Source organism: Eleginops maclovinus, chromosome 13 (assembly GCF_036324505.1).
Source record: "Eleginops maclovinus isolate JMC-PN-2008 ecotype Puerto Natales chromosome 13, JC_Emac_rtc_rv5, whole genome shotgun sequence".
NCBI classification, from domain to species: domain Eukaryota; kingdom Metazoa; phylum Chordata; class Actinopteri; order Perciformes; family Eleginopidae; genus Eleginops; species Eleginops maclovinus.
In genome coordinates this window covers 20,960,950-21,032,369 of record NC_086361.1, presented here as the reverse complement: position 1 = coordinate 21,032,369, position 71,420 = coordinate 20,960,950, and the positions used below count along the sequence as shown (strand labels likewise).

General features: G+C 42.0%; 3 protein-coding genes and 1 long non-coding RNA gene across 8 annotated transcripts; 3 read left to right on the top strand and 1 right to left on the bottom strand.

Moving 5' to 3' along the window:
- Positions 1–512: 512 nt before the first annotated feature.
- On the bottom strand, positions 513–2,012 carry LOC134874424 (gap junction beta-4 protein-like). Its single transcript, XM_063898426.1, has 2 exons — positions 1,342–2,012; positions 513–1,223 (listed from the first exon to the last, which is right to left on the bottom strand). The coding sequence occupies exons 1-2, from the start codon at positions 1,875–1,877 to the stop codon at positions 929–931; spliced, it is 831 nt and encodes a 276-aa protein (XP_063754496.1). The 5' UTR covers positions 1,878–2,012; the 3' UTR covers positions 513–928.
- Positions 2,013–2,946: 934 nt separating this feature from the next.
- Positions 2,947–15,683, top strand: zgc:91944 (uncharacterized protein LOC436941 homolog). Of its 4 annotated transcripts, XM_063900149.1 has the most exons (11): positions 2,947–3,177; positions 4,230–4,326; positions 5,734–6,163; positions 7,561–7,646; positions 8,918–9,028; positions 10,706–10,924; positions 11,311–11,467; positions 12,797–12,879; positions 12,986–13,081; positions 13,513–13,631; positions 13,948–15,683. In XM_063900149.1, exons 2-11 carry the CDS (start codon positions 4,245–4,247, stop codon positions 14,086–14,088), a joined length of 1,524 nt encoding a protein of 507 aa, XP_063756219.1. In that variant the 5' UTR covers positions 2,947–3,177; positions 4,230–4,244; the 3' UTR covers positions 14,089–15,683. The 4 variants fall into 4 exon arrangements, with proteins under 4 accessions (XP_063756219.1, XP_063756220.1, XP_063756222.1 ...); XM_063900150.1 differs by lacking the exon at positions 2,947–3,177 and having other exon boundaries at positions 3,191–4,326; positions 13,516–13,631; XM_063900152.1 differs by lacking the exons at positions 2,947–3,177; positions 10,706–10,924 and having other exon boundaries at positions 3,191–4,326; positions 13,516–13,631.
- Positions 15,684–33,947: 18,264 nt separating this feature from the next.
- khdrbs1b (KH domain containing, RNA binding, signal transduction associated 1b) lies at positions 33,948–51,101 on the top strand. 2 transcript variants are annotated; one of them, XR_010167206.1, is made up of 11 exons: positions 33,948–34,309; positions 36,785–36,906; positions 38,284–38,400; positions 38,768–38,914; positions 40,610–40,743; positions 41,732–41,972; positions 42,622–42,689; positions 43,037–43,095; positions 44,117–44,311; positions 46,450–46,517; positions 49,744–51,101. XR_010167206.1 is itself a non-coding variant. In XM_063900104.1 (9 exons), the coding sequence occupies exons 1-9, from the start codon at positions 34,216–34,218 to the stop codon at positions 44,221–44,223; spliced, it is 1,089 nt and encodes a 362-aa protein (XP_063756174.1). In that variant the 5' UTR covers positions 33,948–34,215; the 3' UTR covers positions 44,224–45,462. The 2 variants fall into 2 exon arrangements, 1 of the variants encoding a protein (XP_063756174.1); XM_063900104.1 differs by lacking the exons at positions 46,450–46,517; positions 49,744–51,101 and having other exon boundaries at positions 44,117–45,462.
- Positions 51,102–52,443: 1,342 nt separating this feature from the next.
- Positions 52,444–56,323, top strand: LOC134875324 (uncharacterized). The gene is made up of 3 exons (XR_010167182.1): positions 52,444–52,581; positions 54,467–54,644; positions 55,696–56,323. It is a non-coding gene; the product is annotated as an uncharacterized LOC134875324 (long non-coding RNA).
- Positions 56,324–71,420: the final 15,097 nt, after the last annotated feature.

Genomic DNA, 71,420 nt, shown 5'->3' with positions numbered 1-71,420 from the left:
ATTTGTTCCCTTTGATTAATCAGAATTAAACAGGGCCACCACCTACAATATGTTTGTGCAAGTACTCTCTAAAACCTTTGGTACTATAACACACCTGAGATATGGGGGCCGATACCGTAGAATCAGATAAAACAAGCATTTGCGTATTCATTTCATTAGGTTAGCGGTCACTGTTAACAGCAAAGTTTTACGACACTGCCCTTTACAAACCAACTCTCAATCGCTGTTCTGAAGTAATGCAGGATTCGTCATCAAACTGTGACTTGTAGGAGTGGTGGTTTAATCAACTTTTGTCAATAATGTTACTCCCATGAGTAACCACTTGTAGATTTTGTACCCAAGACATCTTTTTGCAGTATCTAGTTATCCATTTTTAATTACTACTATAATACTGCACCCATTTTTATTTCCCTTGCATAGTGTAGGGTAATAAAATGTGTTCATAACCAAAAGTTCTTTTTTTTTACAGGGATTAAAGAGGAATAAATATCAAAGCAAATTTGACAGGGTAGTTTCTATTTCAGAAAATATCGTCTTTATTTCTCGTTCAAGTTCATGACATAATGTGTGATTGTGAAGACATATTTGCCAGTTTCTGTCCAAGCACTGACACTGCAGCTCATGATAAGTTGAGACATTTTCATTCTGTGGTCATACAGATGACACAATTATCTATAAAAACACATAATCATATAAATAGACAAAGTGCAGTAAATCAACTTTAGTGTATATTCGTTATTTAAGTTGACAAGCCTTTAAAAAGCACCAACAAACATACTTTTGATATAAAAAAGCAAATGAAGACCTTAAAGACAACATATCCTTTAAAGCCACTAATATTCTGCAGATAAACCTAGCTGACAAACACAAAAAGCTACCTTTTGCATAGTTATTTTCTCACAAGTCAAAGTCATAAAACACACGTCTCTTAAGTGACTACTATGTTGTACGCTGGGGCTGAACCCTCGTTGCTAGTTTCTCCGTTCTCACTATCGAACATCTTGGCCTTCTCCGTTACCGGCTCTTTGAAAGCTGAGTTCTCCTTCACTGTCGTAGGAGTCCTGACCATCTTGAAGGAGTTTTCTCTCGGTGAACCACGACCTGCTCTACAGCACTCCCAGAACCTCTTCCCACACAGGTAGAAGACCTCGCAAAAACTGAGGAAGATGCACACGAAGCTGGTCACCACCATGAAGATAGTGAATATCTTCTTCTCTGTGGGCCTGAGGAATAAATGGTTGGAAAAGAGACAGAACATGTAAGATTAGTAGTTATTCAATCAAGTTCAACCATTGGGATTAAAGGATTTTTAACTATTTAGAGCCTCTTTGGTACCCTTACCTTGCGATGTAGCAGTCCACCACATTGGGGCATGGGTCGATGTTGCATTTCACCAACGGTGGGAAAAACGTGGCCTCATAGATGTAGTAGAGTAGAAAGACAAACACACCATCCACTGAAATCTTAAACATCAGGCTGAGAAAGTAGGTCCACCAAAGACCCCCTCGCTTCTTCCCAGTGTGATCATACAGAGGTGTACATTCTTCTCCGTGCTTCAGGCGGTGTTTGCGCTCACGCTCTTCCCGGTAGGACACATGGAGCGTCACAAGAAGGGACGGGCAGGTGACAAAGATCAGCTGGAGAGCCCAGAGCCGGGTGTAGGCGATGGGGTAGTAGTGGTCATAGCAGACATTGTGACAACCGGGCTGCCGGGTGTTGCAATCAAAGTCCTTCTGCTCGTCACCCCAGACCTTCTCACACGCCACCAGGAAGACCAAGAGCCTGAAGATGAAAACGATGGCGAGCCAGATGCGACCGAACGCCGTGGAGTATTTGTTGACCCCGCTCAGGAGGCCCTCAAGGAAGGCCCAGTTCATGGTGTTGTTTCAGTTGTCAAGTTGGATCACATTGATGAAGGACAACCGCACAAAAATGTTGCAGACACTCTGCCGAAGACTCAAATACAGATGGCTTGGACACACACTGAACTGAGCAAGTGAAGCACAAAGGCAGACTAATAAAGCACTTATTACTTCTGCCTCTTTGGCACAGGTCTAAGGGGAGGGAGGGATGCCGAACAAAGCAAACACAAACTCATTCCTTCTGCAGTCACTAGTGGAACTGGTGAGAGCAAACACCTTTATTAACAGGCAGGAGAGAGAGGCAGGAAAAATCACCAATGCTGTTTAGGGTACTACACATTCCTGTGACATTGAAATAAACAGTTGGACATTTTAAGGGAGATATCCTTCTTTGATTTCTTGTTTGGAGCTTTATGAAAAGATAAAATGCATATGTTTGGAAGTGGCTTAGCCCAACTATGTCTAAAGAGGAGAAAAAATTAACCTAGAACCTAGAAAGAGAATATAGGCTAGCTACACCCTCATCAGCCACTACTTGTAATTGTACTTTAATGGAGTATTTCCATTTGATGCGTCTTCATACTTCTACTCCTCTACATTTTAATGTAATTTAATCATAAAAATGTGGACAAACTCTTCAAATTATTTTACAATTTTCAGATAGGTCAGATAGGACTTTGTTCGTCTACAACAGTTTTGATGTAACAAAAATACCATGAAATGTCACATATAGACAACTGTACAAAAAGGCTATTTTTCTGCACAATAAATACTTTTACTTTTCATACTTGAGTACATTTTGCTGACGAAACCTTTTACTCTTACTTAATTAAGATTTTTAATGCAGGACTTCTACTTCTAATGACTCTTTTGACAATAATGTGCTGGTACTTTTACTCAAGTAAAGCATCTGAATACTTCTTGCACCTCTGGATATAGTGTAGGATCGTTGTTTTCTGTCCAAACAACGTTCCTGAAATGTACTTTCATGTTGGCACATTGTGTTACATTCAGCTATGGTGTTTCCAGTACAGTATAACCGGAAATCATATTTATATCTCTGCTAGCTTGACAGTGGTATCGGGTGAGGGGTCATAAATTGAGACAGACTCCCCACATTTGCATACACTATTTCCCCACTGCAAAAGACAATATGTCCCTGCATCGTCCACCCTCTGTTTGTTAATTCACAACAGGACCGAGCCAAGGAGTTACTTTCTTTATTGGGCTTTGGCTGGACCGATACTTTCTCCACAGTTTCCCCCATCTCCCCTTTCCGTCCAGCCGGCTGAGCTGCTCTCCACAGCAACGGGAGGTAAGGGAGCGACAATCCGATGCTAGCTAATAGCTAACGTTGCTAACTAGCGAGCTAACTCGTTAGCAACATGCTATGTCCCAGACCAGTCTAGACTTAACACACACATTGTTTGCTTGGTGCCACGTTGATCTGTGCAGGTTTTGAAGACAGCAACTCGTTTTTAGTACTGGCTGGTGGCACTTCAAAAGTGCAAGTTTTAGATAAGTTGTTAGCCAAAACAAGACTGAAGTGTCAAGTTGGGTAGACTAATTAGTGATGCTTTATTGGTCCTTCAAAATAAGAGCGCAGTCTCTACAGCGATTTTAGACAGCGCGAGAAAGAGAAGTAAATGCATCAGAAATACCCTGTTGGAATTGCGCTGAAAGAACTTTCTACACATTTTAAAATATATTTGCTAAACACGGCATTAAAGTTTAAAATAAAATGTTATAAAATAGTGATAGTAGAATAAATCAAAAATGTTTAAATACACACATTTTATTAATCATAATTTTGTTTTTATGCAAGGTAGGTTTTCAAATACACGTAGTTGACTTTGGTATTTAAGTAAGATAAGGTAAAATTCCCAATATAAATAGTGGTATAAATATTATTAAACTTCTTATCATAAAACTATTATAATTTCAGAGAATATAAATATACAAGTTATTCGGAAAATGTGTATGGTATGTTTGAATTCTAAGATGCAGTGCAGTTTTAAACACTATGTGTTGCTTATGTTTGATTTAAGTTTGGTTTTATTAGTCAGAGCTGTCTGGAATATGATCTGAGTTAGCATCTGTTAGCCTCCTAAAACATTGCTTTATTCTGAAGGTTTCATTGCAGTACTTCCGCTCTTAACTTCACTCACACGTGCTAACTTTACGCAACAAGGCAGCGAGCAGCTATCGATGGGAGGCTGGAGCTCAGGGGAACCAGCCAGAGTTGACGGCGTTAGCTTAGCCAATTTAGCTTTCTGCCAGCGAGTCATCTGCTGTTGTGGGTTTGCCAGCATGCTAATAGGGGCCGCTTAACCGCAACACACTGCAGCAAGTCTCCTGTCTCTGTAGAGGTCCAGCTGAGCCATGCGACAGTGGTGTGTCCCCGCCGCGACCCCTCGCTCTGAGCCGCTCCCGGGGCGCCTGTCTGTGTCCCCTCCTCCACCAGGTAAGATAACCTCAGTGATCGGACGGGGTTTCACTTACTTTTACAGTGAAAGCTCGCTTTGTTTTGCACTAAAAGCACTCATAACATATCAAGACTTGCTGTATATCTGATTGCAACCTGTCCTGTAAACACACATTATAAAATGAGCTCGTGAGGCAACTTTGTCCTGCCTATAAAATAAAAAGTACATACAGTATTTTACAGTACTGGAAGTGACACATCCTAAAGATCCTCAACTCCTCTTGGAAGCCGTGGAAGTTTTTGATGGAAGTAATTATGTGCAAAGTACCTAGTTGAAGAGTGGGTTCATAAGACAGACAAAAAGTATGTGCTGTCCCAGATTTCTATCTTTTTAAATATGCAAGGTCATAACAAATTGGTTAATTTTTTTAATTGAGTTTAACGTGATTTTCACACTGTAGCCTGCACAATGCTAAGGCAAGGATTCCTACTACAACCATGTGCATGACAGGCAGGTAAATGCCATGAAAAGGTGGATGGATGGATGCATATGACTAGGCTGAGTGGACCTGATGTTAGGTTATGTATGCAGGGGTGATCTTACTTTAATTCCCCCCCTGGACAAATGTAGCAAGGTTAGCCCCAAGTGTCTGTGCCAGCCAAGTGTTTGAAAGTGTGCCAACTTTTTCAAATGACCCAAGGGTTCTTCAGAGGAGAATGCAGTCTGAGTTTTTCCCCCCCTATAACTTCAGTTTTACACACCACTCTTACTTATTTATTTGGGATTAACATTACCAAAGTAATTTAATCAGATTTGCATTTAAGAGATAAGTAAACCACATCAAAGGACGAGTAGCATTTGAACTCAGCTTTTGAGTGTCTGTTTTTATTTGGGTTTTCATCTATTAATAATCCTTTCATCTTTCACAAGTTTGTCTCCAGTTCTGAAGAAGTTTGTGGCACATTCTCTAAATTTAATATCTATCAAAGGTGGAGATAAATATAGCCGTATATGTCCTGGTAACAGTTTGTGAAGTCCCGGGATGCTGTTTATCTGGTGAAAAGTAAACTAAGCATGCACACGTTTGGGGTAATATCAATCAATCAATCAACGATTACTTATAAAACCCAATATCACACATTTTACATTTGTCTCAGAGGACTTTACAGTTTGTCCAAAATAAAAATATACCATCCTCTGTCCTTAGAGCCTCACATCGGACAAGGAAAAACTTTATTAGATCTAAGAAAATAAATGAAAATGGATGAAGATCATTGTCTCAATTGTGACATCCAAAGAAAGCACACAGTTAACGGGGTGTTAGAAACCTCTGGGAGAGCAACAGAGGAGTATTAATAAACCTGGTTCATATTCACTTACAAAGTTGGTCTTGTGTTTCCTTCATAAATGCCCGTGTCAGATTCACTCTGACCATTTATCCGCAGATGCCCGGATGGAGTGCTGCGAGGTGGAGCCGCGCTACACCATCGAGCAGATCGACCTCCTGCAGCGCCTGCGTCTCTCCGGCATGACCAAACCTCAGATCCTCCACGCGCTGGAGTCCCTGGAGAGGCTGGACTCGGACCACCGCCCGCCGTCAAACTGTGACTCCCAACCCGCCCCGTCCAACAACACCCCCGCCGCCGCCGCCCCGGCCCCGTCCTCGTCTTCGTCGTCCTCCTCCTCGCTGTCCCTCGCCTCGGCCACCACGCAGACCTCCGGGCTGGACGGCGCCGCGCTGTCCCCCAGCAACAGCTACGAGGCCTCCCCTCCACCCCTCTACCCGCCCAGCGTGGCGGTGCAGCGCTCCTTCAGCTACGACATGATGGGCGAGGAGGAGTGGGACCTGGAGGAGAAGGTGGAGGAGTACATGAGGTGAGGACGTGTTGGAGGAGGTCTTGGGGTGGGCCAGGTGAAGAGTCCGGTCCTCCTTCTCAACATTCGTAGGAGTAAAATTCTATCAGGTTCAAAAGAGGTCACGTAAGATTTAACTACGTCAAAGACCCCGGGATTATGTTGTTAAACACTTGTTGTATTAGCATTTTTATAGCTGGAGCCTTCTCCCTGATTCTTTGTTGTAACTTTTTTTGTTTTTACACATTACGTTTCCGTACACGTGTCCATGGCCGGGTTCCCTGCACTACATCATCCGACACTTGACCTTTTTAGTTTTCTAGCACAAGAGCGGGGAGTTTTTACTCTTGTCCGATTCGAACGTAACTTTGTACCCTCTTTATTTCAGAGAATGTGAGGAATAGTTGACCTGAACCTACAAAAGGTGGCCTTTTCGTTTTACCTTGACGCTCTTATTTCCACAGTTTGTGAGGCCTTGTTTCTAACCTAGTGTACACACACACACACACACACACACACACACACACACACACACACACACACACACACACACACACACACACACACACACACACACATACACACATGCTCCTAACATTAATTAATGATCCTGTAGTACAACATTGTATTTAATGCAACATATCCTACTACAACAGGAGGAGGAAGGAGGACAGCAGGAGCTCAGTTATAATAATAATGATAATAATGATAATTTATTATTATTATTATTATTATTTTATTATTATATGTCTTTATTGATGAGGACTCTGCAAAAATATACATTATTCTCAACAGGAGAACAAACTGTATGCCAGGTTATAGCTAAACGCTTATTTCCATCTGCAGTCTCTGGGCAGGAACACATAACACATATTAAATACAGTTCATAATGCCTTTCACACAGGAATAAAACAGATCGAATACAGATGTATAAAATATGTAAATACTAGTACTTTTGTCCAACTGACATCTTATATTGAATCAAATTAATGTTGGCAAGACTGGTGGGAAACAGTGCGAAATGTATAGTATATGCTTGAATACGAATGAGATCCTCAAAGCTGAGGAGATTGTATCGGGATGTTAGATTGCATTGATGGTGTTTTTAATCATTTCTTATCCAAAACTTTTGCGGTTTTAAAGAATGTTCACCGGTTCCGGCACAGTCTGACGTGCCTGAGACCGGCAGGTAACACGGTGTTGTTCGAGAGAACGGCGGTAGAGACTTTTATAACATCAGATAATGACAGCCTCACTCCCCCGAGCAGCAGGCTGATTCTCCAGAATTCGAGCGGAGTTAATTCAGGTCAGGCGTTCGGGGATGGCTGAGAAAAGAGAAGCAGCCGTGAGCACGGTTAGTGAGGGCAAAGGCTGCCTTTTTAACCACTGAGTGTAACCGTTCCGATGTCTTCCTACAGGAGAGACAGCAACCTGGTGAAGGAGGAGATCAAGACGTTCCTGAACAACCGCAGGATCTCTCAGGCCATCGTAGGCCAGGTGACAGGTACTGTGCTCCGTCTGGGAAAGTTAGGAAAGTTACTAAACTCTACAAGGACACATGATAAAGAATACTTAAAGGGCTGGCAATCTTTGAATGTCTCTTAATTGATTGGAAATGTATTCTGTAAATTAAAGACGTTTTCTCGGTGCATTCAGTAAAACGCCCACTCTAATCAGGTTTACAGAGTGCCAAGGCATTCAGTTGAAGGTGTTTTTGCACTCATATGCAATAAAAACACAACTGACTTTGAATCTAACGGGTCACCACTTAATTAAAAGCTTCACTTAACGTTCTCCTTCAAATCTAACAAAATAAGGCATTGAAAGTGTAATTAAGGCCCAATGTTCACTTTCCCTGTACATTTGATTTAGTTTGATTCAGTATTTTTGACTAAAATGACATTTAGTTTAATTTATTTTGTCATATTTAGTTGCCTGTTTTTTTTTATTCGAGTCTAGTTTTAGCTGACTTAATGTGGTATGATTTAGTCGACTAAGTCTACAGTAGATGTATTTGTAGTCCTGGTTAACCTGTTGTTATTATGGAATCGTTTGGACATGCAATAAAGGAAAACCATTTAACTTATGTAATAACAAACATATCTTAAAATTAAGTACAGCTGAATCGGATGTGTCAATAAAGTAGATTTTACTTTTTGTAATCATAAATTAATTCTTATTTATTATTAATAAGAATACATGACACTTATATAGTGCTTTTCTAGAAACTCAAAGACACTTTAACAGAGTAACAAAACAAAAAAAATACATAAAGAAACAAACAAAAACAGAAAAGGGGGCCGGGGGGGGTGTTGTTATTGTCTTGTTTTAATAAAGAAACATTTCTGCTGAAAATGATTTGCAACTCCTCTGGATTCTCCTGTAGAATAAGAAGACCGCTTCGTAAAAGATGCATTGTGAATGTTGAACGTAAATGGTCGCACCACGTGGAAGTGAAAGCTGTTCTCTGTCATATGATTGTGAAATGGCAACACAAATATGTTGACACTAAGTGACAAATAACCATATTCAGTAATAATTGTGATCGTCAATTTGACCGTAACGGTGCAGCAGAACGCTCACTAACGTAAAGCAGCAAATCACGTCCTCAATTAAACCCACTGATATCGGGACGTCTTCATTAGCCCAACAGGAGTTTCTCAGCGCCTGGCTCCGGGCCGATCTCTCAAACCCTACTGTTAGTGCACCGAGAAATAAATCAATGTCTGTAAATGAATGTGAAGGGAGATAACGTGCCTCTCCTCCCGCACGCAGGTATCAGCCAGAGCTACATCTCCCAGTGGCTGCTGCAGCAGGGCCTGGAGATGAGCGACTCCAAGCGCAGAGCCTTCTACCGCTGGTACCTGCTGGAGAGGAACAACCCAGGTGAGGGGTCACACCAGGACCATATTTCAGATAAGGTGTTGAATCTGACTATTGCAGAGCAGAGGAGTGGGAGGCTAGATCATTACAAGTGTGATGGATGTGCAGGACAGGAGGAATGATCACGAGGAAGCGCCTCAAGGTTGGACGTCAGGTTAATGATGATAGATGAGGAAGGAAAGTTTAATAAAAATACCTTTTTTTTCTGTGAATTTGAACCACTGCTTGCTATTCTTCCCCCACCATCTCTTTACTCCCATGCACCTCCTCCTCCTCCCTCTGCATGGTAAAGCCACACACACCTCTAAACATGCTAACCCCACTTTGGTCCTCAAAGTCAAGCAAGGACAGGATGAGACAAATCTATAATTTCAGAGAAAAGACAAATGATAAAGGGAGAGCTGTCACTGGAGATGAGAATCAATGAAATAAGGCCTTCTGGTTTGGGAATGAAACTCAAGCGGGTGAATGCCGTTTGTCTGCACAGGGTAGAGTAACAGATTGGGACGGTGTTGACCTCTCTATGTCCGAGATACAGGGAGAAATTAATAAAAATATTGGTATGGTTTAACCGACGAAACCCCAAGATCTTTCAAGGACTCTTTTTCCTTTTCTTTTCCTTCGGTCAGATTTTATTCGTGAATTTAACTCCTGCACCATAATTGCAAGAAGTGGAGTGAGCTTAAAGTGTGTTTTGTTCAGTTTTATAGATGAATTTCTTTGATGATCTCTTTTGCAAATGTTTGGTCGGAAGAAGTGGAATCTATAATGTACAAAAAAAGCCCAAAGTGTTGCCAATAATTGGGAAAAAAGGGTGTATTTTGAACTATTTTACCACTTTTACAGGAAATATTTATCTCAAATGGTTTATTTTCAGCAAAATATTAATTCAGACATGTAGAACTAAGCTGAATTTTAATTCAAAGCTTGTTTTAGGCTTGGATTTTGTTATTTCTCATGACAGAAATGCAAGATTCTTCCTGCTTTTCTTACTCGGACTGTTGGAAATTGGAGAAATGGGTCATACGTCTGTATTTACAGATTCTGATTTGGATGAATGGTGCATTTTTGCGATGGAAAAAAAAGTTAACATGCCTTTCAAACCTGCGGATGGGATGTGGGTTTCAGGAGGTGAAACAGCACTCTAACTACCAGAGATGCTCTTAGTTTTAATATGTTTGTCAGACAGTAAAGCACGGTTTTAACAGATATGATAAGCCGCCGATGGACCCTCTGCAGACCCCGCTGTCTTCTTTCATCTTTATCCTTTATTATATTTCCCTAAACCCCCCCAAAGCTTTGCCTGAGCCCCTGTGTAGTTCTCAGCCCTGCTGCTGGAGGTGCTCTGGTGCTGGTTTTCATTCCTACATGGCTAACATTTAACAGTGATACTAACAACCTCTCAGCGGCCACAATGCTTTGCTTCTCATAGCCTCCTATTGACCTGCCCATCATGAATGTTAAAGAAGCCGTGCTGCTCAATCCAATTGACTTTGAATTGGCGGAAACATTGAAATATATTACAAAGCAGGCATTTGTTGTTAAATTGTGACTGAAAAACTGGCAGGCAGGTCTACAGGAGTGTGTCAGGTAACCCAATTAACTCAATTTCCAATTAGCCTAATCTGGTGTCACTGATGGCTGTGGCCTGCCTGACCGCTGGTTTTGTCCCGACTGAAGGGCTGAGGTGGAGTGAAAGCCAGCACAGCGTGAGTCCCATGTCCAGGACCAGGGGGGGGGACAGAGACGTGACGGTAGCAGGGGCAAGTGGCAGCCTCCCCAACCCCAACACCAACCTCAACCCCAACCCCAACCCCGTGTGGAGCAGGCAGAGAGAGCTGCTGATGCACCTGCTGCCGTGGTACACTGCTGCCGCCGCAGCCGCCCAGGCCCAGCCAGGTAACTCCCTGCCACCCCCTAAAGATCTCTCCCTCCTCCCTCTTCCCCCCCTCCTGGCCTCAGCTGCCTGCCATAAGGGACCCCTGCTCATCAGCCCACCTGCATGTTACCCTGTAGCAGCTTTAGTAGCTTGGGAAGGATGCACATCTCAAATGACAGTTAAACTAGAGGGTTCAGATCAGAATGAAGGAGCTCCATGCTAGTGAAATCCTCTGGATGTATTCACTTTTTATTTAAGTCCATGTTTATGTGAGACACAGCCATCCCCACCTTAGTACATGACCTTTTGAGTACAGGAGAGACTTTTGTTAAGGTGCCAGACACACACCTGTTCTTTGTCAGGCGAGCTCCCATCAGATAAATCCTGCATGTGCTCTCTTGTTCAGGGGCCACCTTATCGATGCGCTCCCTGGTGAAGGAGGAGCCTGATTGGAGGACGGGGATGATGTCAGGAGACAGAGCAAGCATGGTGGGGGGGCCGCTGAGGCTGCGCAGAGGAAGCAGGTTCACCTGGAGGAAGGAGTGCCAATCCATCATGGAGAGGTGAGCAGCAGAGGGATGGCTTCACCTTTACGTTAGATTTCTATTAAACCTGAAAATAGAGATTTATTTTGTATTAATTGTAAACTGTTGAGGAGGAAATGTTACCCCCATCCTAAAGGTTTCTCCCATAAAATGACTTTTTTTGAGCTTCATTAATAATGAAGATCTTGGTAGCTAAACTGAACTAATGACTACTGAGACAAGTGAAAACATGAATGTAAAAATACAAACACATAGAAAATGACTGACTGAATTAATTCATTTATCATTAAAAATGTATATAAACAGAAAGTGAAAAAATAGAATTAAATGACTTAAAAGTAGAACAATGCAATAATAAAAATGAGGAGAAAGGTAGTAAAGCGATATCAAAAATCCAAGTTAAAAATAAATATGTATAAAAATAAGACTTCTCTTCCTTCGAGATAGTTTCCATAATAATAGAAATACCTATTTTATAAAGCCATCCTATTTGTCCACTCCCGTGATGAAAAGATTATTTAAAACTTGACAAAATATCACTTTTAAAGTATATTAAAACGTATAAAAAATATGAAACTTCATGCATTTAATTTCGGTTAAATATTAGAACTGCCCTGTTGATGAAAATGTCCTTTACTGTGGTAGCCTCCTGCAATTCAGATACAAATGCTACTCTTTCTTAGGTATGTTATATCTCTTCCTCTCTGTAACGTATTAGTCCCAGAGAGTCAGTAAACCAAACGGATGCAGAGAAGGAGGCGTATGACTCCCCCGCTGCTGTGAGTACAGGCTGCAGTCTGAGCACTCTCAGTAATAACAGCACACTCACCAGCAGACCCCCCGATTACGCAACTCCACTGCAGTGCTGATCCTCATGAGCTAGTTCAGACACAAGGACGATACAGTAGAGGTGAAGATGGTGTGTGTGTGTGTGAGAGAGAGAGAGAGAGAGAGAGTAGACAGGATAGGGCATCGCAGAGGGTGAGATGAAGAGGAGGCTGGGGAGAAATTGATCCCTGCATGTTTTGTAATGTGAGATCATTTTTTTTCCAGCCTTGGAGGGATATAAAGATGTGAGGGAGGGAAAATTGGACAGAAAAATGGGTCTTTACCTGGATATATACATTTCTGTTGCTTACCAGAAAATCAATGTCGAGGCCTAAGAAGAGAATTAAGCATCCAACTCTTAAACTGAGCAAATAATCCACTTAAAGCATTTTTAATTTCCCCTTCTCCTGACGTCTCACTGTATAAACACTGCCCTTTCTTAAATCGATACCAAAGGGAGATGAGGTGTAAAATACCTTATCTGATGTAACTGTTTCCATTCCTGTGGATCTCTTCCAGCTTCTTCATGGAGAACCAGTACCCGGATGAAGCAAAGAGAGAGGAGATCGCTAACGCCTGCAACTCAGTCATCCAGAAACCAGGTACTGAAATAAAGAGAGGCTGGTTCCTCTGAGAACATTCATAGGACAGCTGCTCAGCATGGCTTTGATAAAGTGTCTGAAATGGTATTCTGGATACGTCCTCCAGGCTGCAAGCTTTCTGAGTTTGAACGTGTGACGGCATTGAAAGTGTACAACTGGTTTGCCAACCGTCGGAAGGAGATGAAGAGAAGAGCGAACATCGGTAAGGACCTGATAACTTTACTTTTGCTTTCCATGCAGACCGATAGATACATAGATAGATGCTTTAAGAATCCGCATTTACAGGGTCATATTAGTACTTAGTGTCTCTCCTGGGACATGTCTCCATGCTTTAATGTTCAAAAAGCTCTTTATGTTTCTCATACTGCCTGTGCTGCAGCACCTCTTATCACCCTCTGTCTGAAACCAGAGCCCAGTCTGCTCTGATTGGCTAGCTGGCCGGCTCTGTTGTGATTGACCAACCGCTTAGAGATGTCCTGCCCCTTAGCCACGTACAATGTTGAAGTGTGATGTTCAGAGTCCCAGTGATTTCAGCCTTTGCAGACCCTTTACATGCACAAAAAGCTATCTAACATATTCCTATTTCCTCTGTTTCCATCTCTTTTCCTCTGCTTTCCCGTCCAACACAACCAGAAGCTGCCATTTTGGAAAGCCATGGAATTGAGGTGCCAAGTCCCAGCTGCCACTCCAACGGGGAGGAGGGAGAGATGCAGGAGTTCGCCGATCAGGTGAACCATCGGTTCTCAGAGCAGGTAACTCACCTTGGTGCCGCTTAACCAGTAACATGAGGAGAACCAAAACAGACAAGTGGTAGGAGGAATCATTGGCTTCGTTCTTGATTAATTGAATCACCGTAATTGAAAGGGAACCACATACAAATTAGGACCACACAAGCTATGAGAGCCTCTCACACTTAAATGATTTAAGTAGACCAAAGGAAACGTATGTTTTATTTCCAGAATCCCATCATTTGATCAGTTTCTCCACTTCAATATTATACTCACATGCCTAGTTTTAACCCCTTGTGTAATCCAAAGTGTAAATCCAGATGTTTTCCTTATCCAACAGGAAGAGAGCTCTTCCCACAGGATGGTTGAGGACTCCTCCTCATTGGCTCCTGCAGAGGTCACCGCCCTGCCGAGCCCCCCCGCTCAGGTTCTGGATCAGAAAGAGGAGGATTCAAAAAGGGAGACTGTGGACGAAGAGTGACCAAAAGCTGGTGGATCGTCACATTTGAATCAGAGGAAACGGAAAACAATAAGTGTCTCCTCCTCCTCACATGTAGGGGTCTTTTTGGGGGGCTTTGGCACCCAATAAATGAAAGGGAGAAGGGGGCCCCGGATGGTAAGGAGGCCACTGTATTTATCAACAGTAATCCTGCTTATATTAATGGCAATATACAGTATATATATATATCCATATATAGTGCATTCCAAGATGGTATTAAATTCCTTAGAGGGAGAAATATGTAAAGGATACCTCGCCCGTTTGAAGCTTTTCTTTCTCTCGCTACACGCCTTCTTTTTGCCTTTTCACAGAGTGGTTGTTTGGACTGTGGTGACATGAGAGTGCTGAGCCTGCAGGTCAGGTGTGTGTTGCTGTGGGAAGAGAGAGAGAGGTGGCTTACTTCTAGTTTATGGTGATTTGAACGCCCTCTGCTTGCGTAGAAAGTCTTTGACCCCGCCTCAATCAGTCGATAACGTGCTGTCGCTATCAAGTCCGAAAAAGCCCTGAGGGACAACTGGAATCTCAGGTAAATCCCCCAAAAGAAACGGTGGATCAAGACAGTGGAGGATTGTCTGAACACGCGCTTTAATTTCTTCATCTTAACCAAAACAGGATGTGTTATTTATACCTTTTTATATTTGCAGAACAAGCCTAGGACAATATATCATAGTCTCTCTTATCATCTGTCGTCTTTGTATTACTGAATGCTGCTGTTCCCTCGTTTCTTTTGTATTATAATCCTCTTTCCAAACGTCTCACTCCTCCTCTCAGCCAGTGAAGCTAGACTACACTCACATGTCTACTCAGATTGTTTTTTATGTTAACGTTTGAAATAACGCTAAAACAAATGTGATCAAATACGTAATGCTACATGCTAAAAGCACCTTCTCTGTTATCAGAATAAGCTAAAGCTTAAGCTCCTGTAAGTTTGTATGACTGCACTTCAAAGTGGATCTCACTATAATCGAAAGAGGGAAGCAGACTGAACCTGCGTTTGGGCCTAGACATGTACATAAACAAGCCGGAGATCACACACGTCTATGGGTGCTTTCCTTCACATTAGCACTAAATAGTTATTTGTCAAACTTGAATAGCTGACTCGCATAGTCCCCTGTATTTAAGGGCCAAAGGCCTCGGCGGGGAGACTCCCTAAATGTTCATGAAATGGACGAAGACGCTTGTTCCTCTACCGTGTTACCTCCTAATGCCAAAGCTATGCCAAGGTAGAGATGAGCTCGATACGACACTATAGATAAACCGAACATAGATGTGTTTATTTGCTCAGTACAACACTAGCCAACTCTAGCTTACCTCAGAATATCTGTGTCATGAATGTGTTGCAGGCCGAGCTGTCAGGAAGTGGCAGCTGCCTGACAGTGTTATGTAGCATATATGACGGGGGGGGGGGGGGCGGTGGGGTGGGGGGTTAGCCGTGTATCTCTAACATGTACTCACCTCAGACAGTCCGGTCGTCCGGCTTTGGACTCAAAGCTGCACGCCGGTTCTGATTATTACGCTCCTCTCTATCTGCTTTACCTGACAGGAAAACAATAACAGTAATAAAATTGTAAACAATGGATGTGGTATGTCTTGTTTCTTTTTCTCAGTGATTTCAGGTTTTAGATAGCAGGGTTTTAGGATGGTGTGTCTGGCACTGCATTCGTAAAAAAAAAAGATATATATAATTGATACAACCGGTGATTAAAGCGGTAAATATACCAGAAGAAAACCCTATTTCAAAAAATTCTAAATATGTTTTCTTTGTGATAATAGAATTAAACCTTTGCAAGAAAAATTCAGAAATGTTCTAAAGGGTAAAATCTCAAATGTGTGTTTTTAAAAATTCATAATTCGTCGAGAAAAACTCAAGAGTAAAGTCACTAATTTACATAGCTTCATTTTAGGTTGTAACAAGCTCATCACCCAATGTGTTTGAGTGTCCTGTAAATGTATGACTTTAGAGTTAGAAATTCTGTGTTTTTTTTCACCCACCTCTCCAGCTCACTTATTTATTTACTTTAGGCCCTCATACCCTGTCAGAGCCATCAGCTGGTGTCCAGATGTTCAGAGCTCCGAGTTCCTGAAAAGAGTCACGTCACACTGGAACAAGTTAGCCTCTCTGCACGTGTTGAATAAGTATGAATAAAATAATAGGAATAAATGAATGCTAGACAACATGTATTCTGTAGTACATGCTTCAGTATTTCCTAATGCATTCAGGTCTGATGTCAGGAAGAGTGCCAGTGCTGTGATGACGTGGAAGAACGCACTCTGAAGATGATGTCTGCTATCAGGTATGGCTTTCAGATAATACATGCCACCCTAATCCCATTTAATTACTACAAGATGAGAGTTGAACTTCTTTACACCTGATGTGACCACATGTTACCATTCCCTGATGTGACATGCTATTCAAGATAAAAACAGACGATACACAGCCCTGATTTTTTTCCCCTGGTTAATTGGAATCCAATTAGCTTATCTACAAAAAAACAATCTCTAGAAACTAAAACTATTAGTTCAACAGCAATCAAAAATAAGCGATAAAGGACTTGGATAAAACGTAATAAAAGCAACAAACATAATGGGGGAAAATAAAAGGTAATTATTAGGTAACAGTTTATACTTAAATATGTTTCAAATATTGTTGTTGTTTTAATTAAGAATTGTATTTGTGGTGAATAAACACTAGACATGAGGTAGTGTGGTCTATTGGTCCAGGGACAACTCTGGGATTGTAGCCTACATGCACACAGCCTTGTCTAACACTCTCCAGGTAAGGGAAAACCACAAACAGCGTAACACAGCCTCTTTAAATGACCGCTGCCTACTTCGGGGATGCGTTTCAAATTGACTTTCTTTTTTCTGGAGAGAAGATTTCCGTTCCAAAAAAGATGATCTAGTCTCATATTCGTGCCTCCCCCACTCGGTAATTGATTTGTAGTTGCACAGCGCAAAGGACTTGGCAGCATGCTTACAGTGGAGATAAACTTGTCTCAGGAAATTGCCATTTAGAGAAACATTAGCTGTTTGTTGCCCTCGGACACAGCAACGTAATGTAATGACATCAACGTGATAGAATTTGCCCCAAATCCCTCGGAAAGCTGCTGCGTGCTCAAAGTTGGGCCTCGAGGAGTTGGAGATACTCCAAATGCTTTTTAATCCACTCATTAAATGTGTGTGTGTGTGTGCGTGTGTTTGCATGCTTGCAAGCCCTTTTCTACGGGTTGTAGCGTCCCTAATGAATGCAAAGTAAGTGAACTGTGGTCTTTCACTGCTATTCCTTCCTTAAACCACTAGAGGGAGACATTGTCCACCATTATGTTTTACCCCTAGGATAAGTGGAGTTGTTGTTACCATATTTAAAAAAACAATGCTGATCCTTGCTATTCATTTTAGACCAATCCTATCTGAATGCATCATTTATTTTAAATTTGTATTTTGCTCATATTTGTTGAACATAAATTTGGAAATTTGTAAAAAAAAAACCACTCATTTGTTTTGGCCCTCCTCACACTGGTCTACAGAATAAAACAATATGATGAGTGTCAGTATGTGTTGCATTCACACTGGCATATTTGCAATTTAAATGAGCGATTTCCTTCTCTGGCACTCCAACAGTGAACAGTCAGTAAAACCCCGACCATCTGCTACATTTAACAGCCTGAAGCAAACTCTCAGACTCACAGCATTTCAGTGTGTCTTTGTTTGGATCTTGGCTAATTCTTTACTCTAATTATGTTGTGCTAAGATATGATTAAAGGTGAGTTAGGTTTGTGAATGCAGGGAGATTGGTCCACATACTGGTCGGTTACATTTGTAGCACGATGGAGAAGATACCGTACGTCCTGCTGCTTTTAGGCCAATCATTTTGAGCCTCCAAGCTCCAGATATACCTTTAAACGCAGCATGACAAGGCTAGTGCTAAGTTATGTCCTCTGTTCATGCGGTTGTTATTTCATACCTTTAAGTTTTTGCCATTGGTTGGACATATCTAATAGTCTGAAAGTGTAGTATCGGGCTCTGAACTTAAAATGGGCTTTTTTCACATGTTTTTGACATTGTATAGAATGAAAAATGTACCAAAAGGATGTGCCATCGTTACTCCGCTGTTCCTTGGGTCTTCAGTGGTGCGACGCAGATCAGATGAAGTTGTTGACAAACTTTAAAGGACAGACAGACAGAGACTTCCTCCATATTGTATAATTATATATAATCAATAAGGAAAATGATTGCAGCCCGAGAGGAGGCATAATCTGAGCCAGTATGAGACGTTCTGATCCAAAAAGACTTGGTGATGGACACAATTAGATTAGCAGATTAAGGTATAACTTGCACAGCGATCTTCCTCGTCTTTATAAATAAATAGAGAATAAATGAAGGAAATAGCTAAGCTAGGCTAATCACCTCGTGGCTTCAGTTTTACACAGATGTATTTATTAGTGGAATGAAGGCGTTGTAATTCTTTTAAGATATGATTCATTTTATACAGTTTGTTCTTATTCCTTGTATTTAATGAATAAATTACTTTTCTCTTTTCAGTAGACCATGTAGGACAGAGCATGAGAGGCCACACACACACACACACACACACACACACACACACACACTCACAAAATTGCATTTGAATCTGTCCATGTTGATATCCACAAACCTGAGTGCTGACCTTTTTTAAGGCACACAAACCCACACACACATAGACACTTACACATTGATAAAGCACTGTGCACGAGAACCTCACACACACACACACACACACACACACACACACACACACACACACACACACACACACACACACACACTTTGAGTTTTGACCGCGTCAGGCTTTAAGACCCCCGCTGCTCTTCTATCATTCATTTCCTCAGAAGTGTTTTTCATCCTCTTTTTCCCCGTTGAAAACAGAATTCATGACCCGTCACCTTTTCTGCTGACTGCACAGAGCGTCCGCTGCCTCCGTAAATGATTTCCCGGCTATTTTAGCTGCCCCACAAAACACTTGATGACACAAGTTGCATGAAAAGTATGCAATTCAATTTGTCAGTGGTTATTACTTTGTAGCTCGGACAGTTCCAGTTTTGTTTTGATTACGGGGGTTTTCTGTCGAGTTGGCTGTCGAGAGAGGGGAAAGTGTTTATTTCTCCCCCCCCCCAGCCCCCCCACCTCTGGAGATCTATTAGACATCCCCTCTTGTCTGATTTTAAATTCCATCTCATTGCAGCCTCACCTTTTAGCAAGGTGTCCCTTTGTGTGGCGAGAGAAAGGCGGTGAGAAACAGAGAGGAGTTTCAGATGGAGATAAAGGGAGGAAGGGAAAGGTTACCTTCAGACTGAAGAATTCTTTGTGAGTGTGAGAGAAAATTCCATTTTCTCGTGTGTGTGTGTGTGTGTGTGTGTGTGTGTGTGTGTGTGTGTGTGTGTGTGTGTGTGTGTGTGTGTGTGTGTGTGTGTGTGTGTGTGTGTGTGTGTGTGTGTGTGTGTGTGTGTGTGTGTGTGTGTGTGTGTGTGTGTGTGTGTGTGTGTGTGTGTGTGTGTGTGTGTGTGTGTGTGTGTGTGTGTGTGTGTGTGTTTTAAATAAGGCTCCAGCACCAGCCAAATAGGTCACTTGCCCTTGAAAGAATGACACGCCACTCTATGAGGAAGATTTTTACCATGCCCTATTTCAGAGGACAAATAAAAGGAAACACACACACACACACACACACACACACACACACACACACACACACACACACACACAAACACACTGTGCCCTGAATCTGTCAAGGGTCTCGGTCCCCCTTCTTCTAGTTAGATATGAAATTACACAAAGGACTTGTCGCAACATCACCGAGCTTCTTTTTTTCTTGCCAAACTTATTCCTGCCATAATTCAGAGCATCCCTCAGCGGCACCTGGCAACTTTTCACACGAGCAATGAGTCAAATAACGGGAGGGAAACTGGTCTCTCCTCGGAGGCAATTACGTGTTTTCCCTTTTCATCGCTCTTCCCCTCTCCTCCTCCTCCTCCTCCTCCTCTCTGGCCCCCGTGACTTTTTCTCTTTACTCTTCCCATCATCATTCCCCTCAGAAAGGTTACAGGAGAAAAATGCTTTCATGTTGAGAGAAGCCCGACCTGAGGTTACTGAAATATCCAACCAGCCGTCAAATTTTCAAATGAGACACAAACGACAGCTACACTTTTCAAACCTTCTTCATTTCATCCAGGGAAGGAGTTTGCGGAGGCTGTGAGCAAACATTTCCCGGCATGCATTCACAGTGGGATCTACCCAGTGAAGATTCAGCACTGTAGGCCATCTAGCTGAAGGGCAGATTTCCGGTTTTCCTGAGCTTTTTCTCACTATTTTGCCAAAATAATCTTCCCATTACTTCCTCAATTTATTTAACCAATACAGACTCACTCCCCAGAAACCTGCTTTGATGCACATTTTTATAATTGCGCATAATAAAACCTGTAACAACCTGAATGTAATGGCAACATTTTGACAAAATCTTAAAATATCACAACAACTTTTGGACTGATTTAGTGATTAAGTACATTTTTGATGGGTAGAGTAAGAAATTCAAAGCTCAATTTTAGCTCAGATAATTGTCATTATTACAGTTTCACAATGAATTACATTTAATAATGACTTGTGCAACACTCAAATGACACATAGCACAATACTTGCCTGAAACACCTCCACTGGCCTCTTTTGTTTACTTCTATATATGTGACATCACTACGTAACACCCACGCTTCTATTGGCTAGCGCTCCAACAGTTTGTTCTTCATTGGCTAAGGGGTGGGACATCTCTAAACAGTTGACCAATGTCAACAGCCATCCAATCCGAGGCGAACATTAGAGCCACAAGATAGAAATATGAAGCTGAAAATGGGAATAATACACACAGTCAAACTACAGTCATATCTTCTAAATATAAGAAAACCATCGAACACTGCAGGGAGAATCTGTGCTCCTCGGCCCTTTGAGCTAAACACTCCCTCATTCCAGTCCTGACTCCAGTTTCCTCCACCAGTTTATTGAAATTCAGTTGAGGACATGCTGGGCTCTTTGATGCAGAGACCCATTTTTGATGTTGCTGTTTTGACCCTGCAGTCAAAAAGCCAGAACGCAGCTCTGTGCATCTTCCTCTTTTTGCTTTTTTCACCGATCGATCTGCTATCAGCCTCTGGCGGTGACACGAGATTTGCCGCGTACAGAAAAACATTTGGTGCAGATGTTCCAACATGTAGACCGCTAGAGCTGCTCCATCTCAACTTCATGAAGCAAAACAATGGTGTGACACATGATGCATTACAGAGGAATAGGATCATGCACGCTGATGGAAGGTTTCATCTCCAGGTTTTTGGTTTTTATGCTTTTTATCTCAGAGCAGCAGGCATAAAAGGAACTAGTTTTAAAGTAATGATGCAATGAGTGAGTACATTTCTATGACTGTCGCAAAGTATGCCATGGCATAAAGGGCAGGAGCTACTGTGTGCGTGTGCGTGTGTGCGTGTGTGCGCGTGTGCGTGTGGATGACTGTCCTCCTTCATGTGGCCGCTGCACATCATCAGTGGAGTGAAAGACAGCATTCTGGCATCTTTTACACTCCAATACACAGGAGAATAAATTCCTTCACAAGACCAATCCTTTTAGACACACACACACACACACACACACACACACACACACAAACGAATATTAGGCAGGAAGAAGTTGCTGAGAAGTGAGAAGCCGTCTAAGCTGTTGATCCTGTTTGCTGCTTTGAAATTTTCCAGGAAATCTTCCCTTTCAATCTTTTTCACTGAGGGATGAGCGCGTGGCGGAGGAGGCTGGCTGAGGAGACGGGGTCTTATCTGCTGCGGGGCAGAGAAGAAGTCTCTGAGTCTCAGGTGTCCTCTACCAGTGAGCCTAAACTCATATGAAACAGCGGGTGGCTAGAACATGGACTCATGAGAGGAAGAATCTATGAGTGCCGCTTTAACACGGTGTCTAAACTGTAAGATATCTCGAGATTTAGTCAAGAGTCAAAGTCAGCTTTATATTCATACAGTACTTTATATAGATTCACAAACACACTCAATAGAATAAAAAACACAAATAACCGTTCAAAGGTATGCAGGTTATATTAAAATGTACAGAATGCAAAGAGATATTGTCCATAGCAGCGTAAAAAGTGACTGTTGCTGGATTTTTTCTGTGTGTGGGGTGTTAAAGTCCAGGTCCAGTGGGGGCAGGGTGGAGAGGTGGGATAGAGGGGAGAGAGTTCATCCTCCTGACAGCCTGGTGGAAAAGCTGTTTTTCGGTCGGGTGGAGCTCGACCTCAGGCTGCAGAACCTTCTCCCTGAAGCCAGGAGGGTGAAAAGGCAGTAGGAGGGATGGGAGGGGTCACCCACAATGCTGAGTGCTTTTGTTATAAATGTCCAGGAGTGATGGGAGTGAGGCACCAATGATCCTCTCAGCAGTGTTCACGATGCGCTGCAGGGTCTTGCGGTTGGATGCTGTGCAGCTTCCGAACCACAAGGTGATGCAGTTGCTGAGGATGCTCTCGATGGCGCCTCACTAGAAGGTGTGCATGATGGGGGTGGGGGCTCCTGCTTTCTTCAGTTTGCGGTAGAGGTAGAGGCGCTGCTGGGCTGTCTTGGCGAGTGACGTGGTGTTGTGGCTCCAGGAGAGGTCCTCTGTGATGTTCACCCCCAAGGAATTTGGTGCTGCTCACCTGCTCCACAGCATTGTTAGTGGGTGGGGGTGTTGAGCCAGATTTTGGTCCAACAAGTCCTCTTCCCTCACTCCCACAGGACCTGAACAGCAGTGTCCGTGGTACCTGTTAGCTGAGGTGTGTTCCTCTGTCTGCACATGTGTTTATCGTCTTGTAATCAGAATAAATCCTGGGGTTTTACAAAATCGTGTGAGCTCTTTCTATAATCGTGCGGGGAAAAGTAAAGAGATGGATGGATAGAGTCTTCCCAATGACCGCTAAACAGACTGAATGTTGATCAGTGAAGTTTCCCTTTGATCGACGAACAAAATGACTGTAGATTTGTTCTGTCAGCTGACCGAAGAAAACCTGAAGCGAATCAGTTTGTATTTTCTACCTTTGTAACATGACACATACACTTACATGTCTCCTATGATGGCACTGGTCCTGCAGCTCTACTGTATAAGCATTCAAAGCAGAAACTCTGCAGCAGAGGAACAGAAGTCTGCCTGTTTGTCCTGCTTGTTATTTGATCCATTGGCTGCTCCTGTGTGCTGACCTGTGGCTGTATGCACTGCACACACCCAGCTGACCCCCTTATTTCTGACTGTGCTTTTGACCTCCTCCACAGGAGCGGGCTGAAGTAGACTGCAATGCGCAGGCACTGACGCTTCTGTTGGGGGTCCGTGGAGAAAGCTGTGCAACCCGTCTGAGAGAAAGCGCTACCTTGGCGTTGTGCACCACTAGAAATGAGTCCTTAAACCCTGTTACTTGTCTCAAAGTCAACATTTCTTTGCAGATAAGGTTTCAAATTATTTCAACTTTGACCTGCTGTCCTTTCAACGTGTAACCAATCAGATGAAGCAACACAAGCTAGCAAAGGACCTAACCACAGAAACTAAACTTAACTGGCTGTTTTCAAAGCAAGGCACTACCACACAGTGAGCTAAAATGCAAAATATTTGATGAATACAAATACCTTGATGATGACACAGCCAACATTTCTGTCACATACCGCGGGAATTGAAATCTTCCAGGACACGTTGACCGGCACCAGTTTGCTACAACGGAAACATTGACAGCTAAAAAGTACAAAAATAGGGAAAACAGTTTCAAATAAACAACAAGGTAAACACAAAACAATGCGAAGTGAGCTTAGGACACGGCAGCTATCCTCAGCACCATCTAAGAGTTGTGTGTGTGTGTGTGTGTGTGTGTGTGTGTGTTTGCAGGCTCGTGCACGGTCTATCAGAACCCTCCGTCTGTGACAAAGAGATAATTAGAAACTTGAGTATCAGGCAGTAATCACATCCCGGCTCCAGGAGGATTACAGCCATGTCCATGCCCCCTCCTTCAATCTGTTCTCCATCCTCTCTCTCTCTTTACGTCCGTCGTCCTGCTCGACCTTCTCTTATTCTAATTATTCTCATTACGGAGTGACTTAAGAGACTCCTCAGAGCAGGTACTGTGCTAGCAGCGGCTCCTCTGCTGACCTTGGGGACAGTCGGGCGCTGATGGCTCATTTAAATCCGATGGTGACGCTCTTTTAGTTGGTGTGCGGGAGGAGCAGAGGTGGGGGGGTGTTTGTGGGCTCGCTCTGGGAGCTGGTTTGTCTCCTACACAGGTAATTAACACGCTTATTAACTCCTCAGCTCATATCATAATCAAAACCAGGGGGAGGAAGAAGGGGGTGGAATATCTTAATGGGATTCACACTGCTTGCAGGGCCGACCCGGACGCTGGTGGGAAATAGTGTTTAGAGGTGACTGAATCACTGGATCTTTGGATTGATTCTGCTGGGTTTCTGGCAGGGCCAACATGAGGGTCAACTGCTTATGCACAAGTGTAGGCAGTGAGCATATCTTAACCATTAAACTGAATATTGTAATTTACATGAGAGTGAAGATTTGAAAGACGTTTTGACATCAGGAAATGTAACAACTTCTGGTAGTCGCATCTAGGTTTCTCAAAATAATTTGTAGGTTTAGTAAGTTATAGGCTATTATATTGAGCAAGTAAAACTTTCACAGAGAGGAAAGTAAAGCCTTGGTTTGAGAGTTACTGTAACACTCCTCCAGTAAAGTTCAGGACTGCCATTGCTGTATGAAGGGAGGCGGTGAGGGGAGTGTGTGCACCCCGCTCTGCAGAACAACAACCACAAAACATTTCTTTTAAAATTCATCTGAGGTACATCCCCGGCTGAGGCTGGATGATCCGCCTGACCTCAGCCCAGCAGGAGACTGTGCAGGTAGCTGAGCGAGTCCGTTCAGACCGCAGAGTCTGAGACGCCCGGGGCCACATCAGACCTCATCAGGCCAGCTGTCTGGATCCAGGTGTTGTCTAAAGTCCAGAGGCTTCACCCTGCGCCTCACCCACGGCCGCTGCGTGAGTATATTCTTATTCAGGCGTGTGGCGCAGTGTTTGCTGTGTGGGTGTGTTTGTGTGTGCTTTCACTAAAGGCCAAACCAGACAAATCTGACCTGACATTCAAGGAGGACCTCGCAACCTGGATGTGAGGAGGGGGTCAAGCCTGCTAAACAATCAGACTATCGGAAACGACAAGGAAGAGGTGAGTTTATTCTTCATATATTAAAAGAGAAATAATAAAAAGACAAGTTTTATTTTTGTACGTCAACTTTATTATCAATCTTTCAATTTGTGTGTAGAGACAGAACAATCATACTGTTTCCCACAGTCCCGAGGTATCAAAAGGTAAAGGTAAAAATATATAATATATATAAAAATATGAATATGCATACACCCAAACTGATATATATATACATATGTTTGGGTGTACATACAGTATAGTATAAGAAATTTCCCTGTAAGGGATTAATAAAGTACTTCTTCTTCTCCTTCTTCTTCTTCTTCTTCTTCTTCTTCTTCTTCTTCTTCTTCTTCTTCTTCTCCTTCTTCTCCTTCTCCTTCTTCTTCTTCTATATATAGCACCTTTCAACACAAGGCAATTCATAGTGCTTTACAAAAATGAAAGACATTAAGAGCGTTAAGAAATAGTGCTAATATAGAATACATGAATAAAAGTTACAGTGCAGTGTGAGATAGGAAAGGTTCAGCATAGGTTAGCATCACCCCAGAAAAAATCACAAGGTTTACCCTCTAGTTATGCATGCATGGCGAGCCGAGAGACAAAACACGGTGTTTTAAATCACCAGGTGTGACATGATGTTCCGCCGGGGTGTTAGTCAGTCGACGGGCTGAATGCAAAACAGCGTGCACATACGGTATTACACATGCAGTTAACATACACAGCCTTACCGTGCAGCTGGGTAAAGATGAACACAAGGACGATGCTTGTGTCAAATGTCGGATGCGTGAGTCTTAACCGTACACGGCTGCAGGAAGTCAGAATATTGTTCTTTGGGGAATGAACGGTAAATGTCTCCTTTACATAATTCCCCATGAATAATTTCCAGTGACATGTGGAGCAAAGAGGTGATGAATTGCATTCCTCCGCATTTGGTTTGAACGTGGGAAACATTCGAAGCTAATGATGCAGGGGAAAGTTGGGTGGCACATTTCCGAGTCGTCTGTCATTAGCTTTGAAGACACACACTCTCACACACACCTCAGAGCGGGGTACTTCATCTCAGCTCTTAAGAACATGGTGTTTACTGTTTACATGAACACACTCAAACAGACACACACATAACTGCACACATGTAGACCTCGATCAAAGGGAGCTCACAGGCATGATATCTCCCTTTTACCTTTTCTGTTTTACCTTAAAAGAATAGCGGCTTCGAAGAGGCGCTATGAAGGGAGGTATATCATTTACAATCATTAAAAACCAGTGTGTGGGATGAGTTACGGCTGTAGTTCTTTTGATATGAAAGCCCTAGCAGGTGAAGAGGGATGGGAAACTCTCCTGACATTTCTTTACAGAGCAAAGAAAGGTCTCTGATCTCCGAGTCCGCCTTTGAAGGCCTTAAATGCATTTATAATTACTAAACCTTTAAACCAAATCCCAAATCCTTTGTTGGTTTGAGAGAACATTGATAGTTTGGCTGCTTTGCAGACACAATTCAGCACAAAGAGACCTTGGTTTGGTATATTACATGGTTCTGAGAGCTCTGTTTGATGTTGCAGGGTCACTGAGACGGTCCTTTGAAGCCAGGGTCGCGATTCGGCCGTGAAAGTCAACCTGTTATGGGCAAGGAGAGGCTGAACTGAACACCAGATGATTTTGTTATAAAAAGGAAAAGGAGAAAAATGAAAAGGAGAATGATGAATGATTTTCAAAACTAAAAAGGGCTCATGGAGAGAGCAGACCTCCACTGAGGCCATTCCTATTACTGAAAAATGGATTTGGATCCGCTCCAACACTAAATGGACTTTTCCTCACCCTATGCTACACCCTTTTACTAAGTACATTATCAAGGTGTTCTCTTACCCATTACCAGCACACAGTGAAATTACACCAGATGCTGAAGTTATTGCTGAGGAAACAACACACTAATTCAGAAGAATCGTGTTTTTCTACGAACAAAAGCAACAGAATAACTTGAAATCTTTCAAATATACTTTAAAAATCTACACGTAGAGGCTGTAAGGACTACAACGACCTACACCATTATCAAAAAAAGGCTCCATACTGAGATATAAACTAATATATTGCATCATATTTCCCTTTAATACTCCCTCAAAGTACACGAGGCACCACCGCCCTGCCTGAGAGCGTAACCATCTGCCGCCGCCTGCTTACTGTTTGCTTACTGATGACACAGAGCCAGGGCTGAATGCAAAGTGCTACCTGAGCGATGTCCCGGAGGTAACACTGAATATAAAAACTTAACGAGCCACAGGGCATTACGTGAAGATGTATATGTGTCCATAAACACCTTATTGGCTTTTCATTTACGTCCGATGAATGCAACCGAGCGCCATAAATCAATACTGTAGGTAGATCTTTAGCAGGAGAGCAGTTACATTTAGGCGTGAAGGAGAGAGGGAAAAGCATCTGAGTGTGAAGCATGTTCCACATAAATCACAAGTACACACACACACACACACACACACACACACACACACACACACACACAGAGACTAAACCATAATAACAGCGTTCGGAAAACATATCTGAACATGGCTGAAAATAACGAATGAGATCCTTAAGTGTGAGTAAACAGTTCCAGCCCCCTGCCCCCTGGGCTCACAAGTGGCCTACTTATTTTCAGCACAAATCACACACTCATATAGTGATCTCAGACATAACAACACGGCTTAGTTTAATACTCGATTGTGATTGGTCAATTTGGACATTTTCAGAGGTTGTTAATTCTCACTAACAGTCCGCTGTGAGGGGAACAGCCTGTTGCTAAGGAGAACAGACCGTTGCTAAGGAGAACAGACCTTTGCTAAGGAAGTGCAAGGGAGTATGTGCAGCCATATCAATCCGCAAAAAAGAAGTCCGGTCGATTTATCATCACCGCTTAAAATGACCGACCGGGCGCTGGGCGCAGAGAAATTAGCAGAAGAAATAAACTCTTAAGGGAATAGCAGAAGAAGACAGGAAGGAAGGAAGTAAACTCTTAAGGGAACAGCATAAGAAGACAGGAAGGAAGGAAATAAACACTTAAGGGAACAGCAAAAGAAGACAGGAAGGAAGGAAGTAAACACTTAAGGGAACAGCATAAGAACACAGGAAGGAAGGAAGTAAACACTTAAGGGAACAGCATAAGAAGGGAGGAAGTAAACACTTAAGGGAACAGCAAAAGAAGACAGGAAGGGAGGAAGTAAACACTTAAGGGAACAGCATAAGAACACAGGAAGGAAGGAAGTAAACACTTAAGGGAACAGCAGAAGAAGACAGGAAGGAAGTTAACACTAAATGGAACAGCAGAAGAAGACAGACAGACAGACAGGAAGTAAACTCTTAAGGGAACAGCAGAAGAAGACAGACAGACAGGAAGTAAACTCTTAAGGGAACAGCAGAAGAAGACAGGAAGGAAGTAAACTCTTAAGGGAACAGCAGAAGACAGACAGACAGACAGACAGACAGACAGACAGACAGACAGACAGACAGACAGACAGACAGACAGACAGACAGACAGACAGACAGACAGACAGACAGACAGACAGACAGACAGACAGACAGACAGAAGACAGGAAGAGGACAGCTTCAAAAAATGCATAGTCTCTCTGTGCTTTATTCTATGTTTCAGAGGAGAAGAGTAGAATAATGGCTTCCACGTTTCAGAGAACTCCCAGTAACAGGAGCAGAGTTATGATGTCATAAAGTACTCTCACATTTTCTTTCACTTATATGAGCTATTACCCTTTCTTATACGGGCAAACCTGGAAATACTTCCCTTCAGCTCGCTGGGAAAAGAACACAAGCTGAAAGGTCACATTACTCATTTATTGAAGCAAAAGATGTTGTCACTCCACCTGCTTTTTTTTTTCATTTGCCCTCTGGTTTGTTAAGCGGATAAATGTTTTTGGCTACGTTTTCTTTCCTTCTGGATATGCAGTACCAGCAGAATAAATAAGTGCCCTCATTAATAGCTTTTCCTAGATCTCCAAGAGTCTCGAACAAGACTCCTGCAATGCAAATATGTGGCTAAGTTACCAGAGAAATAGTGTAAGGCTCCACATATACAGTAGCCAGGTCATTTTTTGTATATATTTTTTTGTCTTATTGGAAAAGGAAAGTGTATAAAAACATTTTAATCTCAAAAACAAAAAGAATATTTATGCCTGATTTAGCTTTGAGCTCATTTCCATCTATAGTCCCTGGGCAGGTACAGACATAAACAACATAGCACACAATTATACAGACATATCAAGGTACAGATCTAAAAAAAATACCAGCATATTTATCCATACATCCATAATATTAGAATTGAAATCAACCTTTAATAAAGATTCTGCAGCAAAGTTCAAACTACCTATGGGATGCAGATGCTTAGATGTCGAGGACAATCATCAACCTGCGGGCATGACAGGAAAAGAGTGACAGGCTGAGAGGAAGCAATGAAGGGTGAGCTTGTTTTCTGTGCCGTGTGGGAGGTGAGGGAGGGATGGTGGGTAAGAGGTAGAGGTGGAGTAAGAGGTGGGGGAGTGGGGCGGTGTTACAGACCTAAGCAGGTGTGACAGTTCTGAAAGCTTTCATGGGGAAAAAAAGGTTTCTGTGGCCTTGTAGCGATGCTAAACTGAGCGTGACCCTCCGACTGAACCCAGCCATCGCTCTGCTCTGCTGCATGATTTCCTGCCTGTATCCGCCCAGGAGCAGGGAAACCCTCCTCCTCTGACAGCGGGACACTAAAGGATTTAAGCTTACAAATTCCTATTCTCATTTTATTTATCTCCCCACCACTCTTATTTTCTCCTTTAACTATTGTCGACTTAAGAAATACTCTAAAGGGACAACATGCCTTTTACTTACCATGTGATATCCTCCATTTGGATGGTTTTCAACTGTAGCCGCACTGACTCTATGTATAAATACATTTTGATTTGTTAATGTTTCAGATGTCTGGCTGGAAAATACAATTAAAGTGTTGTGTGGGAGGTTTTTAGCCATGCTACAGACTGAAATAACTCTAAAACTACTCGATAAATCACCATGTTTCTTTTTCTGTACAGAGATACAGGGTTACTAGAGGATCCTACTGACTTGCATAATCTAAAGGAGGTTCCTTTACCACTAAAATGAGGATGACCCTTTTGATTTCTAGTCTCAAAACTATTGTATATGTATACACAATTGTGGTCCCCTATAGAAGAATGTTGTGCTATCATCTGGGCAGTGATTTATTCAATCCTTAAGTTTTCATGGGCAAAAATAACGTCATTACCTTCATACAAATGTTAAACTTGCACATTTCGATTGATGCTGCGTTTGTATAGATTCCTTATACATTTGCACAATTCCCATGACCTCTTCATAAAGATACCTCTAACTAAATAGTGCTAAAGTATATTGACATTTAGATTAGACTGAAGGATGTCCTTCATAATTGACAAGCATCAAATAAATCAGTAGGCTAGTTTTCAGCTGTGTGCACCAATACGCCCTGCAAAAATATCCCCTTCCAAGTGACTTTTTAGAAAGCCCCCCAGCTAGAAATCAGCATTAATGCATCGTCATTGGGAGCATGGTTTCATGCTGCTGACGTTAGCATATAGCTCAAAGCACCACTGTGCTAAAGTCCAGCTTCACAGATCTGCAAGCATCCCTCTTTTGTGGTACTGCAGTTTATAAAAACAATGCAGTGACACCCGCCATATGGAGCTGTAAGTATTCTTTTAGTTTGACTTTTAGGGTAGTTATAGTCCCATGATGCTCCAAATGCTGTTTCGCAGTGTCCCCTGCCTGAGCAAGGATAAAACTCAAGGAGAGCTCTGAATCCTCGCCATATTTCGGGATCTTTAGGGCATGACAAATGTTCAGATGCAAAGATGTGGAATAGCGGTGGCGGTCATGTACGCCTAACCCCGGTGTTTACCCTCTTCCATCTGCCCTTGTTTACCCCAGACTGCGGCTCTGTATGTTAGGGGAACAGGGGAAGTCCACACAAGCAGAAGGCGAGAGCGCGGCGCTATCGGATTGGAACCCCTTCACCTGCCAAGAGAAGTTACTCTTCCTTTTATGAGCCAATTGAAATTCAGCTCACACGCTCTCCATTCTGTCAATGACAAGAGGAGTCGGGACAACCTTGCAACCCCCAACACTAATAACACTGTAACGGTCAGGAATAGATCAAGCTGAGCGCTGATAGTTAAAGCGGGTCTTCGGCCTCTCTTAAGTGTTTATTGCAGACAATTTCTGCCTTCATTTGTTTTGAGCAGATGCATTCCTGGGCGCAGCTGCGGTCGATCGTAATGGTTTTTCCTCTGATAAATGACCAGCAGTTTTTGCTGTTTGTTCAAAGAGCGTCCGCCTGCACATAATGCATGCTACTGTATACGCTTAAAGACCCGATACACAATGCACCGTCTGCTCTCGCTTTGTATGCATTAGGCCAGCTCTGACCTCTGCCCTTTTGTGCTGCCCGCTTCACAGTGGCGTGACAGGTTCATTACCAGCGTCGGAATCAGTGGAATCAATCCTTGGGATTTCATTATAGACATTCTCCTCACCTGCACATAAGTGTTTTTTCAATCAATAAAAGTGGAGAGGGAAATAGGGGATTAGAAACTGGAACAGTCTTCATGTGATGAGCTTTGGTTTCAGGAGCTCTGGAGAATGCTCTCTTTGTTATGATCTGCGCCGCCACTAAGGGACAGTAGAGAGCCTGGAATGAAAGAACCACGTCTCCTGGAAACACCGTCTGAACTGAGATTATATTAACAAATCAAACACTGAGGAGGATCTGTCATTATCCAATTCACGTCAATTAATACAATACACTCGATATAAAACTGTATTACACGGCAGGACATAACCATCAATACTTATTAGATTTGGAATATGATCTTAGTCTGTAAATCCGTTTTATACACAGAGTAAATCTATTGCTTATATGGATTACATTGTATTTAACTAACAATAGTCCATCCATCCATCCATCCATCCATCCATCCATCCATCCATCCATCCATCCATCCATCCATCCATCCATCCATCCATCCATCCATCCATCCATCCATCCATCCATCCATCCATCCATCCATCCATCCATCCATCCATCCATCCATCCATCCATCCATCCATCCATCCATCCATCCATCCATCCATCCATCCATCCATCCATCCATCCATCCATCCATCCATCCATCCATCCATCCATCCATCCATCCATCCATCCATCCATCCATCCATCCATCCATCCATCCATCCATCCATCCATCCATCCATCCATCCATCCATCCATCCATCCATCCATCCATCCATCCATCCATCCATCCATCCATCCATCCATCCATCCATCCATCCATCCATCCATCCATCCATCCATCCATCCATCCATCCATCCATCCATCCATCCATCCATCCATCCATCCATCCATCCATCCATCCATCCATCTTACCCTCAATATTTCTGAATTGAAATGACAGAATGGTTTTTGGAAGTGTTCGTTTGTTCAGAATAAAATGTGTGAAATTGTCAAAGGGATGTGCACAGATTGTAGTATAAGCTATACAAATAATATGCAAAGAACACATGTATGTGTTAAAGTAACACATATACACAGATGTGCTGCCAGGAGTTCCTAAATTATATAATTTCTTAGTTAACCATAAAAGATGATCCCGTTTAAACCATAAAACCCTGCAGACATCACCGATCTGTGAATGTTTTGATAAGAGCAGTTGAGTACTTGTATAGTGAAAGTAGAAATACTTCAGTGTAGAACAAGTAACCATCCTGCATTCAAAATGTGACTTAGCATCGAAACACACTGACCATTACAAAAGCAAATGTGCCCAAAACTCAGAATGATATACTTTTTATATTTATTAACAGCAAATAATGTTCAGCTGCAAGAGTAAACAATGGTTTTAATATGTATATTACTTTACATACTGCTGTGTTGTTTGGGAGTTTACCCTTTGGAACTGATAAAGCTTTATTGGTTTTTATTAAGTAACTAGAAAGAAGTAGAAAGTAGCCTACAATAGATCAACTCAAGTACAGTACACATTCCCCAAGTGTGTACTTTAATGCAGTACATCAGTAAATGTAACATAAAATAGAAATACTGAAGTAAAGTACCCCACAAGTGTTTCAAATGTGTACACTTGAGTAGTAAATGTGGGATGTAGCATAAAATAGAAATATAGTTCCACAAATGTGTGCTTGAAAACTGTTGTTTAGTTAGTTTTACTTTAAGTAAGTAAGTACAAGTACCTAAAATGTGTACCTGAGGAAATAGCATTAATTAGAAATACTCATAGGGCAGCCAACAAATACCTCAAATGTGTACTAGTACAGTAAATGTACATGACTTAGTGTACTCAGTTACTCTCACTGTCTGTCAACAACTGCCCATCAAAGTTTCCCTCATTTGGAGCCCAGTATCAGGGCGCCTGAACACCTTGGAGTAGTACAGACCTCTTCATGATATCAACACCACACCCACAGCGACTCTAATCTGATGCTGGGATTAGGATCAGTGGAGCATCAACACATGTAGGCGGCGTCAATCCGGAGCACTACGTCTATCTGAGCTCACTTCCGCCGGCTTCAGCAGGATCACTATCCTCCCGGTCTCTGCGCGCATTGTTCTCTCATTCCCATCCAGAGAGAGCTGCTGAACACACCGAGAGGACCAGCCGGTGTGGGGAAACAGACAGAGAGTAGCGGACCCTCCGTCGCAGAAACGCCCGGGAGCCACATGCAAAACTCGGTCTGCACACAGGATACGCGGCACTCCGTAGTTACATAACTGGACTACTTTTTTTCTATTATTGTTGTGGGTTTTTCACGCTTTTTTTTTTTTTTGCACAATCCCCACCTAAAATGGAGAACGACGAGAAATATCTCCCGGAGCTGCTGGCGGAGAAGGACAGCCTGGACTCGTCTTTTACGCACGCAATGAAACTTTTAAACGCAGGTAAAGTCCTGACATGTGATGCTCTTCTTTTTGTTTATTTTTGCAGTATGCTTTTTGTCCGCCACTCAGCCAAATAGACGCACACCTGCACGCTGACACTGCCATGTGTTTGCGCACTGGACGTGGGTTTAACCGGAACAATAACAGTGTAATGAATACGCGTGTGGTGCATGTAGGAGTTAATTGCATGATAGCTAATGACTGTTGTCTGACAGTGTAAACAGCCTGAAGCACAACACCACAGAGTCACATTTCCGCTTCCTTTTGTGCACCTACGTCGCTTTTCATTTGTGTATTGGTGCTTTCTGAGTCTAAACTTAACGCATCATTTTGGACAGATTTGTTGCCGAAGGCTATTGTTGTTGCGTTATGTGGCAGGTGCGTTGCGCATCATCTGATAAATGTTCGTCAGTGTCCGTGACAGGGGGTCATCTCGCCGCTTTAAATCCGGGAGGCGGCGGTGGTGGCCCGGTACCAGAGACTGAGACCTTCAAGTCCCGCTGCTGCTGCTGCTGCTGAAGTGTCCTTGAGCCAGGGACTGCAGCCTTGGCAGCACCAGGGCTGGAGAGGGATAAAAGGCTGCCTCATGGTGTTATTCATTTCCCTGTAGTCGGCATCTGGATCTGAACACAAGCCTATTAATATATTCTGCATACATGTTTAAAGGGACAGCACAGTGCGTATGTCAGAATAGGGACTCTTTAAGTGCAATAACAGATAAGGTATGGCTGCACGATAAATACGCATTTTATCGAAATCGCGATATCGATTTAAGGCAGTTTTCAAATTGTAGGAAGCAGAATGTTTGTAAAAGGCTAAAAATTGTCTTAAAACACCATTTGGATCATATCGTATTTCAAAGAATTAACAAAAAAAATGTGTTTGGTAATAAATCCCGCCAATATCGAGACATATCTAAATCACAATATCAGTCAAAATAATCACAATTCGTATTTTTTCCAGCCCTCAAATCTCCAAATAAGAAATGCACATAAGGTCATGATTTTGTATGACTGCCATAGATCAACTGATAAAGGGATGGCTGGTTATGGGATCTTTTTGTCTGCTCTCCTAGAGATTGAGTGATATTTTCCTGCAAGCTGGTTCCTATATGCAGCTCCAGTCATGTGTCTGAGCGTCCTCTCTGGCAGTGGTTAAGATGGTCTCTTTTTCTAACAGGATGTGCACAATCTAGTGTTGCATCTGTGAAACTGAAAGTGCGAACGATGCAGGAAGAAGTGTGCTGCTGTGGTTTCCCACGTTGTGACATCTACTGAGGCTGTGCACATCTGCAGCTGGTAGGACTGTGCCTGAGCTGACATGTTTGCACATTGCCGGTTCAGGAGATGTCACGGCCAGGAGTGAGGAGGAGGTTTGAGATGGAGAGCTGTGATGTTGCTAGGTGCCACAGGGAAGAGCTGATGGTGTTTGCTTCTTATTACACTAAGCAAATTGTGGAAGGAGTTCAAAATTGGTGCTATAATTTCATTTGTTGATGCACTAGCAAGTCTTTTCTTGTCTATTCTTGTTGTACAAGAAGTGGGAAATACTGAAGAATTACAGGGTCGCACAATACAAGGAAAATATGCGATTACTTGTGTTGAATATCACAATAATGACATGTTTTGAAATTAAAAATTCATACGCATAGAAGCATTCAAAGTGTTTTAGTTCTGCCTTTCTGCTGCTTGTTGAACCAAATTGCTCATTGAATTTAAAACCGAAAAAGCACATTATTTCCAACATTCTATTGTGGAAAAAAACATTGAATTAAACACATAAGGCACAAATGTAACATTTAGGCCTAGCTGTTTTCCAATAGTACTCTTTTTTAACAAACTCAAAATTGCCATATCAGTCTTTCTAGATCAGTTCAATGTGCGGGTATCTCAAAATGATCGATATTTTGCAGACCTAATCACAAGTTAGCTGATTCAAAGGTGTCTTATGTTTCAGATCAGCAGCACAACACCCAAAGACATTCAGTTTTAAATGTTAAACGCTGAGATTGTTTGGAGTTTTGCGTGATAAGACAGCTCAGACGATTGATTGTTAAAGTAGTTTGGATTAATTACCTGTTTCAGCTCCATATAGGGTGTCGACAAGATCACAAATAGGTGCTGAAAAACATAGTGAACGCGCCAGTGTTTGGGTTTCTTTAAACTCTGACAGTCAGTCAAAATATGTCTAGCTTTCTCTGATTAAACCAGGCAAAATTAGATTTGAAATGATTTTTTTGGGGGATGTTCAAAACTGTAGTTCAAAGACCTATTAAAAGTACCCTCTGTGTTTAAAAATATCCTCTCTTTTTTTGTGAAATCTGGCCATGTTTGAACATAAGATGTTGTTTGACCTGCACATCTCTCAGTCAATACTTACTCAATAATGAAAGTGCACATAAATCCTCCCCGTAAGTGAGACGTACTTTGATCCTGTTTGATTGCATGAACACTTTGCCTCTCCCATCCCTTCTAGAAATTGATAGAATCCAGAAAGACGAGACTAAAAAGGAGGCAGACGACTACCTGGACCTTTTCACAACAAAGAACATCAAACTTAAGGAACGAGTGCTCATACCTGTCAAACAGTACCCGAAGGTGAGCCTGTCTTTTCTCTCCTTCTTGGTCTCTCCTCCTCTTCTTGATTTAATTTATCCTGCAGCCGGGTTTCAATTACACAAAGCCACGGGGTTACTGTGGAGTCTCAAATTACTCCTCCTAACCTTGATCCTTAAGCTCCAGAGAATAATTACTGCCAATTCTGGCGGGTTTTTAAAATATCATCAAAAGGATCAAAATGTTAATATCATTATGGATTGGAGAGCGACTGTATTGCTTCTGTGTGCTGAAGATTGGATCTTGTGAACATGCTTTAATTCAGTGTGAAATCTTACTTGACTTTCACCCTCAGGTGTATTCATCCATACATCATTTGATCTATATCTGGCTCACACTTTTAACTGCATTGATTTTTGCATGATGGTTTATGTTCTTAGAGAAGTGCCGCTGCAGCTGTCTATTATTTTCTTTATTGATTCATCTGCTGATTGTTTCCTCTATTGATCATTGCTCTATAAAATGTCATAAATCAGACGTGATGTTTTCAAATATCTTGTTTTTCTCATTTCAAAACCCCAAAATATGAATTTTAATGTGATAAAAGCAGAACATATATGATATTCTTACATTACAGAAGCTGAAAACAGCCTTTTCTGCCTTTTTTGCATGAAAAATGACCTTGAATATGATATTTAGTTATCAAACATAGTTGGCTAATTGATGCAACTTTCCTGTGAAACTTACAGATTGCAGGTTGCATGATGCTTCCTTTGCATAATGATGACATGTTTTGCATTAGTTTGTATCACATACATCTCAATGTTTGTCCAATTTTAAGCATTCATGGTACTTTTTTAAGTAGAAAAGTTTAAACTTCTCCCAGTGACTTCCTGTAAAGCAGAATAAGCGGTATAGACGCTGCCTCGTCTCCAGCCCCAGATCAATATGATGTAGGTGTCTGGTCTGTGCAGTAAGACAGCCGTCTGATCTCCTGAAGCCTGGCTTAGTTTGACAGGCTTAGTTTTAGTCGGAACATCAGTCCAGTGTCAGGAAAGACAAAGCTCATGAGTGGGTTCAGATTACTTTCACAACTCCAGGACGAATTGCTTCCTTAAAGGTAAATCTTAGACAGGGCAGCTAATTGTGGCTCACAAATACACACTTTAATTAGTTTCTTTAAAGATGGAGGAGGCACAAATATGCAGGGTTTCAGTGCTTGGATGAATGTAGTGAATCGAGAGGGACAGTGCTGCAGCCTGCAGGGATCATATCGATCTTCTGTGGTAAATCTACTACTTAAAGCTGCAGCAGGAGCAACAAGCCGCCCTGACACTGATTGCTCCTTCACTCTGGGTGTTAAACTCCCCGCTGCTTCGACTGTCTGACTAATTTCTCTCTGCTTTGTTTTGCGATTAGTTCAATTTTGTGGGGAAGATTCTGGGACCTCAGGGCAACACAATCAAACGTCTGCAGGAAGAGACCGGGGCCAAGATCTCCGTGCTGGGCAAAGGATCCATGAGAGACAAATCTAAGGTAGTGCACTCTTCTTAAACACACACACACATCTGCCGTAACACACTTTTACCTGGAGCCATAACACATCTGGCCTCTAGTTCAGAGCGATGTCAGGCAGATGGTGTCAACTGGCAGGGTGAACATGAACGTAAAGCCAAGGGCATTCACACTCTGCACATCTGGAGTCTTCAGGAACTCCCGCTAAACCAGTTATCCTCCGCTTTGATGAAATTATTAATCCATACAAAGGAAGGGAACACCACACACACCTGTACTTGATGCCCTCTGATGCGGATGAAATGTGATTACTCCTTGCATAATTCATTTGACTTTAGCGCTAGCTGCCCTGCCTCTCTGACACTGACGCGATGTTGTCTGGTCTCAGGAGGAGGGGCTGAGGAAAGCTGGCGAGCCCAAGTACGCCCACCTGTCCATGGAGCTGCACGTGTTCATCGAGGTGTTCGCCCCCGTGCCCGAGGCCTACCTGCGCATGGCCCACGCCATGGAGGAGGTCAAGAAGTTCCTGTTTCCTGTGAGTCCCACTCTGCTGTTGTGGCGTGCCTCATGCTTGCTGTGTGTTTTGGTAGCTGCTGCATCGTACAAATATTCCTCTGCAATTCATTAACCTGCATATAATGTATTCAATTCATCATTCAGCCTGTAAAATGTCAGCAATATTGACTAATACCCAACACAAGTTAATAAATGCTAAAGTGCTCTGAGATTAATCCGACAGAGCTTTAATATTCTGAAGATATAAATCAAAGCTTATCTTTTAAATTGATAACTGACAGATATGGTGAAATCAATGCTAAATGTTAGTTTCATTCTCTCAATCAATTAATTATTGTGTTGACAACTTGGCCCTACAAGTATTATGGATTTAATATGCCAATAGTTCCATGATGAATGGGTTGGTTTATAGAATATTAATTAGAAATGGTAAAAAAAAAAGGATTGCATTCGAGGGGCTCTACTCCCCTTTCCTGTAGTGTGTTATGAAGGTTTTTGTGCATGTAAATGGTATTTCAGAGCTAAAATCCCTCTAGAGGGGGTTTCTCTCCCACATACTCTCTTGAGTGCGGGCCAACAAAACCTGGCTGAGGCCCACAGTGCTCTGTCAATGGCTCAAGCCAAAGCAGGACAAGTTATTTCTTAATTAGAGGGTGCTATAGGCAGGAGGGACGGGCTGATGGTGTTAAGTAAGAAGCCGTCCCCTGCAGAACCTGTCGTTACAATTTAAAGTCTTAATTTGTCAGGCTTGACGTCCTTCATTTGAAACCGGGCGTTATTTGAATAAAGACTCAGAAAATCTGGGCAAATGCCACCGCTAGGCATAAGGCTTTGACTCTTTTGTTCTTCCTCTTCTATTGTACATCTGTAAACCTGGACGTCGAAGCACAGCCTTGATCCAATGTGAAGGGGTCCTTTTCTATGTCTTCACTCTGACACTTTCTCTTTATTTTTCTATTGAACTAGTGTATGAAGAAACTGGATTAATCTGAACGCCTTGACAGGTCACCTTGCAGTCGCACAGATGAATTTCTGAGTAGCTGCTGTTTGCTCATACTGCAGATAAATTGAAAGTCTGCGCTTCATATTCTAGCTATTTTCTTTCTCACCATCGTTAGAGCTCGGTCACAATTTCAGGGACTGATTTCTGAGAGAGAATTAATGGATCACGGTGCGATCGCTCTCCGTAGAAAAGGATGCAGATTGTGTCACTGGATTTGTGTCCCTCAGACGGACCGCTTCGCTAATTCCCCCCCTGTTGTTTTTTTTTTGCAGATGAAAATAAGTTGATGCAATCACCCAAAGCTTGTCAGGAAGTGCAGGGAGAAGAGATTTACATTTTGTGCATGACGGAAAGGCACAGGAGTGTGGATGGATGCTTTCCAAACTCCCACATCCACTAAAACCCCCCTGCCGCCCCCCCTCCTTCTCTTTAACACTGAGTCACTGGCACGGAGACTTTTTTCCTCCACTCGCTCTGTTAGCCATTAGGGGGATGTTGTGTAGAGAGCAGCTCTGTAATTGTGTTTGGCTCTTTTATTCATCGTTCGTTCTTCCACACTGCCTCCCTTTCGTCCCTGAATTTTTGTCTCCTTTTCATTCCACTTTTCCCTGTGTCATGAGGCCCTAGTTCGTAACCCTCTCTCTCTTCTTCTTCTTCTTCTGTGTGTATGTGTGTGTGTGTGTGTGTGTGTGTGTGTGTGTGTGTGTGTAGGATATGATGGATGATATCTGCCAAGAGCAGTTCCTGGAGATGGGCTACCTGAACGGAGGCCAGGATCACGGGGCCAGAGGCAGAGGGGGCCCTCCGGTCAGGGGCCGTGGACTCCCCCCTGGTGGAGCACACAGGTGAGGAGACACACACACACACACACACACACACACACACACACACACACCCAGACGCTGGGTTTCTCATATGACATCATCCATGCGCTACAGTCTCTGTGTCTCAATGAGGCTGGAGGCGCTCTGTATTCACTCTTTTGTGTTATTGTCTAGTTCCAAGGTACTTATACTAAAGAAGAACTTTTGACAGTAGATAACTTTCAATCACAAAGACATTAGTTGTAGCTGAAGGAAAAGGATTCATCGAAATCAATAGCCTGTCGCACAGAAGAATTCCAAACGCTACCTACCTACCTACAGTCGGTTTATGTTGTGAGGCTTCATTCCGTATAAATGTAAGAAAATAAAACAAGTTTTTCCTTCTTTTAAGGATGAGATGACCTTACCTTTTAGAATTTATTGCCACAACTTGCGTCATGTGATTACAAACCATTTGTATATTCGTACGGTAAATATTGAGGCTGGAGCTAGCAGGTTAGCTTAGCTTAGCATAAGTACTGAAAATGGAGGGAAAGGGTCACCTCTGTTAGTCAAACTTCGACTGGCAGAACTCTTTTATGAAGGTCACCAATTAAACGATCAGTGTGAGGAATTCAGAGGGATGTATTTGAGGAATGGAATACATTATTATGTTTTTATTACTGTTTACTATTTGACTACTTTATATACCTGAAGAAGACCTCATATTTAAATATGGAGCACGTCTTCTTCCAAGGAATCCTAGTTTCCCACTGCTGTTTCTACATTAGCCCTGAGGACTCTAGAGGAAGGGGTGAGCGGAAGGGCTTAACTACAGCATACCTGAGCAACAGAGGGCACTAAATCCAAAACACTGCTCCTTAACACGTTATCTTTCTGGAGCTGTGGCTAACTTAAAAGAGTGTGTTCTGAGGATTTCACCTCAAAAGTACCAGTATGTCACAATTCGGTTCAGGTCTACATACATCCTGACGTATTCCTCTAAGTAACTCAGTGTTCTGCTCTCCAGGGGTCGGGGGATGCCCCCTCGCGGAGCTCCCGCCCGGGGAGGTGTAGCTCGAGGCGGCCCAGCCAGAGGTGGCGCAGTGAGGGGCGTCCCATCGGGGCGAGGAGGACCCCCAGTAGCACCCGCCAGGGGAGCCTCGGCACCCCGCGCCAGGCCCCCAGCTGCAGGACCCCCCCATAGGATGGCACATCCACCCCCACACCAGCACACCCCCACTGCAGCCTCTGAGGGCTACGAGGAATATGTAAGTACCGGAAGAAAGATGGCTTTATTTTATACGTTTAATAAATATGTTAATGTCCTTAGCACGATTATAAGATTTATTATTAGGACTGCCTGATTTGAAAACAACAAAAAGGAATAATTGCAATTATTTTAACCTATATTTTAATATCATTTAATCATATTTCTCATTATAATTTAAGAATACATTAAAAGGATCATGGTGTGATTTATTTTTAAGAGGATCTGTACCAAACTAAGACCTTTTATTAAGTCTGAACACCACAAAACTTATTTCAAAACACATATTTTAGCTGTAACAATTACTTTTGATTAATCGTACTGCTTTAATTATCACACAGACAACTTAAGATATCTTTAAACTTGAAGAAATAAAATAACCTATGAGGAGTAAGCAGTGCAACATCCAGAAGATGAGTTTCCTGTAGAGGAATATGTAATTCTGACCCCTCCACGGTCTCCTCTGGATAAGATGGTTCTTGGCTCTGAATTGCTTGTCCGTCAAAACAGAAATAAGTGATTTGGGATGCTCGAGACATAAGGGGGGGGTCTTGTCTCTGTTAGTGTGGTTCTTTAGGGGCATCTTGACATTCATGATTCATGAACAAGCCTCTCCCTAAACCTCGCTCTTGTTTCCTTCCCCTCTCCAGGGCTATGATGAGAGCTACACAGACACGGCCTACGAGTCATACGACAGCTATTACAGTCAGCCGCAGGCGTGAGTGAATCAGACATCTCTTTACTTCTCACCTGCTCTTCTCCGAGCACACACACACACACACACACACACACACACACACACACACACACACACACACACACACACACACCACCAGAAACACTGTGTTAACCACTCTGCACAAAGTCAGCACTGCTTCATGTTTCATGGCTTTGGATAGGGAGTGTATTTAGGAGAAGCTGTTCCATACTAGAGAGCCCAGCTTTGATGTTATTCATGGTAGCCAATTATCATTCCCCTAGACATTCCACTCAGCAGAGACTTCATGTTTTTCAAGATTAAAAGTGTTTTTTTTCTTCTCATCTCTGCCTGTTTTTGACCATCAGAGAGGCAGAGTACTACGACTACGGACACGGGGAGAGCACGGAGTCGTACGAGTCGTATGGTGAGGAAAACTTTATTCACCGTCAACAAAGATGACCCAATTTAAACTGTAAAAAGGATGCTGAGTAGAGGAATGTGCATATAAATACACCGAAGAATATAAATAAGACTATTTCTAGATATTCTTTTTTATTTTAGTTGTGCTTTCACATACTTCATGTTCTGGAGTACTTGGATTGATTCATAGTTATGGATGAATTACTTGATTGACACTGTTTTGTCAGTTTAACGTTTACATTTAATTGATTGCCGACCATATCTGACTTATTTCAGGAGGACTTAACATTCAATTTATGCATAATGATCCAAAATGAGGTCAGATTTCAAAGTTAGAGCCACAAACCGGTAACTTTATAGGTACCTAGTGAAGGTTTTGAGCACAGGTAGCGCTATGGAGCAATATTTCTTGGCGAGAAACAATGTCTTAAAACAAATCTTGAAGCGATTTGAGTCCATATTGACTCTTATTATGACTTTTGGTGCAGTAATGGTCTATCACAGCTGGTAAATGTTTCATTTGAATGTTGCTGCTGGATAGCTTATTATATAGTAATGCATCAGAGTTTGTTTGTCTGGTTATATATTTGCTTAAAATCTGAATATGTAAAGTAATTACTGACTGAGGCTGTCAGCTAAATGTAGTCGAGGTAACAGTTGAATATTGGCTTCCAAAATGTAATGGAGAGGAAGTGTGAAGAAGCATAAAATGGAAAATCTGAAGTAAAAAACCTTAAAGTAGCACTCTGCATCGAAACATCTGTCCGTTTTGCATTAATTAAAGGTATGTAACAAGTCGAAATATTGAACAAAGGATAATCAAATCCCCGATCAATCCGTCAAAACTAAATTATACCAAAATAAGAGTATCTCATTGTGTCTCAGGGTGCTTTAGAAATCAATAAACGTGTTAAAAGATCTAATGAAATTACAGAAAATATAATAAAACTGGAGTAATGCTACTGTGTTTCATCCCCCCACTGTAGTATAAATCCTCCCTGTTTTTTCCCCCCTGTCCTCCCCAGGCCAGGACGACTGGAACGGGACCCAGCGAGCGTCCACAGGGAAGGCCCCGCCCCCCTCCAGAGGTGCCAAGACGCCTTACCGGGAGCACCCGTACCGACAGTACTGAAGCGGACGGACGCGCCGAAACCTTAACGCGTCGCCACGACAACCGCCTGTCTACCACGGCGGCTCTCGCTTTAAGCAGCCCGACAAAAGTAATTGTTCGTTTTGTCTTTGGTTTGGTCCTTCTTCCTACACTGGACTTTATACGAGAGCGCAAATTGGGAACTGAAAATCGGAACTGGTTTTTGAGATTTGACCGCGAAACTCCCCCCTCTTCCTCCCCTCCCTCTCCCTACTTTGTCGCACAAACCCAACACTTAACCTCCTCCCTTTCGCCACCAATCCCTCCAACCAACCACTCTTGCAGACTGGGTTAGAGAGGAGAAGTTGGCGTCCTCTTTTTTATTTACATTTTTAATTTATTTTGCTGTGTTTTCTTTTCTTCCTCTGACCCCCTTTTTAACCCCCCCCCCCCTCCCTCTGGCTTTGTTTGCATTGTTGATCTTTTAATTTTCTTAACTGTTTGGGAGTAAGTAGTTCTTTCTAGTGGAATAAATGGCTCATTATCAACCTGTAAAAGAAATACAGTATAATTGTTTTAATACAAAGAATCTGTTGAGGGTCAGTTGCAGATTCCCATTTAGGCTACATTTCAAAATTCTGTTAATATAGCCGAATAAAAGACCTTTTAAACTCTCAATTATGTAATATAGAGGCAAAAAATAAATCCTAAATTAAGTGAAGGTTAAAGAATCGATGTTAATGGAATTCATTCTTGATGATGGTTTGTTTTTAAATAGTTCTAAAACGTTTTAGACTTTAGGCAGCAATATTTGTCATTGTACGTAGAGTTTTGAAATATAGCCCTAATAGACACTGTTGAGATGGACTGTCCTCATATCCTCAATTTGTTAATACATGTTAAAAATTAATTTTAAGACGCTGAAGACAAAATGTTTAATGAGAACGCGGCTGAGAGACGGCCTCGCGTTAAATAAAACAGTTCAGGTCTTCATTTTGTGATCGGGTTCTCTATAAACTGCATGCACAAAGTAAACAAAGAAGGATTGGGACAAAAATCTCCACATGGGTCTTCTCTTTCTAAAGAGAAGGGATCCTGCAGCTCAATCCGAACTCTTGTACATATTTTAAAACATCCTAACTGTACTTATTATCTGTACCCTCTCCATAAAATGCATTATGCTACATGTGTAAGCTTGCCTAAATAGGTTACTAAATCTGTCCAAAAGATGTTTTGCAGCAGTTTGTCAATAAAGCTTAGTTTGTTTTTTATGAAACTTAACTTGCCTTATTTGTTTCCTGTCCTAGTAAAATTCTGAAATGGCCTTTTTTAAACAACCTTCAGCCGTCAGATGTAGGTGTTTTCATTTGTTTCTCCTTCAAAAGCGCATTTTAAATCTAAATGAATGTATTGACGTCTGAAGACTTTAACCCTACTAAATGATGTCTTGATTGATTATCAAAAGAGCACAACTTATTCTTTCTCTCTCTTTCTATACTTTTTAAAAAGGACCCAGAGGTAAGACCTCTATAATAACCTGGATAGCTTCCTAATGTGTATAGAGTTCTAAAGCATTGAATGCCTGGGTATGTATAAGACTTTTTCAATCCTCTTACCTGTGGTCGTAATCGTTAATGAGAATTGCTTTTATAGCATCTGAAAATTAACTGAATTCAAACCACCATTCAGGTCTAGGCTTCATTGTCATGAAAGACGCTGGCGCGATGGCTACTTTAGTACAGAGTAATGGCAGTGCAATGGAGAGGATGGTTATAACCTAGAGAACTCCACTGTAAAGGTAACCTAACCCTAAATGTTTAATTTCGTAGTGTGTTTATCCATTGACATAAACTTGCTGGTAAATGCGTAGTTTCTTAAAATATCATTTCAGTCATGGCAACAAAAAAGAATCGCCTCAAAAAAAGTAAGACCAACGTAACTTCCAATATCATTACAGTAGTTGATTTTATGTACCAAAATAACTATTCTGTGTACTAACAAAATATATTAGGATAGTGTTAATGCAACTCTTGCTAAAATGAACAAAGCCAAATCTATGTCAATATCTTCTGTACAGTCGAGCTGCTTTTTTATTTGCTGTGTAAAGGTTGCTTACTGTAATATTTAAAAGGTTTCTGCCTGAATCTAAAAGAGAAAAAGCTTGAGTTGCATGAGCATATCTTCTCCTGTAGACATTGCATGATCTGTCTCAAGTTTCTCCCACTGTTTTTAGACAGGGTATTGATTTTGGGTTTGTCCTTCCTTCAGGCACAGCTATCGGTCACTGAGAGCCCGGAGACTGACAGTCTGCTGAAGTGAGACCAAACAAGCCTCAGGTTGGTCCGCCGCAGCATTTATTTCCACTTTTAAAGAACCACACTCTGGCTTTTTGCACACTTTAGCACATATTCCTTTCCACTTTCCATACAGCGAGTCTTTAAGATTGATTTGTCTACCTTCCAGGCAGCGTTAGTGTCCGACCAAGTTTCTAAAATATAAAGCAACTCGCATGAAATCTGTAATCCATCAAGGAGAACAAATGGAAGCTTATTTTGGCAAAACTTAATTGCCTTTGTAGAAAGCAAAGCTAGTTTTGTATTATTTCCCTGTTAATACATTCATGGACTCTCAGTCAGGAGGTTATTAAAGACTTTTAAGGAACTAGGTTATTTATTTTTGCATTGATGTGGAAAAAGCTAGCCTTGCTCTACCAGGAAGTGACAAAATCTGCCTTCAAAGAGGACATATTCTTCTAATTTTCAGGTTCATATTAGTATTTTGTGCCTCTACTGTGACTCTAATGCTTTAATGTTCAGAAAGCTCTTTATTTCTCTCATACTGCCTGTGCTGCAGCACCTCTTTTCACCCTCTGTCTGAAACCAGAGTCCAGTCTGCTCTGATTGGTCAGCTGGCCGGCTCTGATGTGACTTGTCAACCGCTTAGAGACGTCCCGCCCCTTAGCCTATCACGTACAATGTGTTGGAATTTTAGCCAATAGAAACGTGAGTGTTCCCATGGCACATCTTTGTCGAAATATATATCCAATACACCTTCATCTCCAACATTCAATCAGGGCTCAAACATGGCACTTCATAGTCAACACCAGGAGGTCAATCGTTCCTAAAAAAAGAGTACATTTGAATTGAAATGTCTGGTAGAGCACAGATATCAGAGTTGCTTTTTGTGAATGTAAAATATTGGGTTAAATGGGGTTAGGGTTAGTTCCCTCAAATGTTTTTCAGATAATCAATATCATATCGTTTTGTAATGAAACTTGTGATTTACATTCCTTTTTCCTTTTTACACCGTAGAGTCTAGACCATTATAGAGCCAGGGTAGCTGCTTCCCATCTTTAAGCTAAGCTAAGCTAACGAGCCACTGGCTGTAGCTTCATATTTGCTATACAGACGAGTACATATTTGGGTTCTCAAGAAAATGCCTTTTTCAGCTGGAATCACCACTAAAGAGGGTTTTTAGTCCCGTTGTGCTGCATCACTAGATGACAAAACCCCCCGCTGTGATGGATTAGCCGTATGCAGCTGAAATGTGAAGTCTACACAATTTGTAGGTAATGGTCTAAAACCTTCAAAACCACTGGGATGGTTCTTTAACTTTTCCCATTTTCGCAAAAGACCATATTGTGTGAGAAAGTTTGCCTCAGCCGCCCGTGGGTGTAGCATTATGCAGCCGTAGCACGTTGGTGATATTCACTGCGTTTCAAAGCTTGGTTGATTCTGATGATTGCCCGGCTCCTGTAAGTCGCGCGGGCCTCTTGACAGTGCCTGTGTGGCCTCGCCAGCCTTCAGCGAGTCTGAGCGAGATGGGGGTGGGGGACGCGATGCCGGTGTCAGAGTGTTCTCAGGGAAAGTGACTAATGAGGATCCGTAGCTCAAGGCGCCCTGACAGAAGGAAAACAGGAGCGAGAGGACTCGGCTGGCGATTCCCGAAATGGAACCAGCAGGAGCGAAGAGGTGTCAGAGGGATTTCTTGTGAAGTCCTGTCCGTGCCTTGAAGGCAGGAAGGAAAGTAAAATGAAGCCTCCGAAAGTAATGCTCGGTGGTCAGACTGTGAGAAACATAACTGTCGTTGGCATTTGAGTCGAGGGAAGCTGGATAACGAGCTTTTAAAGAACATTCTGAGATGCTTTCTGATGGAAAGGTCACTGACTTGTTTGATGAATGTGTTCGACTCGACTGCTGCCAGTTTTTAGACATGTCAGAAATAAATGCTTGTTGCTTTGGAAATCTTTTCACAAAAGTCACTCGGAGAAGAATTTGACTATTCAGTAATGAAACTATGTGGAGATTTATGTCCACACTTCATAGAAACCTTGAATTATAAAATAAATATGTCCGCTCTGTGGTTTCTCATCGGCTTTTATGTCAATCAGTGCTGCCCAATACTCAAAGACCAAGACCTGTGACCGCTTCTGATTGAAACATTAATGCACTTAATCCAAATTCAACAGTCTTGCCAGTAATTATGAGTTACTTAACAAAATGCTTTGCTGCTCTCAAAGAGCTGTGCTACTTGGCAGGAAAAGGACCTTTTAATTATTACAGCCACTGCTCAAAAAGTGGTCTCTCTCTGGCAAACACCACCTCTTATCTGCCGTTAAATGACTTTTAAGGAGAAGACGATTTGTGAATTAAGTTTACAAATAAGATGTATTGAAACAAGTTTGTGTTTGCAGACAATTACCCCTTTTTGTTTTGTAGTACCTATATATATTTTTCTTCATAGTCAACTGTATATATATCTTTTCTCTAATGCCACTTTATTTTTATTTGTATTTGTATTTCTTCTTTGAGATGTCTAAACCAGCATTGTGTATTTCTTATTATCTTCTATGCCTTGAATTGTATTACGCTGCTGCAACACAAACATTTCCCAGTTTGGGATTAATAAAGTACTTATCTTTTATTCTTAATTACACATTCACATTTCGTCTGTTGCTGCAGGGATTGGCTACTCTTTTTTTAAATACATGTAAGAAAATACATTTAAAATGTTGTTTATTGAACAGTTTGCTGTCATTTGATTTGTCAGATTGATCTTCTGCCAACTATTTGGCGACATAATTACATACACAGTCAGAATTATAACAACAGTTGGATTTTATATTCATATATATCCATTTTATATTTACATAATAAACACTGAGTTCTCTGCAGTGGTGGAAGAAGTACTCTTTGCTTAGCGAAAAGTATAAATTAAAATACTCCACAAGTCCAAAATAAGCTTCTAATATGGATGTTAAATACATGTAGTGTAGTAAAAAGCAAAATATAGTAAAGTAGAATAAAATGTAGCATATAATGGAAATACTAGGGAAAAATATGTGAGTAAATTAACATTTACATTCTACCACTGGATATCTTCACTCAGTTGTGGAACATTTTGACATTGAGACTTTGTAGGGGCTTTGTTAAAAGAGGAAGCTCTGTGTGTGTGTGTGTGTGTGTGTGTGTGTGTGTGTGTGTGTGTGTGTGTGTGTGTCTGTGCGTGTGTGTGTCTGTGGACTCATCCCGTCGTCTCTCCTGTGGTTTCTCTCCTCTGCAGGGAAGCCGTGCATGGAGCAGCGCAGCATGAAGGAGGCGGTCAGACGAGAGGCGCGACCCAAAGCCCCAGCTCTGTTTCTAGAAGGAAGGGGGTGGGGGGGGGGAGGGGGGTTCTGGTGGCCGGCTGCCAAGCGACCCACAGGATGCAGCTGATGAGGACGTGAGGAGAGGAGGCTGGGGATCCAGAATAACCAGAGACGTTTCATGTGGACTATTTTCTCCATTTTCTCCATGTTGAATTACGATGCATCACATGTGATACTCTGAAGACACACACTTGAAGCTCCCTCTGATGTCACGCTGCTTCTACAGACCACCCTCTCTTCCAACAAATGTAATTGTTCCAGCTAAATTCACCATAAAATGAGTGCTCCTGTTTTAGCATGCTGTGAAATTGTTTTTAATTTCTATTAGCTCTTTGATTCGACATGGAAAAGAGTATTTTTATTTTCCGCAAGGCACGCTAAATTCGTGCAGCATCGTGTGCACGTGTATTTTATTATTTTACATTGCTTGTTATTTGCTACCCGTGCCTTATTGCAGCGTGAAATTAGACTCTGTGTTCAGGAGTTAAAGATGCCCGGAGAGTGTGGATCACTATCTCGCTCAGTACACACACACACACACACACACCCACACACACACTCTCACACACCACCACATCTTGGCATAGCACGGCCTGTCCAAGCCCTGAGGATATCAAATGCTAATGCAGCGGCCTTATTTGCATGTACTCACATGTAGCCTCCCCGCAACACTTTCTCAAACAACGCTTGGCCCGCTCTCAGCGCGTCAGCATCTATTTATGATAATAGAGCGAGACGGACTCGGGCGGAGAGCTGCATGTGAGGAAGGGACAGAGGGTGAACACCGACATTACTGACTTCCCTTCCATCCATCCATCATTCCTCTGTTGATTTGATTCCCTCTTTGCCATTTTCTGCCATTATCACTGATGATATTACGACTGCCTGTGGTGCAGAGTTACATTTAGAGGTCAAAACTGTACTTTCCTATATTAAAAACACATTTCTCTCCCCCGATTCGCCGGTCAAAGGCTCCATTTAGCTTATTGAAAAAGCTAACAGCTCAGAAGATTCAACATTAGATATTAGGGTAGAAACCATCATGTGGAATGAAACGTCAACAGGCCATATCCAAAACAGATCATTTTTCAGTCTTTATGTGCTATTATGTCTAAAATAATGATTTCTGTGTCTCCTATAATCTAATGAAAGATAAGTGATGGTGGTGGAAGCCATCTGCTTTGTTGGAATCGATGAACTGTCAAGAGCGGGAGGGTGGAAAAGAAAGTAAATGTTGCTGTGCGGTGATCAATAAAAGTAGACTTGAAAATGAGCAAGCCCCCATGTCTGTGTTGTTTCCCTTTTGGCTTGAGCTGCTGTTTGTGTACTGGCGTCCGTTCAACTGTGTGGGTGAAGAGATGGAGGTGAGAGACAGGAGGCCAGGCTTTCTGGTGCTAAGGGAGTGGGGGACAGAGTGTGGAGGATGATGTGTTAAAAGAGGGAGGTGGAAATACTGTGGGCAGATATGGTGGACAGCTGGATTGCAGATTCACACCACGAGAGGAACATGCTGATGCCTGTTAGGACGGTGACAATCAGCCTCCCACAGACACATCAGCTGCTGCTCCGCCAGAGAGCCAATCATCTGCTGACTTCAAGAGGAGCTCAGCTGAGTTCATCCTGCACAGGAAGCTTTGACGGTGCATGAGGACGGTTACTGTAATAAGCAGTCTTGTGTTCACACTGTAGCCTATAGATATTTTCTTAAAGCCCAAAATAAGGGTCTCAATGGGGCACACTGGGGGGAACTGGGATGTCTTCAGAAGTTCATAAACAAAAAGCATCAAGGATTTGACTGGTTGTATTTCTTTCTTCTTTTCTTCAAATAAAAAGTGTGTGTGTTTGCCAATGAAAATGGTTATCATCATCATAACCTATGAACGTTTTGTTATCAGATAAATGTTTTTATTAAAGCTATCAGAGATGGAGAAGTACTCAGATCTTTTACGTGAGTAAAAGTAGAAGTACCAGAGTGTAGGAATACTCTGTTACAGTAAAAATCCTGCATTCAAACTCTTCCTAAAGTCTGATTTAAGGGTTGATTATATTTCACATCATTAATCCTAATCTGCCTAGCAACTAAAGGTATTAAATAAATGTAGAGGAGTCAAAGCACCATTTACCTCTGAATTGTAGTGGAGTAGAAGTAGCACAACATGGAAATATTAAAGTAAAAAGTCCCTTCAAATTCTACTTAAGTATAGTACTTGAGTATTTAGTTACTTTACACCAATGAAAGCAACATGTCTGTAGCCAATAAGTTACCAGTGTACCAATAAGAGAGCATATTAAGAGGTGGGTTTTTATTCAAAGGGCTACACAAACCAGTATATACCAACAAAGTGCTCAAACATAGACTCCTGCTCGGGGAAAAAATGAGGCAGAGTTTCTTCATCATGAATCTTTTCATCAGCAAAGTTGTTCAACAATGATGGGGAATGATGTACTTTTTTTGGGTTGACAGGCAAAATGTCACATTGATAACACTGGTCAGGTGATCCGGGGTCACAGGTGTACGGGGGCGTGGCCTGGGGAACAAGGAAGTTGATTGTTTGGGGACGGGATGGAGGACATGTTTTTGGAGGGAGATAAAGGAGCTTTTTAGAGGAGAGGAGGAAGAACATTTAACTCCGTTTTATGTTGTACCACATCCAAAAAAAAGAACTCAATAAAACAACCAGTGTGATTTGAGGATTATAAATATTGAGGAACTGGAAGACAAGCCAAGACCAGATTCACCATTACTGCATCTGGTGAGTTTGATTCGTTCTGTGTTTTATTGCAGTGCATTGATTTTGGATTGTATTATTTCCTTTTGAAAGGAGGACATTTTTAGTTTGAAGGATGTTAGGATTGGATGATGCGGCCTTGCTTTGAGTTGGACACACTTTTGAGATATTTCCATGTGAGCTGGGGTCCTTCATAAGTTCTGTTGAAGCATACAAGATTGCTTATAGCTAGGGTGAGCCTTTATTGTTCTTAGAGGGGCTTTAAAGACACCTTTAGTCTTTGAAATCCTTCCTTAAACCACGTCTTAGCATGGCAGTTGTGTCATCTTGAAAACAGCTGAAAACAGTTGTTTTTATTGCTTGTGACATTTTAGGTTTCTGCACCCACAGCACTCACACATATGCTCATATTAAATGCTCTCTATCTAACTTTTATTTAGGTCCTTTCAAGGCTTTATTAAGTAGAACAGCAAACTTTCCAAACTAAATGTTGATGTTTGCATGGGGGTTTCGTCCCCGCTCCCTGTTGTGTGGTGTTTTCTGCTCCGGTCTCGTCATGGATGGCGGTGCTCAGAGGGGACCGGAGGAGACGAATTAGGCCAGCTATAAAAAGTGGATGAATCTCACTTTTTGAAATGGTTGCCATGAAAGACTTACTAGATGCTGCAGTGCAAAGTGGGATAGTGTGAAGCATCCTGTGTGTTTGTGCCTGCAAGAAAGAGACTGGAAGCACATCTCGGTTTGTTTATTAATGAAGGAGAACAGTGAGTGCTTCTGTGTGTGCGTATCGGTTTCTGCACAGAGAGACTGATGGAAAGCAGGAGAGAATGAGAAGTGCCTTTACATCTGTGCGTGGGAGGATATTGCTAGGGAATGTCATACCTGTCATGTTTCCTAAATAACATTTATGAAATTGCGAGATCAAATTTAAAGAGCAACACGTCGCGTTTTTTGTGCAGTTTGCAATCTGAAAGCTCTCGACAGGCAGACCTTTCTCTAATCCGATTGGTATTCAAAACCTGGCGTCTGTGCGTGTTGGCTCACACCGGTGTGTTCACATGTTGAATTCTTACAATCCCTCGTGGCACAAAGAGATCAATAAGGCACTCGAGCTTTACTGAAGTCAACCTTTTCTTTAATGTACAGACTGCTCGGGTACGGGACAGTATAAAACGCTTAACGTAAAAAGGCTTAATTGATGTTCCAAAACGGCGATCAATGATCACCACATTTCTCTTGGACATGTCTTGTCATTAACACTTTCAACTGTCAAAAAATCAAAACCGAAGTCCTATTATTATGGAGGTTATAACTATTCAGTGTTTTCCTCTCCATTGAAGGCCATATAAGGAAAAAGCTTAACGTAGCTTGATGTTCCCAAACAGCGATCAATGATCACCACACTTCTCTCGGACATGTCTTGCCATGAACACTTAGGACTGTCAAAACCGAAATCCAATGCTTATGGACATTATGTTACATTAAGTGTTTTCCTCTCATTGAAGCCTATTATAGGCTGTACGAAAAGGCTGAACTTGTTCCAAAAACAGCGATCAATGATCACCACACTTCTCTCAGACATGTTTTGCCATGAACACTTAATGTAAGATAATATCCATAATCCTTGGATTTCTGTTTTCATTTTTTTTGACAGGCTTAAGTGTTCATGGCAAAACATGTCTGAGAGAAATTAGGTGATCATTGACCGCTGTTTTGGAACACTAAGCTACATTAAGCCTTTTCACGTTAAGCGTTTTAGAATGTCCCCTCGGGTACAGGCTGCTGGTCCGACTTGTGATGTCGTCCTGCTTCTGTTTACATCAAACATAATTAAACTTCTCCTGGTCTCAGAGGCAGAGTTGAGATGAGAGAACAGTATTCTGAACACATTCCTGTTTTGATATATCAGGCCTGTCGGAGGTTTACTTGGACATCCCTCTGCTAATTTCGGGGGATTTCCAAGCAGATGGGAGGAGTATCTGAAGCTTGGCCCAGGCAGGACGTTGCCAAAGCTACCATCAGCTTTGATGACACACTGAAGTATCTTTATTCCCTCACCAAATATTATTGAAGGTAAACCAAGCCAGGTGAGCGTGTTTTATGAAGGTTTCTCTTGAAATGAAGGCTTAATAGGCGTAACAGGAATACTACTCCCATTTGTGTTCCCATTTGGGTTGGTTCCATCAAAGGGAGTTTCTACAAACCTTACCTGTATTTTACGCAGATAAAATCCAAGTGAAGTTTAAAGTATTGGCAGACCAATCAGAACAATAGAGACGACTTGAACTACTCTATATATTCATAAAGCTAACAGTGCTGGTTGCTTAATGCACGTTTGGACACCAGTAAATTACAACCACCAATGAACAACTGTGCATCAAAGCTTTTTGGTCCTTAATTGAGCTAATTGGACTCACTTTCATGGTTAAAATGGACCTTTAATTACTTCTAAGAAAGTTATATTCCTTGAGTTTAGTTTAATAGCAACATGGCCTTTATATTTGTATCAAGTGTTGATTTGCTGGGAATTAATTATATCTAAGCGTTAGTTGATTCAGGAGAGTCCGGGTGGAGTTGCATGTTTTTTTAAATGTTGTCAAATCTAGTCCAAATTTATCACATATTTGACTCGAGCTTGGCATGTGTCTTTATCGCCTCATTAGTGTTCTTTGGTGAACCTCAGCTGAATATTTCCCGACCATGTGTCCTTCTTATTGTGAAATGTAAACCTTCTCTTTTTAACTTCTATTTAAGCTACGGTTAAACTCGGGGTCTAATCTTTGTGCACACTATTACTGTCGACACAATATATTAGCTTAGTCATGGTCAAGCTAGTTCCTCGGTCTTGCTAGCTATATAGTTTATGATGATGACCCTCAAAAAGATTATTTCAAAACTCGCTGTGACGACCTGTTCTAACCTTAATCATCATGTGAGAGTTTCTCAAATCTAGGGTTACCATTTCCGCACAACCCTAAGCTAGAAGCATAAGTGCTAAATCCTTTTTGCATCTATACGGCAGGCTACATGAAAAAGCTAATATGCAACGCCTTGTTGAACCTCTATTTTCCATAAACTATTAAATGCTTTGTAATTGTACTTAACTGTTTCTAATACCGTATACTTTCCTCCCATAAGGGTACAATCTGAACCTCTGCCTGATGAGAATATCACAACCCACAGACTGAAGGCGCACACACACACTTTGCTCACTCTTTTATATACCTATTTCTTGTCTCTCTGTCGGCCGGGAGCTTCGAGGTTGGAAATGATAAAATTTAGACTTCTCATTTCTCTCCCATTCCACTTTAATTTCTTCCCCACTCCGTGCTCCCTTCCTCTAATTTCTGCCTCTCCCCTGCCATCTCATTGTGCTCTCCGTTTCCTTGTTAGCTCTGCTCAGGGTCTCTCACCTCTCATTAGCTTCCCCTGCTGACTGGAGGCACCTGTCCTCGGGTCCCACTGCGGATATCTGGGCTTCTGTTTAAATCAATTTCCATGTTAAATAGCTGCTGCAGGGGAGGGCAGGAGGCGGGGAGGGTGTGGGGGAGATGGAAGAGGTTGAGACATTACATGAACCACAACTCTTTCACGCCGCTGACCCTGCAGGCTGATCCACAGCCGCTGTCTTGTTCTGTCTCCCCGACCCCTTCCCTTCCCTGGTTCGGCCCTTTATCACTTCGTGTTCTCCCCCTTTGGCTCCTCTCTTTTATTTCCCTCTCTGTGCTTTTTTTTCTCTTTCTGGCTTTTGCTTCCATTCTCCCAGCGCGGCCCAGGGCATGTTCTCATTTCAGATGAGAGCTAAAAAGAGGTGTGTGTGTGTGTGTGTGTGTGTGTGTGTGTGTGTGTCCACTCTCTGCCCGGGACTCGCTTCACTTATTAATCTCCCCTTCACAAAACCTTTTTGGGCTAAACTGAATATGCCTTTATGTTACTGCACATGTCATAAACCATTATCATTTCCTTCTTTACAGGCATTCGGCTGAGACGCTGTCTAGCGTAATTCTATCATTTTCCTGCAAATAAAAACTACCATGACGACCTCGAATAACCTGCCACTGTAGGGTCTCTCTCACAATTAGGCAAAAAAGGTCAATGTGTCCGAGTCTCTCTTAAAAAAAAGTGCTTCATCACAGATTAAATGTTCTATTTTAGACCCTAAAAACATCATAAATAAGTGAAAACCGTTCCTAAAAATGGTCATGATGAGCACTGTATACATCTTCACCATTACTTTGGATATATTTAAATGGCATGACTCTATTTCTGTTTGTAAGGTAGACTTTTGATCATTGATAGAGACGCTCTGAGATTGTTGCCCAATATAATCTATACCAACTATTCCAAATGTATTCGACATGCCTCGACATATGTGAAGTAGTCTCTTTAATCACTGTCTTTTGGTTTGGCACCTTCAACACCTCACAGCACACATTCAACGGATCCAAGCACCCTTCAATTGTTCATTTACCCGCTCCATGTTGGTTCTGCTTTAACCCATAAGCATGTGCAGACCACAGACTGTATATATAAGACACACTCCTGCAAAATCATACAAGCTACCCGTGTATTCTACGTTGGCAAAGCAATCGAGTTAATGGAAGCACTAAGTACTGCTGCAAGCTGGATTTCGGACCACTGCATGTGAAATATACGCAGTGATTATCCCTGATTACATGTGTAAAGCTGCATTAAAATACCGGACTAGCGGCTGAATTTCTGCCGGTGTGTGTGGATGTTACTGACAGCTAACTGACTCATCTAATAAGTAATCCAACAACCATTCTGCGCCATTGTCACCAACTGTAATCATCGCCCAGATTAGTGCACATACAATGCAAATTACTTGTTAAGCACTCAACTATGGGAGAGAGTGTGTGTGCGTGTGTGTGTGTGTGTGTGTGATAGTTTCCAGCGTGCAAACACTGCTGAGCACCCTATCTGATGAGATAAAAGATAAATGACTCCCTCTTAATCCCCATATAAAAAAGAAATGAGCATGATTGCAGATAATCCCTTCACTTTAGGATTCATGCTATGGTGAGTAAACTAATAGACTAGTTACATTTATACACATATAAGCACAACACACACACACGTGTTGAAACACCTGAATATGATGAATAATGTCGCATGTAAAAGTATCCCCTGGGAATGTTTATCACTTGATCATTCAGATTTTTTTGTGGGTACAGTGTTTATTCGGCTTCTTGCCCCACGGGAGGAATTCATTATGAAATCACTCCAGATAAAATAATAAAGTCAGGCCCTCACACGGCAGCTTTCGCCGAGTATTGGATTTGGATCATGCTTGGCGTGGCAGCGCTTAGTATTCACGAAGCTGAGGAGGCATAAACTGCAGCGTCTTTATTATAAATCATGTTTTTTTTTTACCTGCGGGATCAAAGCTTCACGGGTCAAGCTGATGTGTGAGTTTCGTATAAATCATCATTTTTTAGGAGGAGGAGCTGGGATTGGATCGTGCTTTTTTGTTATGTTGAAGTTAAACATAATCTAGACAATCTGCCTCAGAGTTAAAACTAAGGTGGAGTGTAAATTAGTCCCATGCATTTTGGTTACAGTTTGTAGACATTTCAAGTACAAAAAAGTTTCGAAACACTGATTTTCTTTTGTGAAAGCAGCTAGTTTTGCTTTTTAAATGTATATATTAATTGATGTATTGATTACTTTTATCAGCACATTAGGCCACCCCATCTTAAGAGAGGGAATAGAGTGAAGATAGACTGTAATATCTGTAACGGTACAGTCCTTTTTAGTATCAGAGATTTCTAGGAGCTTTAATCTCGTGTTTCATTGTTGGGGTTTATCTTGGCGTAGCGGTGAGAATGTTTCCTAAAAGCATAGTAGCATGTTTCCTCCAACAAAAGCTGCTGCAAAGGAGATAATGGATAAGCGTTATTGTGTTTCCCAATGGTGGGGGCACACATCACAAAGGCAGGAGGGTGTAGTGAGGGGAACGGAAGATGCACACTGCAAAGAAATCTTATTTAAAGAATAAATAAAAAATGTGGGATACAGATTTGAAACAAGGGTAATGATTTGCCAGTGCAGGTGAGATAATTAGACTTAAAACGACTTGATTCTTGAAATAAGAGAGACATCTTGATGCTTGAGAAGTGGCACATTTCTTGAAATAGGCAGAAAGACGTTGGTTTTGTTATAGAGCGGAGCAGGGATGACGTGTTTTTGAAGGCCAACCTGGAGTAAAGCTTCGCACGGGCTCCGTCCACAAAAAGCAATGGTATTTCTCCAGTGGATTTGGGTATAATTCAGAAACTAACCTCAGTGGCAAACACACTTTATACATTATAACACCACCTAACGTGATTTCTGAAGTGTAAATGCAATTGCAAGAAGTAAGAAGCTAACGTTAGGCTAAAAAACAAGCTTCAAATAGCCTCTCTGCGCATCACCACCGCTAAGCTAATGGCGGCTAATGTTCTTGATGATGTTTAGTCGTCTCATTCCCTCACCTTGTTATCAACCGCTGTTTTTATGACGCATAGAAGCTTCAGATATTTTAGAGTGGGGTATTTACTGATGCATTTTATGTCGTAGAACAACATTTCTTCAGCTTGTGTTAACCACAGGTCTTATTTCAGGCATCTAACCAAAACACCAAAATGGGTGTTGGACTCATTCCTGCATCACTCCATTGATTTGGGAATTGATGTTGTAGTTTCCCATCACCATTGAATCAGATCAAGTTTAGTTACTTGTCAGTCTTGAATCAAAGTAATGCTTGGATTTGCTATCAAAGTAAGAATGAACAAGTCAAATATTCTCGAGAAAGGCTTCCTCAGCTTACACCAGCAGCAGCTCATACATAGAACGCAATTCCCACTACAGGTTTAGTGAGCATGCATAGAGTTTTGCAATGCATTCAGGGTAACGGCACGCAGCCTGGGTCTTTGCTCTGTAGGTTCTGCATGGAATAAAGTCATGGCCATACAATGCTCCGACAAATCTGTTGTATGTTTCCAAGTGGTAAAGGGTGGAGACATGCTCGTGTATCTCCTTCCCCCCCGACACACAGCCTGCTGCCTTTTGTCTTCTCCTCTCAGACCTGTCAGGCAGAATAGAGTCACATCTGCTCCCCGTATCTCCTTCAAGTCAGGGGGACACAGTTGGCAAAGCTGCCAGCTGCTGGCCAGAAAGTCTGAGCGTGTGTGTGGCAGCAGCGTGCATGCATTGGTGTGTGTGTGTGTGAGCGTTGATGTCTAGTAGTTAACCAGCACTTGTCGCAAGGGACATCATTAGGCTTTGCTCGGGAGAAACGGGGGATAAAGATGGAGGGAGGAGGAAATTAGAAAGACTTCCACTGCTGTCTTATTCCTCCGATTTTCATTTTAAGTAGTGTAAGTTACTCCGGTAGAATCTCCTTCCTTTGCTCTGTTCTGCTCTCACTCCTACACAACTAGGTGATTTCTTTAGCAACAGATTGCACGCTCCTAACCATGTTCTACCACCGTCATCCTTTAACCTCCTTACCACCATTTCTAAAGTGAAGACAGTGGATCAGATGCTGATCAAGAGAAGGAATGGTCAGGTTTTTTTCCTGAAAGGAAATAATGATTTGCGTCCCCCCTTTCCACATATTCCTAAAAAATATGTACAACAGCTTTTGTGGCAATAGGCTCTAAGTTCAAGGCTTTTAAATAGAAGTGGATTTCAAAATATTCCCTTTGTGGGTTAATAGTCCAAAGGTGTTGAACAAATCGGTACAAAAACAACTGGGTTTCAGCAGCCATCGGTCCGATAAATAAGTGTTAGCTATGTCGCACAGATGCTGTAGAAGTAATGAATTAATTTGATATGTTTGCTTTAGTGGTTTTTAATGTGCTGGAGCTTGGGGTCCTTTCTAAAGATTAGCCTTTTATCTGTGTTGGTTGAAACATATGTCCCTTCTTCTAACTGCAAACCAAATCGACCCACAGTTACAATAATTAGAATGAGCCTGGACGCTGGAGTCGACTTAGTAAAGAATCGTGCCGTTATCTTCCATTGCTGATTCGAGAACGTCGCATCCCTTTATAGACTTCAATTGTTCATACAAGACATGCTTTTCTATTGTCAATAAACCCGCATAGGTTTGGTTATGTTTGCAATTAAAGACATCTGAAGCCTGATCACACAGAAGAACATGAGACGACCTTGATTTTCTTCACATTTCCTGGAGACGGCATGTAAACAATTTAAATGGAAGTCAATTAGGATCTTTTGTTGTGTACAGTATACAAACTCCAACGTTCAACAGAAATATGTTGTAATCACAGTCAAAGTACACACGGTACTTCACTCTTTTGTGTCCTTTGTGGAACCAGTAATCAATTTTGATTTAGGTACGTAGTAACCCTAACCCTAACGCCCTATTTTTCCATGGTGGAGGCACGTACTGATAGGTAATTTTGACTAAATGTAGGGTTTGGTTGTATCGGTTTAGAAATAAACGGCCTTGCATTTTCCTTCTGAAAGGCATACATATTTGCACATTCCAAGAAACACTTTTGCACTTTGCTGAGATGGAAAATAAGGTTAATATAATAGTAAAATGCGACGAGGTGTGATGAAGACAGACTTGGCGAATAAATCATGACGTAAATCAAGCATTTATCCACTGGAGTTTGCCTTGTACCAAAGAGACTAATGGTTGTATTATTGTTATTACAGAATGAGCAGAAAGATGCACAAGTTTACTTCTGACAATCTTTTTAGGAAACGGGTTCAAATTGCCATAAATTTAGATGGAAAGTAAGTAGTGCTGAAATCACCGTTGGGGAAAAACACCAACAACGTCAGCCCTGCAGCACGCTAACAGCTCCTGTAGCCTTGAAGTGATACTATGAATGCTTTTGGGGATTGTTCAGACTTAAACTGCATCAATTTACAGGACAAACAGTGTCTGCTGGAGACACAAATGTCCAACCCTTATTAAGAACACAAGAGAAAGGAGCTCAGAAGAATAACGACCAAGATTGCTTCATTCTTTAACCAAATAAACACAAGTGTCTAAGCTAACGTTGGTGTTAATTTACATTTAAACCTTAAAACATCCCACCGTCAGCTCTTAAAATACAGCCAAGTAGGATAGAGCAGAAAAACATGAGGTATTTGGCAGTGCAAAATCCCCAGATACATGCTTGAAACTCATGTGACAAACCATTAAAGCCCCCAGATGGAGCACACCAGCTAGATTTAATGGGAAAAGATGCTTTTTTTCTTACAGTGGAATAAAGCACTTCTGCTTCACTGCACACATCCACAGCAGCGACCTCCCCTGCAGCTCCGGACTAGAGTTAAGAACAAGAGGCAGGCATGAGCAAAAAGAAGCAAATTGTTAAAGAGGGATTTAAAAGAAACATAACAAGAGTAGAGGCAGTTTGTCCTCTTTATGGTTCTTAACAAAGCACGCCAAGCTCTTCAAAGCTCCTCTTCCCCCACCCCGCACTCCTTCGACTTTGTGTTGGGAGCATTTAGACTCGGGGATGGTAGCAGTGTGTTTCAGCCCTTGAAAATTAGAAGAAATGAGGCTTTGTATTGTAGTGGCACAGCTCGGATGAGTATTACTCAAGCCCACGCACGCAGACAATGCATGACCATAAATAAATGATCTGACTGATAGTCGGCAGCAAGAAGTACAGGAGAAGCGAGAGGAAAGGGCAATAAAAAGGAAGGAATGGAGGATGGGGTGCAAGGGAAGGCAGAGAAGGAGGGAGGGAGGAAGGGAGGGAGGGGGAATGTTGGCAGCTTCTGGAGAGACATAGCATCACATTAAAGGCCAAGGCCAACAACTCCTCACCCGTTAATGAGATTCTGTCTCTATCTTTCTCGGTAGATTCTGGCTCGCACCGCTTACTCTCAATCCTCCTCCTGCTTCAGACTTTATATTCTCCTTGTTTTGCCGCATTTATTCTCCTGAGCGTAATGCTTAACTGCTAAGACAGAGCAACTATTTCCTTAACCTTGTTTAGATAATAGGAGAGTGCTTTGGGTGCTGTTGCTAATCAGGTCATTGATTATTTAATTGCGGTAAGGTGCAATGCTTTGGCTTTGTAGGTTCACTGAATAAGCAACTGGCCTGTCGTGAGTTTGATCTGCATAAATCCTCAGTGGAGGCAATGTTAAATTAACGTCCTAGAATGATGATTGCATTCGTCCAATGCAGCTTGGTAGCTTTAGCCAGAAATTCCACATGTTTCGAAGGCCAATTAGTCTGAAAAATGAAAGCCTTCTTATCCATTGCTTCCAAGTATCTATTCCTGTCTGTATTTTCTTATTTTGCTTTGTTTTTATCTGGGCTTCAATCTCATCCAAATGCCAGATCGTAAGCACACATCTAAGAGGAAGCTATGGTGGACACTGCTGGTGGAAAAACGCTGTAACAAAATCCAGTTTTCCTTCAGGAATAAATTAACACATTTTTATCCTGAAAAACTCAAATATGGGTGAAAATCTTAAACTATGTTTGCCAAAAAGTCCCTTACCTGTGTGTTTTTAGTCATTTCTCCCAACCAAGCACGGGAATTGTATATGTAAACACTTAAAAACCCATTAAAGTCCCTCCCCCCCAAATGTGATGCAACACTCAGTCAAGAACCTAAACTCAATTATTTATCGACCCTCTTTTTTTCCCTCTGGATTTCCTGCAAATAATCCCAAGACAGGTAAGTAGGCCACTTAGTGTGTAATATTTGAGCACTTTGTATTTAGCTTTGTAATATTCTGAAATACATGTTAGATGAGTAAGCCGAGTGTGTTACCTGCAGGGAGAGCTGTGTTTAGCTCGAGGGGAGGTAATGCAATTCCTCCAAAGTTTCTAAACGGTATTTTGGAAAGTCTTGTATGAAAGTTTAAATGGTCAAAGAATGAATAATTTGCTCATTTAACACATGAAATACAACATCTATATCACTCTGACATTAACAACCCACATTGTATTGCTGTTGTTCTTCATCAATTGTCTTTTTTTTCCAATTGGCCTTTAAATCAAGCCACCCCCTGAAGGATCCCAGGTCTCTCTGTGAACTCTGTGTGGACAGTTCAGCAGTAAACTCACCAGGGAGATGACCTGAGAGGGCCACTCGATACCTACAGTAGTGTGTGGATGCTTTATAAATCCTGAAATCTATGGCATGATGGAGCAGCGTCTTGATTACGCTGGGTCTTTAACAACATACAATACAAACCACATGTTGTGCAACCAGACGCACGCAGCTGGTATTGATCAGGGATTGGTAATTGACCTTTTGTTTGTCCGTATTGGCATTTGTTAAAGGTAAACGGAGAGCGATGGAGAGTCAAGTAACCCGAGGCGTTTACGAACCTGGCATTGAAAAGATGGCCGCTGCAGCACAATAAATTTCCTGCACCAACGAGACATGCCTCCAGATCGATATGTGTTGTAGGTTGGACTTACAGCACTTAAAACCGCTATTGATCAGTGTGCCTTTTTGGCTTTCGTAACTCACCATGAACCCCGGTCTATTTTCCAGTCGGCCCTAAGGTCTCTGGGTGGATGAGGTCAGGAAAACAACGATAAACCATCAACTCCGTGGAGAAAATGCGGCAACTAGGTTCACAAATGGATCAATTTTTGAGCCAAAGCCAGCAGTGGAGCAAAAAAACCAAAGTGTTAAATCCTGTTACAAAAATAAATGAGGTTGGGATCATAAATCTTTCATGCTGATGTTGGAGAAGGTCAATAAGAATAACAATAGTGTGCTATGATTACCATGTAATAGGGAGTATAATAACTTTCCTATAATTCAATTTGTCAAAATGCCAGGGAAATGTCTCTCTAAATAAGGTGCTTCCACCGCAGGAACTTCCATAGGGTGCTAATAACCTTTAGAGGAACACAGAAACTACACCTGTATTTTAACCAAAGGAAATCCTTCCAAAATAAATGGAGTTCTGAGCTCTAGCTGTCAAAGAAAAAAAAGTATTTTCCCCTGTAGCTGGTATTTTTGTTTTGGAGGTATGCATAATTCACACCGGAAACAAAACCCACCCCCGGGTCACGTATCGACCTGGTGTAAAAACTTCATTCACAGAATAGAGCGTGCAAAAGATTCAAAAGGTTTCTTGTTATATTTAGTTATCTGTATTTATCCATCAGCTGTTGGGAGATACATTTTATTTAAGGGCTCCTTTCATGACACCCAAGGACACCATACCATTTAGTTAAAACCCTTAAGAGGTTAAAAGCAACAGGGGAGCGTGGAGCATAGGAGAGGGTGGATTTGGTGCCAATGACATCATGCTTTTGTTTGTGTATTAGCCGTGTGTGTGTCTGTCTGCAGCTAATTTAACATACTTCTGGACCCATTAGCTCATATTTGTTGTTCTTATTTATTCCTGTGTGCTGAAGAACATGCTATGTATAACTTTTGTAAATGTTTCATACCGTCCAGCATAGGCCAGGCTAATTATATTCATTTTAATTTAATTTAACCAGCAAAGTCTCATTAGATTCAAACATTTCGCTAGCAAGAGAGTCCTGGCCCAGTAAGGCAGCAGCATAGATTAAAAACAATGAGAGAACACGTACAGTCTCAATCCGGGACATCATCATACGAAGCATCTAAGGACAGAGCTGCTACTTCACGATCATTAAGAAGCACTTTAAGACTATTTAGAGAGACCAACTCCTCAAGTTTAAGTTCATGCTGCAGCCGGTTCCAAGCAAAGGAAGCTGTGTAATTGAAGGCCCTTTTTCCTCGGAGCGAAGCCGATGAGTTCAGGTGCTTTGCTTGGATGTAAATCTGCATCAGGTGGAAAAGCACCAAGGATAGCCGAGTAAATGAAGTAGTTAGCATACAAGTAGAATTGGTGCATACAGTAAAGGTTTTAAGATTTGATATAAACCTCGGGGCACCTTAGTAGACCCTGTCCAAAGAGCTAGAGCCTTACTTTGTCTCCTGCAGGCCTCGTTTACTCAAAAACGAGATAAGAATAAAGTGCTGTTTTTGTTTGGCCATCCATTTAGGATTCTCCTGAAACTTGATGCTCAAAAAGGTTTAGTTGATGCATTTATAATGTTGTGTTGTAATATTATTGTCTAATATTGAAGTATGATGTTTTGATTTGAAGTAGCCAAAGGTAACATGATCCTCAGTCCATACGTCGCCTTCGTGCAGACTGTGTGTTTTCTTTCCTGAACTACTTGGTATTGCTTTTACCAAACATGGGCTACATAATATTTCCAAAGGATCACAGATGTTGTGAGCTGTGAGTTTGGTCTAGCATCGTGTTTGAACTATAGTTCACATTTAAAGTTGCATGAACAACCTCAACAGACTGTCAAATCAAACTCCCTTTCAAAATAAAAAGCATGTTAAATAAACTGGATTTATTTCAGACTAAATTAAAGTCAAACAATTTAGAATTAAATTTCCAGTCTTCTTAATTATGCCGCTCTTAACTCTAACAGCTTTCCAGATATTTGTTTTGTGATGCACCTTGCAATCATCCTGCAATTATTACATTATCAGTATTGCCGAGGTGCTAATGGGAAAAGCAATTACCTGTGCCTACACAGCGCCGAGTGTACATTTGCTCACCCTGCAGAGGCAATTACCGTGCGTCCTCTTCACTAAGTCGGTCTCGTGCTGCGCGTACACTCCCAACAAAGGCTTAGCTTGTTGTGAGGAATTATGTGTGTTGTGTTTCTCTTTGATAAACCAGGCCCGTGTATGACCAGCGCCGCCTGACAGGGACTCTTTAATTCAACTCCCACTATCATCACGGTCACCAGCACGCAGCCTTTCAGCACCATTACACACACTAATGGAACTGCATGTAATATATCCTCCCTACGCAAACCCTCTTTCTCTCCAACACAGAATTATCACCCTGCCTTTCCTCCCTCCCTTTCACCTGCCTCACTGAGTCTGGTGTCCTCCCGCCACACGTCTCCCTGTCTCTTTGTCGGAGGAAAAACGCCCACTGACTGCACACTTCCTCTTGAGTGCTGAGTGGGAGAGAAACAGACTCCAGCTTCCAACTTGTGTCCGTCCTTCCTGCAGACTTCACCTCGCACTCAGCTCTACATCAGACCTGAGTGCTCTGACACCCGGGTACATGTTGAGTACATTTTGAGACTAAACTTCTAAGTGCATCCAGATTCATACTTGTATCACTTAAGAACTCTTAATATGATATTGGAAAACGGGAAATCGGGTATGATATTGACCTTGGCAGTAAAAAGTGTGTCAGCCGTCAAACTGAACATCATGAAAGGCCATTAAGAGGCTCATAAATGTTGATGAAAGACATTTTTAAGGCTACTGGCACTACTTTTAAACGAGATTGGAGAATATTTAGATTTATTATAGCTGAAAACAAGTCACAGGAACAATTTGGTGAGATGGAGAAACGATGGTAGTTGGGGTTCAATTTGTGTTCAATGTTTCGGGGACCTTTGTCAGTTATAGAGCCAAATATAACCATGGGGTTGAGTTGGAATATGGTCTAATCATACACGCCCAACACTCACAATATTTACTTGGAAAGAGGCATCAAACGGCAGTCTTCGTCTGATGTTTTGTCGTACGCTCTTCTTTCTTTGATGCTCTATACTGTAATAACTTCACGGGACTTCCTCCATTGCTCATATCATAATTTAAACACCCTTGGCAAGAGGGCTGTCACAAAACCATGTTGTTGTGTGATGTCATTGTTCTTAAGAGGACAGTCTCAATTGTCACTTTTCGACTGATAAAGCTAGTAAGACGTTCCAATTACATCAACTTATGAGTTTCCTTATGTCTGTTGGAAACTCTTTGGTAACTGATAGCTTCCAGTAGCATTATCCTCTTTCAGATATGGTTGTTAATGCTCTTCTTTCACAATGTCTCCCAGAGTTGCATAGTAAAAGTAAGGCTTATAGGGAACCAATCCAATGGCTGATGGTGTCATTATTCTGTAGCCTTTACATTGAGCAGTCACCATTCTTTTCGTAAGCATAATTTTAAAGGTGCCATGGAATGGAAAACTGTATTCACCTCGGCACAGTTGAATAAGGAGAGTTCGGTACATTGAACTGACATACCGTGAACCTCAAACACCATTGTTTCCTCCTCCACGTGCAAATCATGAATATGCATATCACAGCGGTAAAACGGGGGGAATTACAACAACCCCTGTGTTCGACGTAACACACGGTAGTCCAGCCCCAACAGTTGCATACACCAGCTGCTGGAAACACTAACGCTAACACTCACCACTCCTTAACGTTGCTCTCCAATCTCCGACCAGCTGGCTGTTCTTCAGATTCAGCGGTTTCCTCCTCCGATAAAGGCTCACACGTGTAAGGTTGGATGCCAATAGCCTCCATGGTTCATCTGTCACAGTGAACTTCACTTACTCTGTGGGCTCTGAGGCAGCCATGGATGGCTCCTTGTAAACCAGCCAATCAGAGCAGAGCTCGTCATCATTATGTAAATGAGCCCCCAAATAAGGCAACTCAGCTCGTTTCATTCTAGGACCAAATCATAGGGTTATAAATGGGTCTGTAAAACCGGCATCTGGACATATTTTGGATCAACCAAAGTTATATACCTTCTTTGTAGACATCAGAGAACAATCTGAAATACCAGATAGATGCTTTCTATGGCACCTTTAAAGTAAACAACGTTTTATTGCCGCCTATAGATGTCAGGCATCAGTTCAAGAATGAACTTTCAGATGTAACAACAAAACAATGCACTGTCACGATCAGACACTAATCCTTCACCTGAGACTGGTCTTGAACTGAACAACAGAAATTCGTCTTCTTGAGCAGTTTGAGCCGTGAGGCCAGGAGCAGCCTGCTGTAGTAGAAACAAAGCCTGGAGTTATCTTCCCCAGACAACTCTGTGAGATCAAAGAAAATCAGCTCAAAGCCGACATGGTGCCGACTGTCGTTTCTGATACCTGCCCTGCTATATACATGTCAGCAGGACTACGGCACACAAGCAGACACAATATTCAACCATTAGGGGATTCTATAGTCTTTTATAATATGTTGATTTAATGAGAGGCTGTCTTTTGGTGAACGGTTGACTATGTGAGTTCAGATTCACGATGAGCTGCAGTGAAAACTAAACGAGGTAGCAACATTCCAGCATCCAAAAGGGTTTAAATCCTCAAAGAATCAGACGTATGTGGTAAGGCTAAGGGGTGGGACATATCGAAGCGATTGACCAATCACAACAGAGCCAGCCAGCTAACCAATCAGAGCAGACTGGGCTCTGGTTTCAGAAGGAGGGTGAAAAGAGGTGCAGTATGGGAAAAATAAAGAGCTGTTTGAACATTAAAGCATGGAGACATGTCCCAGTAGAGACACTAAATACTAATATGACCCTGAATGAGCAGAATTTCTCCCCTTTAAGTGTGAAACCCTCATCATGTAGTTAATTACAGTTACTAAAACCTTATAAAAGTTCTGATTACAATGTTGAAATCCATTAAAAACAATAAGCAAGCACATAACACTCAAAAGGCTATTATTTGAGCTCTCATGCCATATTCTAATGAAAAAATATAATGAAACACACATTTTATGTGAAGATGCACGCTGCACGCATGTAGAAGTGAGAGTTTCAGCACCCTGGGGACGAGGTGCTGTAATGGAGTATTGATGTTGCAGAGGGGTGGGTGAGGAGACGCGATAATTAGATTTCCTTCCCACTCTCTGCACTGCTCAGATACACCGTGTTTCTAATGAGAGAGCGGCTCTCACCAATAACTACCCGGTATTTCGAAAAAGCATTCTCAACACGGCACACAGTGGCAGCCTGACCTCGGAGAAACCCAGCATTAGGCGGTCACGTAACGAGCTGTCATTAGATGATCAAATGTGTCGTGCTGTGTGTAAGTTGTCACTTAATAACCCCAATAAACAGTCGCCTCGATCTGTTGTACTCACAACTGCTCCAAGAATGACTGACTTCTTGTTTTTCTGCCATGTGTCGGGTCAGGTACTGCTCCTTCCTCTCGGCGCCTCTCACTGTTTGCTAATGAAATGCTCCCTGCTGGGTGGCAAGTCAAGAGGCCAAGAGACACGGGAGGCGTAGGAAAGGTCAGAGGAAACTTAAACTGGTACACACACACTCACACCTGCTGATCATATGTGACCTGATCTATGGAAAACAGTCGGATGTAGCAAAGGCGCGCTTTGGGGTTATTGCGGACCATGCCATGCTTATTATAACACGGCATGGTCTCAGACATTTGGCCTTCATCTGATTCAAATTAAAAACCAAGTCTTGGCTTTCAGAATGTTAAAATATGATCGCCAAATTGAAATAATAAACACAGCATTGCCACTTGTACAGGTAGGATGACAAGTGGCAAACAGAGCAACTTAACGGCAACAGGCGACATCTGTCCGGTGTGTTTCCTCAGAAAAATACACACAGCACACACACAGACTCACCAGCTGTCTTATACCTGACTTTTTCTCATGCAAGTTTAACAAAAACTCCTCGTCCTCGATGCTACTAGCTTTAAAATGAGTAATCTTAATCAATAAAGGGGAAGAATCTCAATGATCTATCTGCTGACTGTTAACACTTTGCTTGCAACAATCTTTTTTATAGAGAAGCAAAGATTTCAGAACCATAGTTAATCCAGTGGTGATCCTAAGGAAGGCAAAGACCCTCAAGTATAAAGCCTTGAGCCCCATGTTGAAGTAACTATGGCTTAAAAACTGTATATTCATGCTTCATTCTTTTCATACAATCCCTTTGAAATGTGTTGAGATGTGTGCTCACTTCTGTTTCTTCTCTGCAGACATCTATAGAAAATACTCTCTGACCTAAACCTCAGAATCTCCCCTACATTCTCAAGCAGATATTATTAATTGATATTTGATCATTATTTTGCATGAAGGTGTAATAAATATATTTCACTCCTAGCAGTTCGATAAATCCGGGCTAATGTTAACCCACCCAACAATGTTTTTGCAGGTTATTTCTCGGGGGATTTTAGTGCCCCTGAAGTTGTCTTCTCAGGCAAAACTCACTTTGAGGTTGATATTCATATAGTTGAGCTTCTGTTTGGATCTGTGTTGTTTATACACACACACACATCGACACACAGTGTACCTCAAACCACCAAGCTGGTCTTTCCCTCCATTACCCTCCTTGGAGACCTAATTCACACGAGTTTGAGATGATTTTGATCTCAACTAGGATGCACTGAACCAGCAAAACCACTCTTCACATCTCGGTCCCACCACACACACACACGCACACAGACACACATACACACACACACACACACACACACACACACACACACACACACACACGATCGTCTTATTCCTTCTGCTTGACATGGCTTCTGGAGATCAGAACCATTTTCTCCCTTTCCACACCTGGTCAGCTTTCAGGATTGGTTCAACCAAGAGTCGCAGGGTGGCATGTTAATGGAGGGTTTTAGCGATGCAGGGTATCAGAAGAATCTCTGCGGAGATGGTGTCAGGTGGAGGGATTTTTGGGCTGAGTGATAGTGTGACCTAAAGATATATGTGGGAGCCTTTTTTCATGAACTACTTAGCACAGATATTGGCAAGGAAAGTGGAGTTTCAACGTGAGGAAGGTCATGCTTTACAAGAAACTTTAAGAGCATTAAGATCCAGTGCAACAGAAACACATTATAAAAAGAAAACTGTTGTTGAAAAAGCCAAAGAATACAAATAAAAGAAACTAAAATAGAATAAAATGGCAATAAAATACAAGAGTAAAAGTGACTCTCTGATTGGTTAGCTGGCCGGCTCTGTTGTGTTTGGTCAACCGCTCAGAGATGTCCCGCCCCTTAACCAATCACGTACAATGTGTTCGCCAACAGAAGCATGA

Coding starts and splice junctions, on each gene's coding strand:
- LOC134874424 (XM_063898426.1), bottom strand. CDS start 1,877: ATGAACTGGGCCTTCCTTGAGGGCCTCCTGAGCGGGGTCAACAAATAC. Junction 1,224..1,341: donor GTGGACTGCTACATCGCAAG/GTAAGGGTACCA, acceptor TTTATTCCTCAG/GCCCACAGAGAAGAAGATAT.
- zgc:91944 (XM_063900149.1), top strand. CDS start 4,245: ATGCGACAGTGGTGTGTCCCCGCCGCGACCCCTCGCTCTGAGCCGCTC. Junction 4,327..5,733: donor TGTGTCCCCTCCTCCACCAG/GTAAGATAACCT, acceptor ATTTATCCGCAG/ATGCCCGGATGGAGTGCTGC. Junction 11,468..12,796: donor TGCCAATCCATCATGGAGAG/GTGAGCAGCAGA, acceptor GATCTCTTCCAG/CTTCTTCATGGAGAACCAGT.
- khdrbs1b (XM_063900104.1), top strand. CDS start 34,216: ATGGAGAACGACGAGAAATATCTCCCGGAGCTGCTGGCGGAGAAGGAC. Junction 36,907..38,283: donor CTGTCAAACAGTACCCGAAG/GTGAGCCTGTCT, acceptor TTTTGCGATTAG/TTCAATTTTGTGGGGAAGAT. Junction 38,915..40,609: donor TCAAGAAGTTCCTGTTTCCT/GTGAGTCCCACT, acceptor GTGTGTGTGTAG/GATATGATGGATGATATCTG.